Below are 72,089 nucleotides of genomic sequence, written 5' to 3' on the forward strand. Positions count from 1 at the left end.
GAAATAGAGATAACAAAGTGGAAATCCATTCCGACACAGCCCTAACCGAGGTTCACAAGTCACAAGCATCTATGATACTAAATCCTCAAATGTAACTACATAGTTTCAAATACTGAGCTAGAAACGTAAAACAAATAGATGGAGAGGAGCTCCAGGTTGCGAACGCCAACAGCTACCTAAAGAGCCCTCGAAGATCCGCCTGAAGCTGGAATGAATCAGCACTCGGGAGCAGAACCAACGACGACTGAATCTGCACACATGGTGCAGGGAGTAGTGTGAGTACTCCGACCCAGTGAGTAATAATTATAAATAATGACTGAAAGTAAGAAAACACGTATACACAAGGTATTCCATAATGAAGCAGTTAAATAAGAAATTTGCAAGCAGAAAACCAATGAAAAGTAAAATAAAATACTTCTACAACAATTAAACAGGTAATTCACAGACAATTAAGATAAAGTAAATACATAGAAGTTCACCCCTCGGGCATAGTATCAACAATCTCCGCCCCTCGGGCTTAATCTCACATCACAATGGGTACCCGCATTCACTGCGGGTGTGCAGACTCCGGGAGGGGCCCCTTATAGCCCAAGCGCAATATCAAGCCATTTTGTGGCATTAAATCTAGGCCTTCGGCCTCATATCAATCAAGCCACCTCGTGGCGTACATATGTATCTTAGGCCCTCGGCCTCATATCAGTATCAGAGTATCCTTACATCTGGCTATCGGCCATACTCAGTCCGAAAACAATCACAAGCCCTTCGGGCATTAGTAAAATAGTAGTTCTTAGCCCAAAACATCATTTAAAATATCATTTAAGTCTCAAAACTGAGTAAAAGTGGATGAGTTGTAAAACAGTGGAAAATAGCATGATTGAGTTCAAGTAATAAATCAAAACAGTGAGGAAATAGTGATAAAAATCCCCGAAGGGTTCAAATAGTTGGCACGAAGCCCAAATATGGCAATCAGCCCAAGTCATGATGATAACAAATAAGTTTCAGTTAAATACACGGTGAAATCATCAATCGGGACGGACCAAGTCACAATCCCCGGTAGTAAATGACCCCACGTTCATCATCAAGTGCGTGTCTCACCTCAATATAGCACTATGATGTGCAATCTAGGGTTTCAAACCCTCAGAACATCATTTACAATTATTACTCACCTCGAACCGACTAAATCTCTATATCGCGATTCCCTTGCCCCTCGAATTGGCCTCCACGCGCGTCGAATCTATCCAAAATCAAAACGAATACGTCACAATATGCTAAGGGAACAAAGCCCGAGCGAAAACAATCGAAAAATATCAAAATCCCGAAATTAGCAAAACCCAAGCCTCGAACCCACTTCTCGAAACTCAGAAATTTTTACATCAATGAGTTCCTTATTCTCCCATGATTTCATACATATCAAAAGTTCTCAAATCTAACCCTAAATGGTCCTACAAATCCCCAATCAAAGATTCAAAATCCCAAGCTCTAGTTCTTCCATTTTTAGCTTAAGTTTCATGAATTCCTAGGTGGATTTCACAATAGAAGCGAGTTTTAGGTCCAAAATTCTTACCTTCAAACGTTTCTCCTTGAATCCCTCTTTAATTTCTTTCAAAAAGCTCTCAAAAAGACCAACTATGGAGTAAATGAGCTCCAAAATTGCAGATGAAATGAATTAAAACATTCAGCCCAGGCCTGCTTTTCCTTCATCGCGATCGCGGCACTTCCCTCACGGTCGCGAAGAACAAATTTTAGACTCCCCAACATTACACTACGCGAATGCAACCTCACCTACGCAAACGCAATGCACAAATAACCTTCAGCCCATCTTCCTCTACGCGATCGCGAGTGCCTTCACGCGAACGTGATGCACAGCTTCCCAGCCTTCCGCGAATGCAAATCCTCTCACGCGAAGGCTTAATTCTGGCCTTCCTCAAATCCTTCTACGCAATCGCGATATACCCTACACGATCGCGAAGGTTAATTCTCTACAACACCTGATTCGATTTTTCTGCAACTCCCAAACTCCAAAAATGACCCGAATGACAATCCGAAACTCACCCGAGGCCCCCGGGACCTCAACCAAAGGCACCAACACATCCTAAAACCCTATTCAAACTTGCTCCAATCATCGAAACACCTCAAACAACATCAAATTACCCAAAACACATCGAATTCAAACCTAAGTTTCTAAAAATATTCCGAAATACGCTTTCGATCAAAAACCCAACCAAACCACGTCCGAATGACCTAAAATTTTGCACACAAATCCCAAATGACAAAATGAAGCTACTACAACTCTCATAATTCCATTCCGATCCCCGGATAAAAATCTCACCTACCAACCGGAAATTGCCAAAATATCAACTTCGCCAATTCAAGCCTAATTCTACATCGGACCTCCAAAACCAATTCTGATCACACTCCTAAACCATAAATCACCTCCCGAAGCTAACCAAACCATCAAAACTCACATCCGATCCGTCTAATATATAAGTCAATATCCGATTGACTTTTCCAACTTAAACCTTCTTAAAAGAGACTAAGTGTCTCATTTCTTATCAAATCCTCTCCGAACACAAACTAATCAACTCGATCGCTGAAAACACGGATAACGAAGCATAAAGAAGCAGAAATAGGGGAAATGGAGCGGTAACTCATGAGATGACTGGCCGGGTCGCCACACCCGGTAGGACAATCTATTAAAGCAAATGAGTCTAAGACATACTTAAAACATGGTAGACCAATCGATTCCAAAGATAAAAATTCTCGAAAAAAGAAAAGAAGCAAAGGATAAAGATGATCAAATATGGAGACAATTGTTCAAGAAGAGCTCCGAGATATAGCGAATGATAAGACATCTAGGGAAGTTCAGGTACCTAAAAATGAAGAGATATAAATAAGTTATGTCTCAATGGAAAAAAGATGGAGCTGAAATGATATAGTTATTGATAACATTTTTGCTTATAATGTTGCTATTGAAATGCAACAAGATGAGGATGTTGAACCAGAGTCTATCAATAAATATAGACAGAAAAATGATTGGGCAAAATGGAAAGATGCTATCAAAGCAGAATTGGCTTCAGTTGGAAAACGTGAAGTTTTTAGACCTATAGTTCAAACACCAGAAGGTGTAAAGACAGTGGGGTACAGATGGATTTTTGTGCGAAAACGAAATAAGAAAAATGAATTTGTGAATAAAGCACGACTTGTGGCTCAAGAATTTTTGCAACGACCTGGCATTGATTATATGGAGACATATTCTCTTGTGGTGGATGCAATCACGTTAAGGTATCTTATCAATCTGGCAGTACATGAAAAACTGGATATGCGTCAAATGGATGTTGTTACAGCCTATTTACGTGACTCACTAGATAGTAATATTTTTATGAAGATCCCTGAAGGATTTAAAGTGCCTGAAGCATATAAAGATTCCCGGAAACTTGTTCAAAAAAGCTTCAAAAATCTTTATACGTATAGATATAATCAGGGTGCATGTGGTATAATCTTCTTAGTGAATACCTATTGAAAGAAGGATACAAGAATGATTTAATTTACCCTTGTGTCTTTATTAAAAGGTCTGGACCTGAATTTGTCATGATCGTTGTGTATGCTGATGATTTGAATATTATTGGAACTCCTGAAGAGCTTCCAAAAGCAGTAGAATGTTTGAAGAAAGAATTTAAAATGAAAGATCTTGGAAATACAAAATTTTGTCTTGGCCTACAAATTGAATATTTGAAAAATGGAATATTCGTCCACCAATCAACATACAATGAAAATATTTTGAAGCGATTTTATATGGATAAAGCACATCCATTAAGTACCCCGATGGTTGTAAGATCGCTTGATATAAAAAAAGATTCATTTCGACTTTATGAAAATAATGAAGAGATTCTAGGTACTGAAATACTGTATCTTAGTGCAATTGGAGCATTAATGTATCTTGCTAATAATTCTCGACTAGATATAGCTTTCTCTATAAACTTGTTAGCAAGATTTTGTTCTTCCCCAGCACAAAGAGCATTTCACCAAAATTCTTTTTCACTCATGATCTTCAAAAGAATGGTGAAATAGATGTTCAACAAATTCGTTCAAGTGATAATTTGGCGGATCTACTCACTAAAGCATTGTCAACCTCAACATTTGAGAAGCTGATATACAAGATTAGAATGTGTCGTCTCCGAGACGTTGACTTTTTCATCAGGGGGAGTAAAATATGTGTTGTACTCTTTTTTCCTTAACCAAGGTTCTGTCCCGATTGGGTTTTCCTGGTAAGATTTTTAATGAGGCAACTCTCAATACGTATTACAAGAAGTGGTACTCCTTTTTTATTCGGTAGGATTCTTCCCACTGGGTTTTTCCTGGTAAGATTTTAATGAGTCAAATTATCTACTAATGGACATTTAAGGAGGGGTGTTATAAATAATATTAAGAGTGAATGTCTATATATTATGAAATTACTTGGGAGCAAATTAGTTGGTCATAAACTAGTCCATTGCTGTAATAAATTATTTTAAATGATTATTTTAAGTAAAAAGACAAACAATTTGGTGCCTTTTTATGAAAACTTATGGCCAAGTGGCATGGACCTTCACTACAAAACTCATCAAATTTGGCATTATCAAATTTTGTTCTATGATTTGATCTGATACATGCTACTCTAGACTCCATCTTCACCTGGATTTTCTTCACAAAGGCCACAAATACCTCAAAGGTTTCATCTTTTGTTCTAAGAAACATAGTCCATGTGAATCTGGAGTAGTCATCCACTATCACAAAGATGTATCTTTTTCCTCCCCTGCTTTGCACTCTCATGGGGCCACACAGATCCATATGAAGAAGATCGAGTGGCTTTGAGGTGTTGACATCCTTTTTAGACTTAAAAGAGGACTTCACATGCTTTCCTCTAGCACAAGCATCGCACACTTTCTGTACTTTGAACTTTGACATAGGAAGACCACAGATCGGGTCCTTCTGAATTAGTTTATTTAAAAGAGAGAAGCTTGTGTGCCCTAATCTTTTGTGCCAAAGTTCAGCATCATCATCAACAGCTTTCAAACAACTCAAATCACCACTTTGTATAGACTCGAAATCAGCAACATAGATGTTCTTGTATCTCTTGGCCACAAGTACCACTTCATCAGTTACTAGATTAGTAACTGTACATATCTTGGACAAGAACTCCACCTTATTTCCTTATCACAGGTTTGAGAGACACTCAAGAGACTGTACTTAAGACCATTAACATAGTACACATTCTCAATAGAGTGAGTGAGTGGTTTCCCGACTTTTCCAACTCCAAGAATGTACCCTTTTTTCCATTGCCAAAGGATACACTCCTTCCTTGCAAGGCTTTTAGTAAAAAGAAGTCCATGGTGTTTCCAATCATATGCTTTGAACATTCACTATCCATGAACCATTACTGACTGCTTCCTTTCACTGTTCCTTACACAAGGAAATCAAGAGTTACTTTTAGGAACCCAAACAAGTTTGGGTCCCTTGTAGTAGGCAAGAGGATGAATAAGAGCTCTCTTAGTCCATGAGGTAATATGTGTTTTTTGTGGGTGGCACCTGGTCCTTTTATAGAAGTTACATTTTCAGCAAACACTTTGTTTTTCTGAATAGACTGGACCTTGGCTTGGCAATTTTCCTTGAAATGCCCATTGTTCCCACAGTGGGTACACAGCCAGTTATCTGGTACAGTAACATACTTGCTATGGGGGTTGTAAGGGGTTTTCTCCCTTTGGAACCCTATTCCCTGCCTGTTTCCACCATTATTAACATACATGCAGTGATAGCTTCTGAGGACCAGGTCCACTTTAGGGACTTTTTAAGATCATTTTTTACTCTTTTTAGTTCAGTTTGGAGATGTTTGTTTTTCTCAGTTTCAACACACAAGCTAGTTGTCACAGCCTTCAACTTGTTTTCAAGCCTAATGTGTGCCTCACTGGCTACCTCTTTTCCTTTTCCAGAATTTTCAGGTTTAGACTCAGTCCTTAGTCCCTCTATTGTTTCCCTCAAGTCTGCAATCACTACCAAGAGATCATCTCTTTCTTTCTCAATCTCAGTCACTCTCTTTACTAAGGCCTCTTTTTCTTTACTGAAGTTCTCAATGGTCTCCTTATGGTCAACAACTACCACCACTAAGTCATCTCTTTCATGTTCTATGTTAGCAATTTTTTCGGTTAAAACAAATTTTTCTTTCACCAACTCACAAATGGTTTCCTTTAGATCATCTACACACACCACCAGATCATCTCTAGTTTGTTCAGCTTCTCCTAACTCTAAGGTCAAAGCATCCTTATCCTCCACAAGACTATGATAGACATCAATCAGTACACTAACTAAAGATATGAGTTTCTTATGAGAGTAGGATTTCTGATTTCTTTGAACATCCCTGAAATTTACCTCACTGTTGTCATTGTCTTCATCATCATCTGATTGGGCCATCAAAGAAAATATTGAATCATATTCATTTTTCTCACTTTCAACTTCCATCATGGAGCTGTCACCTGCATCAATTTCATCTTCAGACTCACTAGAGGAGTCTCCCCATGCTGCAAGAGCTTGTTTCACCACATTGTCAGCAGATCTCTTCCTTTTGAAGTGCTTGTCAGGAACCGGGTGCCTCTTGGCTGCTTTCGCAGAGTTGTACTTAGAATGTTATTGCTTTAGGATAGGACAATCTTTGATGAAGTGCTCTGGCTTTCCACACTTGTGGCAGAGATCATAGTTCTTTGGTTTGCTGGAGTTGCCCCTTTTCAATATTCCTCCATTTCTTCTGACCATCTTCTGAAACCTTTTGGTTAAGTAAGCCATGTCACTGTCCTCCTCACTCGAGTCATTGCTTTCAACTTTGAGTACCAGGTTCTTTTCTTTCTTTGGTTCTCTTCTTTCACTGTCTATCTTCTTCTTTATCTCGTGGGTCTTCAGATTTTCAACCAGCTCATCTATGGTTAGCTCCTGCAGGTCCTTTGCTTCAGTAATAGCATTCACCTTGCTTTCCCAAGAACTAGGTAGGATACTGAGAATCTTCCTCACTAGCTTGTTCCTAGGAATGATTTCACCAAGTGAGTGTAACTCATTTATGATAGAGGTGAATCTTGTGTGCATATCTTGAATAGATTCATCGTCCTTCATCCTAAAGAGTTCATAATCGGTAGTGAGCATATCAATCTTAGATTGCTTTACTTGAGTGGTTCCCTCATGTGCTGTTTGTAAAGCTTTCCATATCTCCTTGCCAGTTTCACAAGCAGAGATTCTATTGTATTCATCAGGTCCGATTCCACACACCAAAATTTTCTTGGCACGAAAATTTTTCTCCATAACTTTCCTGTCTACGTCAGTGTATTCTTTTCTGGTCTTTGGCATTGTCAGTGAAAGGTCTCTAACTGCCTTTGTTGGGATATAAGGACCATCACATATGACATCCCACAACTTTGAATCTTTAGCCATGATGAAATCATGCATTCTTATCTTCCACCACCCATAGTATTGCCAATTGAACCTGGGTGGTCTGTACATAGATTTACCTTCTTCAAAATTTGGTGGAGCAGCCACAAGGATCCTTCCTAGGTGTTAGCCTGATAGGAGGAACCCACTCTGATACCTATTGATAGTTTATATGAGTCTAATAAAATAGTAAGTAAATAAGACAGGGAGTTTTACGTGGAAAAATCCCTGCTCAAGGGGATAAAAAACCACGACCTACACTGGTAGGATTTCAACTTCATTATGAGCAACTTTTAGATTACAACCTATGAAATTTAGGAATTATACTCTTAATCCCTCACTAACTCGTAATACACCTATTACAAGCCACTTTACAATACACCTATTACAAAGACTTCAATTCATGACTAACTCTAGTCACGATACAAACACAAAGGGTTTATGGTTTTACAAAGGGATTCCTATGTAACGCTTCTAGTTAAGCAATTTAGGAATTACAATAAGAACAATTACAAAGTTATAACTCAACTAAGGACAACAAAATACTGGATTTAGGAACTGGTCCATAGTAGCGTTTAACTTTGTTCTTCAGGCTCTTGAGAATTAAGTTCATTGTTGTAGAAGGCTTGAATGCTTGAAGTAAATTCTCAAGAGTTCAAGTGATATTTTGTTATAATGCTCTTGTTAATACACCTTTGATGACATCACTTAAATGATGTAAGCACTTGGTTGGTCAAAGGGCAAGTGACTGCAAAACTGCTGCACTATGTGCACTGTTTCTGTGGCAGTCACTTTCCAGCTGTGCACAGTTGACTTTCGTACTACTGTCAGGGAAACACAAGGGATCAGGTCCTTGTCTTGTTTCTCTATTTTCTACACTCGCAGCAATTCACATTAGCTGGAGTTCTGGCTGGAATTCATTCATTAGCAATGTGTACCAAGTGTGTCAGGTTCCCTATTTGGTTCTTGACAGTAAATTTGTTAGATCACCAAAACAACATAAGGCAAAGACATTGAAAACCCATCACATACAAATGAGGCATATGCAATATCAATTTGCTCGAGTTTTGAAGTGTTTCTTTATCCTGTATCTTCGGCTGCAGCCTCAATGACACTCTTGCGTTGATACTCTAAATTAGATGGAAGCGTTGATTTTAACCTTTTCCTTACAAATCCATATTTGCCATCCAAGATTCTGAAATTATGGCCGATGAAATAGATGGTGGGCAACTCATTAGATTCAGTAACATGTTAATTTACATAATATCTTGAATAATTAAGAGGAGAGGAAGTTATAAAAAAAAGCTTATGGCTTCTCACTGCTACATAATATTTCTTTAGTTTGTTTCATGGAATCTCATATTCCATAGTTTTTGTAGATTTTATAATTATTTTATGTCCCCTAAACGATCCAGTTTTGCCTTATGATTTTTTTTTCTTATTATTTCTATTCTTTTGGGGATTATGTTATATCTTTTCGGTTAGCAAAGTTAGCATACTTCCAACATGTAGAATTAAATATTCCTAAGAAGGAAAAATATATTATGTGGATGAAGGAAATGCCAATAATTAAGATGGTATGACATCCAAGTATGTGTAATAAATACAACATGCTGCAAATTTAATTTTTGTAAGATGCCATAGTGTTCTTCATAGAAATATTATGCTTTATGAGTATGTTCCAAATGATCTTTACTACAATATATAATCGGTAAATAAAGAATTATGATTTACTACTGAGTTCTGAAGTTTGCCATTTGTAGAAACACATCTTCTGAGGAGAAAGTGTTAGGTGTTTGCCATAATTTTCTTACCATATTTGGTTTTCCTATTTGTTAAAGGAAAGGGCAATATAATTACCTTAATTGGGTTTTCCTTTTTGTAAAAGGAAATTATAATTCTCTTATACTTGGCTAGTCCTTTTTCTTGTAGGAAAAGGTTTGGACTTCTATAAATTGAGGATCCTTCCTTCTCAATCAGCAGCATCCACAATGTAGCCTTATGGGGTTTGAGAGTCCTGTTTAGGCGGAGAACTTTACGGGACAAGTGTTAGTGTGTCGGTTGTGTTTGCCTCTTCGTGAGGTTGTTCTCTCAATATTTTTGTACTCTTTTTTATATAGTGGATTACTAATCTCCGTTGTGGATGTAGGTCAATTGACCAAACCACGTTAAATGTTTGTGTCTCTTTTGGTAAATTTCTCTTTTGGAAGATGAGATGAAGTCACTCTATGAGAATGACACATATGAGTTAGTGAAATTGCCGAAAGGTAAGAGAGCTTTATCTAACAAATGGATATTCAGAATAAAACAAGATAACCATACCTCTACTCCTAGATACAAGATGAGGTTAGTTGTTAAAGGTTTTGGCCAAAAGAAGGGAGTTGACTTTGATGAAATTTTCTCCCATGTTGTGAAGATGTCTTCTATTCGTATAGTTCTAGGCTTAGTTGCAAGTCTAGATTTAGAGGTTGAGCAGATGGATGTCAATACTGCTTTTCTTCATGGTGATTTAAATGATGAGATTTATATGGAGCAGCCTGAGGAGTTCGTAATTAAGCTTGCAGATAAGCATGCATATTGCAGAAAATTGGCAGGCATGAAGCCTGGCAATAGTTCCTCTACTTGAAGACGCATTTGGCCCCTTGGCTGGAGGGGGAGTTTGTTGGGCACATGTCTATGTTGTCTAGCCAAAGGCCCAATGGCCTAATCTTATTCTCTTTTGATTTTCATTAATATTTGGAATTGGATTCGATTTATTCCTATTTTGAGTGGGTTTTGACTTTAAGAGAAAGCACCACTCATGATCTATAAATAGGACAACCTTGGAGAATTATTCTATGCTCATTGATACAAGTCTTTGAAAGACTTAAGCATATAAGAGTGGGTTTTGAGAGAGCTTTCATCAAGAGAGAAGAGAGAAGAAAAGTATTTGTTTTGCTGCAGATTTTTATTCCGACCAGCCAACTACGAATTACGTTTTCCGATTCGTTAACTGTTGGATCAGGCTGAAATTATGATTGAGTGTTTGTAACATCTAGGTCTTGAATTTGAATGGTGAAGATCGGATTTGGAGGCTTGTTTTCATTTGATTTTGAGCCTCGAACAACAACTTCAATTTTGTGGATTCTCCTCTTTCTTTAATTGATTAGTTGTTGCTCTTGTTACTATTGTTGCTCCATGTTTGGAACTTGTTGTGTAGACAATTTGGAGAACTTTTGTAACCCTCTTATTGTTATAGTGGAGCTTTTTTGGATCTTTGTGATCCCGTGGTTTTTACCTTCGATTTGAAGGGTTTTCCATGTTAAACTTTGGTGTTCTTTATCTTCTTTATTTTCAGCTTTGCCTCTTTCTCGACATAATAGTGGTATCAGAGCGAGGTTCAAGATAGGTTCATCTTGGCGGGTTCAGTTATAGTTGTAACATACTTGACGATAATCGTGATTTTTTTCTGAGAAATTTGACCGGTGTGCTACGCACGTTGAGATAAACTTTGTGGTGGAGATTTGGAGATGCGACCTGTTGAAGGCTATGTGAAGAAGGTGGATCAAGTTTATTTTGTCAGAAAATTCCAGCCAAGGGGGAGAATTGTTAGGTGTTTGCCAATAATTTTCTTACCATATTTGATTTTCCTATTAGTTGAAGGAAAGGGCAATATAATTACCTTAATTGAGTTTTCCTTTTTGTAGAAGGAAATTATAATTCTCCTATACTTGGCTAGTCCTTTTTCTTGTAGGAAAAGGTTTGGACTTCTATAAATTGAGGATCCTTCCTTCTCAATCAGCAGAATCCACAATGTAGCCTTATGGGGTTTGAGAGTCATGTTTAGGCGGAGAACTTTACGGGACAAGTGTTAGTGTGTCGCTTGTGTTTGCCTCTTCGTGAGGTTGTTCCCTCAATATTTTTGTACTTTCTTTTATATAATGGATTACTAATCTCCATTGTGGATGTAGGTCAATTGACCGAACCACATTAAATGTTTGTGTCTCTTTTGGTAGATTTCTCTTTGTTGTGTGATTTATCGTCGTTCAAGGTTTGCTTTGCTAGCTTACGCATGACACCTGACTTTTTGCGGTCTTTGGATGGATAAAGATGACAGGATAATTCCAAATCAAGTTTCGTTTGCTTTCCTGAGATAAAGAATCCGCATGAAAAAACTGGGCCAAGTGAGATATGCCGCAACATGAAACCAAGAAGCTGAAGGATTGCATATAGGTGTTCGTAACACGCAGCGGAAGACAATAACGATCCTAGGCAGATCTTTTCGTGTTTAAAATTTATTTACATGTCAATATATCGGATCTAAGATGTACCTAGTGAAGAAAGTTTCGTTTCAAATTCTTCGATAGTGCGAAGACTCTATGCGTATTCACACCGAGACCGACCCTTGCTATAAACTCTTTAATCAACGAAACCTGCGAACAAATAGAACGAAAATACCAGGCTGATTTTTTCTTAAAATTTCAGCTTTAACGTAACAGTACAAGGAAACTAATTTTCCTTCTCAAAGTATACTCTCTTTTATTTGTGCAGCTCTGCCAAACCTTTTTGTACACTATTTCATTTTCACCGTGATTTATATACATACATATTTGTATCACGTAAATAATACTTTTCCACTAGGTTAAGGAAAAGTCAGAAGCCGTGGTTTTCCTCTTTTTTTTTTGCGAAGTTTGTTCCATAATTGAACTTTTTAGAATCTTTCAATTGGAAAATTAAATCCCATTCCAGATGGGTATATGGCAGCTAGCTTACACGTCGAATTAACATTAATTACTTGATCCAATTCAAAATTGGATTACAAGAATAAATTATATTGTATATACAACCTTTATATAACTCAATATTAATATATATCACATATATATTTTAATCAAGAGATACAATTCAAATTTCTATTCTAAATAGAAAGCTTCAATTTGTTCACAATATTAATTATATTCCATGTGCTAGCAAAGAATATAATAATATTTCATTTGGACTAATAACTAAATTTATTTGACTAATCAAATTCTTTAATTTAATTATCAAATAATAAAGTAATTAATATTTTAGCAAAGATCAGAACACTTATTAGTGTGCGACCCCATAGGTTCAATACTAAGCCAGTAGTACATTAATCAGATCAATATACTAATCAAGGGTGACGTCTAGCAACACTCCTTAATGACCGGATAGCATGAAATATACAATTTACCCTCACGAAAATGTAGAAGAATAAAGTAGTACTTCCTTTTGTCTTTATAGCTCAGGATCACCCTAGGATATGGTTCAACTGTCAAATCCTAATAGGCGATCAACTATGTATTCATGTCAAGTATAATCGACCATTGAATGACCTAAGAAACTCTTTTCTTCTTTCATTCAATTGCTCTATCCAAGGTCTTAATTTGATCGTTTATAATTTATGACAACATGGAGCTTAAACTCATTACCAAGAGTTGACAGATTCCATCTTGATCAATGTGACGACCCGGCCGGTCGTCTTAAGAATTTACGCTCTGATCCCCTATTAACTATTTTCCCCAAGTTTATTTCTGCTATTTTGATTTACCGGGATGTTCGGTTTCGAGTTTCGGAAAGTTTTGGAACACTTAGTCCCTAAATGAGAGCTTAAGTGTTGGAAAGTTGAACATAGTCGGAACATTGTGAAGATGGCCTCGGAATGGAAATCCGATGGTTCTGTTAGCTCAGTTGGGTGATTTCAGGTTCAGGAGCGTGTTCGAATAGTGTTTTGGAGGTCCATAGCTAATTTAGGCTTGAAATGCCGAAAGTTGAATTTTTGAAGTTTCCGGTCCGATAGTGAGATTTTAATCTGAGGGTCAGAATGGAATTCTGAAAGTTGGAGTAGCTCCATAGTGTTGAATGTGACGTGTGTGCAAAATTTCAGGTCATTCGGACGAGATTTGATAGACTTTTTGATCGAAAGTGTATTTTGAGAATTTTGGAGTTCTTAAGCTTGAATCCATGGTTAATTCGAGGTTTTGATGTTGTTTTAGGTGTTTTGAAGGATTGGTACAAGTTTGGATAGTGGTTTGTGACTTGTTGGTGCCTTTGGTTGAGGTCCCGGAGGCCTCGGAAAGAATTCAGATGGTTGACGGAAAGATTTTGGAGTTAGAGTTGGAGCTTCAGCTGCTAGTTCTGTCATAACCACACCTGCGGTTTGGGTTCCATAGGTGCGGTGCCGCAAAAGCGGCTTAGAGGCCGCAGAAGCAAAATTGAGAGAGGTCGGCAGTTTCTGCAGATGCGGGAGAATTTCCGCAGAAGCGGTACCGCATCTGCGAGTTGGAGACTACAGGTGCAGAAATTGGCCTTTAAGTGAAAGTTGCAGATGCAACGAAGTCCTCGCAAATGCGGAAATCGCTGGGCAGAACATATAAATTCTTGCCTTCGCAAAATTTAGCCATTTTTCATCTTTTCAAAATGGGAAGAAGCTTGGGGAGCACTTTTCAAGAGGGATTTTCAGAGGATTTCATTGGGGTAAGGTCTTTGGTCCCTAAACTCGTTATTGGGGTGATCTTTATCAATTTAAACATGAAATATTAAGGAAAATCAGGGGTAATTGGGGGGTTAGGGCTTGTCTAATTGGAGACCTTTGAGTGATGATTTGAGGGACAAATTGAGGTTCGATTTTGGTACTTTTGATATGACTGGACTCGTGAGAGTGCAAGGTTTCTGGAAATATAAATTTTACCCAATTCTGAGATATGGGCCCGAGGGACGTTTTGGTCAGTTATATAACTTCGCGTATTAGTTTAGAATTTGATTGTAAAATCAGTTACTTAAAGTGTTATTTACATTATGCAATTGAATTGAATAGATTTGGGCCATTTGGAGTCGAGTACTCGTGGCAAAACGTGGTCTTGGGTTGATTTTGAGCCGGTTCAAGGTAAGTGGCTTGTCTAACCTTGTGTGAGGGACCTTCCCCTTAGGATTGGTATATTTGGTAATTGAAATGCCTTGTACATGAGGTAACGAGTGCGTACTTGTGCAAATTGTTGAAAATCCGGTTTTCTTTAAGTAATTACTAGTATGTTTCCTTTCCTGTTTCTATTACTTGCACTATTAAGCTTTTTGTTAACTTAGGAAAGCATGTCTAAGTGACTTAATTGCTTTATTTGCTCAACCTGCCTTACCTGAATTCTGTGCAACATGCTAGGCTAGAATCACTTGTTGCTTTAACATGAAATTTTGCCATTTATGTATATTTTTCTGTTGTTGCTGTGTATTTATTTTGGGACTACGGATGTGGGATTCCGGTAGATCCCCCTGCACAGTTATATGGAACTACGGGAATGCACCCAGTAGATTCCCCAAGTACTGGGTATTTACATTTGGGACTACGGAACGGGATTTCGGTAGATCCCCGCGCACTATGAGTTGGACTACGGGACGGGATCCTGGGAAATCTATTAGATATGTACATATGGGATACAGGACGGTATCCTGGGAGATCCCCGATTGTTATTATTGGTGTTGAGTTGTATTTCTTTCCGTGTTTACCTGTTTCAGTATAGTTGTTGTTGTCTTTGTACATCCTGTGTTATTTTACTGCTGTACTTATTTATACTATTCTGTTCTATACTACTGATCTTTATATTTTATTTAACCTTAGTAGGGCCCTGACCTTCCTCATCACTACCCAATCGAGGTTAGGCTTGGCACTTACTGAGTACCGCTGTGGTGTACTCATGCCCTTTCTACACATGTTTTTCATGTGCAGATCCAGGTACCGCTACTCAGGACTACCATCCTTGAGGGAGGCGACTGCTCTAGAGAATTCGAGGTACATCTGCCGTGTCCGCAGACCGAGGAGTCACTTTCTATTCTAGTTATTAAACATTGCCCTTCTGTATTTTCTTTCTTGTTAGATATTCTGGAGTTAGATTGTTAGATATTCCAAAGGCTTGTGTTTTCCGTGAGTTTCTGATTGTTGGGATAGTGTACTTGGTTTTGAGAATGTTGTTTTGTACATGCCGAGCGACATTATAACTATTGTTTCCATTCAGTTATTTTGGTTTTTGATTATTTCTTCCGCGATTTTTGTTTATGTTCCGCATTTGTTAGGCTTACCTAGTCGTAGAGACTAGGTGCCATCACGACAGTTCACGGAGGGCAAACTGGGGTCGTGACAAGTTGGTATCAGAGCTCTAGGTTCATAGGAGTCATGGATCACAAGCTGTTTTATTAGAGTCTCGTTGATCGGTACGGAGACATCTGTACTTATCTACGAAAGGCTATGTAATTGTTAGGAAAATTTCACTTCATTTGATTTCCTTGTCGTTCAATATTTTGAGATCACAATTCTAAACTTCTGTCTTCTATTCTCTCATAGATGGTGAGAACACATGCTACCCGAGATAATCAGGCACCCACGCCCCCTACTGCATCCGTTAGAGGCCGGGGCCGAGGTAGAGGCCGAGGACACGTGGTGTAGCCAGTGCACCTGCGCAAGCTACCGCCGAGGTACCACCAGTAGTTCCAGCTGGAGTTCAACCACCTGACACGCCTACTGCTACTACTAGTCCAGCTCTTCAGGAGACTCTAACACAGTTCATGAGCATGTACACCACTCTGGCTCATGCAAAATTGCTTCCCCTTGCTGCAGCTACATCTCAGGCTGGGAGAGGAGCACAGACTCCCGCCGCCCTCACTCCTGAGCAGCGAGTGCATGTTGAGTAGGTCCTTGAGATTATTCCTATACCGCCTGCAGCGCCAGCTCAGCCCGAGGATAGGGCAGTGGCTTCCGAGGAGGAGTAGCTGAGGCTTGAGAGGTTCAAGAGGTACAAGCCTCCTATATTCAGTAGTCTAGCATCGGAGGATGCTCTGGGATTTCTATATAAGAGTTACCACATTCTCCGTACCATGGGTATATCAGGATCGAGCGGGGTTTCTTTCACTACCTTCCAGCTTCAAGGAGCCACCTATGAGTGGTGGCGTACCTATGAGTTAGACAGTCCGGATGAGGCTGCTTCACTGACTTGAACTTAATTTTCAGATCTGTTCCTGAGAGAGTATGTTCCTTAGAGCCTCAGAGACGCATGGCGCATAGAGTTTGAGCATTTGCGCTAGGGTACTATGACTGTCTCAGAGTATGCTGTATGTTACACCAGTTTGGCTAGGCATACACCAGCCTTGGTTTCTACTGTTCGCGAGAGGGTTCACCGATTTATTGAGGGCCTTATTCCCAGAATTAGGTCTAGCATGGATCGTGAGTTAGAGATGGATATTTCTTATCAGCAGGTGGTGAGCATTTCTAGGAGGATTTAGGGTATGCATGCTAAGGAGAGAGAGGAGAGAGAGGCCAAGAAGTCTCGAGAGTCGGTCTATTTCTCTAGTGCCCATGCCCCAGCAGTAGGTCGTCATGGTAGGGGTTATATGAGTTGCCCTATTCATTTAGCTCTTCTAGCAGCCAGTGGTATTCCAGCTCCTCCTCGACCTCAGGAGCCTTATTATACACTTCCGGTACCTAGCGGGGGTGCTTTCAGAGGTCAGTCCAGTAGACCTGGCTCGAGCCAGCCATAGCCGCCACGTCCTCCCAGAGTTTGTTTTGAGTGTGGTGACACACGTCATATGGTGAGGGATTGTCCCAAACTTGGGAGGGGTGCGCCTCCACAAACTTCTCAGCCACAGCGTGCCCCGCAGAGTTCTCAGGCTTTGGTTACAGCTCCAGTTGCTACCCCCACCAGCTCAGCCAGCCAGAGGTAGAGGTCGGGGAGGTAGAGGTCACCCTAGAGGGGGAGGCCAGGTCAGATACTATGTCTTTTCTGCCCGTACCGAGGCTATTGCCTCCGATTCTGTCTTCACAGGTATTGTACTAGTTTGTCATAGAGATGCATCGTTCTACTCGATCTAGGCTCCACTTATTCTTATGTATCTTTTTATTTTGCTCCGCATTTGGGTGTACCTCAGGATTCTTTGAGTTCCCCTATTTATGTTTCTACTCCTGTGGGAGATTCTCTTATTGTGGACCGCGTTTATCGATCGTGTTTAATTACTCTTAGTAGTTTTGAGACTAGAGCCGATTTACTGTTGCTCAGTATGATAGATTTTGATATTATCTTGGGCATGGACTGGTTGTCGCCCCATTATGCTATTCTTGATTGTCACGCCAAAACCGTTATGCTGGCTATGCCAGGTGTACCGCGTGTTGAGTGGAGGGTACTTTAGATCATACTCCCAGTAGAGTTATTTCTTTTCTTAAAGCTCAGTGTATGGTTGAGAAGGAGTGTGACGCGTATTTAGCTTATGTGAGAGATGTCAGTATTGATACCCCTTCAGTTGATTCAGTTCCAGTAGTACGGGATTTTTCCGATGTGTTTCCAATTGACCTTTCGGGCATGCCGCTTGATAGAGATATTGATTTTGGCATTAATCTGTTGTCGGGTACTCAGCCCATTTCTATTCCTCTGTATTTTATGGCTCCTCTTAAGTTGAAGGAGTTGAAGAATCAGTTACAGGAATTGCTTGATAAGGGTTTTATTCATCCCAGTGTATCACCTTGAGGTGCTCCTGTCTTGTTTGTAAAGAAAAAAGATGGTTTTATGCGCATGTGTATTGATTATTGCCAGTTAAATAAGGTTACAGTGAAGAACCATTATCCTTTGCCTCGTATTGATGATATGTTTGACCAGCTTCAGGGCGCACGGGTGTTTTCTAAGATTGATTTGTGCTCAGGTTACCATCAGTTGAAGATTCGGGATCCAGATATCCCGAAGACTACTTTCAGGACTCGGTATGGTCATTACGAGTTCCTTGTTATGTCATTTGGGCTGACCAATACCCCAATAGCCTTTATGTATTTGATGCACAGTGTGTTCTGGCCGTATCTTGACTCGTTCGTCATTGTCTTTATTGATGATATTCTGGTTTATTCCCGAAGTTGGGAAGATCATGAGCAACACTTGAGGATTGTGCTTCAGACTTTGAGAGAGAAGAAGTTATATGCTAAGTTCTCGAAATGTGAGTTTTGGTTGGATTCAGTGGCATTCTTAGGCCACGTGGTATCGAGTGAGGGTATTCATGTGGATCCGAAGAAGATAGAGGTCGTGCAGAGTTGGCCCAGACCATCCTCAGCTATAGAGATCCGTAGTTTCCTTGGCTTGGCAGGTTACTACCATCGTTTTGTGGAGGGGTTTTCATCGATTGCAACCCCTATGACTAGGTTGACCCAGAAGGGTGCTCCGTTCCAGTGGATGGAGGAGTGTGACGCGAGCTTTCAGAAGCTCAAGACAGCTTTGATCACATCCCCAAATTTGATACTGCCTACAGGTTCGGGGTCTTATACGGTCTATCGTGATGCCTTGAGGGTTGTCCTCGGAACGGTGTTGATGCAGGACGGTAGGGTGATTGCCTACGCGTCCAGACAGTTGAAAATACATGAGAAGAACTACCATGTTCACGACCTCGAGTTAGTTGCCATTGTTCACGCCCTGAAGATTTAGTGTCATTACTTATACGATGTGCCTTGTGAGATTTATACTGACCATTGGAGCTTGCATCACCTCTTCAAGCAAAAGGATCTAAATTTGCGCCAGAGGAGGTGGTTAGAGTTGCTGAAGGACTATGACATCACTATTTTGTATCACCTGGGCAAGGCCAATATGGTGGTTGATGTTTTGAGTCGCCGGACAGAGAGTTTGGGGAGTTTGGCTTATTTACCAGCGTCGGAGAGGCCTATGGCGATGGATATTCAGGCCTTAGCCAGCCAGTTTGTGAGATTGGATCTTTCAGAGCCCAGTGGGGTTCTAGCTTGCGTGGTTTCTCGGTCTTCCTTATTTGATCGTATCAGGGAGCGGTGGTATGTGTAGACATGTGATTTTTGACTTTCCCCAAGATTTTTCATATTTTAGCACGTAAATATTTAATTTAGGCTTAATATAGCTGTTTCAACTAATTTTTACGCTTTTGCTTTATTTTTATTACAAGAAAAATGAAAATTACAAAAATTGTTCCATTAATGTTTTGTTAGTCATTTTTAACCTTGAAAAATACAAAAAAATAGTTTGTTTTAATGGTCAGTCTTATTTTAACAGTAGGACTAATTAATAAATAAGATCGTATTTTAGTCCCGTTCACGGAGAAAGTATAAAACTAGGGCTCGAGCAACCCATTTTTAGGTCTAATTTTGGACCTAGCCCATAATTCCCAAACCCATAATTCCTAGGCTCATACCCCTAACTTAATCCCTACCCCTGTATATAGTATCTAACACCTAAAATAAATGGGACCTAAAAAAATCTTATCAACGGTTTTCTTCAGCGAATAATACAACAAAAAAGAGCTAAATTCGCCGTTTCTGATGGGGGATAAGACCCAATTTCCTAAAAGCTAAGAAGAGGTCAGCCGCATCTCAGAGAAAAAGCCCCTCCATTTCACTGCTTTGCTCGTTCCCAGCTTTCCGATTCTAAGTGAATTGTCGTTTCCTGTCACAAATTTTCCAAACGTTCAAGGATAAGTACTTCACTTCGTGGAATCAATTCTAATGACCCAAAAGAGGCCCGCCGATCTTCTTCAGATTTTCACAACCTAAGAACACCCCTGGCTTTCTTCTTCTTCTTCAACGACACCCCTCCTCACCAGACCCGCAACCATCAAGAGGGAAATAGTGGTTGATTGCTTGGTATTTTTCCGTTAAATTGTCTTTGAAATTGTGTTGCAAAAGCTATTTTTCATGCCATGGTTCGTTCGTTGTACTAAACAGTTGGATCGATTTGAGAGATTCAACAGATAATCCAATTTCAAAGTTCTTTTATTTTCTGTTTTAAGGTCAGTTTCCATTTCCTAGTGTTTTGATAATAGTATTGTATCGGTTGGTCAAATTTTTGTTGCTATTTGATTTTACATCTCTTTGTTTAGCTCACATATAATATGTTATTATCTTTGGCTTTTTGATTGTTGAATAGGTACATGCTTTTTTTGTGATTTTAAACTCAAAGTTCAAATATAGAAAATGGGTTATATGAGCTGTTTGCTAAAGTTAAAAGTTTTGTTAAGTGATTAGACGGATACCGATTTATCTTTTAACGTGAATTACTCATGTGCGTCATGTAGTTGCCAAGATTAGTGTCTTCATGTTAGATTTAGCAGTTAATTTTAGAGGTGTAAACGGAAATTACATAGTGTAAATGACCCTTGCGATTTCAAATAGTTAAAATCATATACTTATCCCACAAATAAATCCCATAACCTATGACCCTCGCATTAATATTATAGTTTAGGTATTAAGAAGAAACTTCGTAGTTTGCTTTAGGCACGTTAATTATATAATTATCATGGCTACTATTAAAATTCGGGGGTGTATTTCATGTGACCCGGTTCTAATTTCCAACAAGGTTAAATAGAATGTGTCGTGAATCACTGGTGCATTTCATGTAGTGTAGTTTGCAATATGTTTTAAATAACCTTGGAATAATCCGTTAAATCAATAAAAGCAGTTTTAAAAGTTAAAAAGGCACATAAGTTTAAAAGTGTTTAAAATCAAATAATAGGCCAACTATAACAGTTGAGCGACCGTGCCAGAACCACGGAACTCGGGAATGTCTAGCACCTTCTCCCAGGTTAACAAAATTCCTTACCCGGATTTCTGTGTTCGCGAACTGTAAACAGAGTCAATCTTTCCTCGATTCGGGATTTAACCGGTGACGTGGAACACCATAAATTATCTCAAGTGGCGACTTTGAATTTAATTAATAATCTCATTTCAATTGTCACTTAAATTGAAAAAACTCCCTTATATCCTCTTACGGGGGTGTAGTAAAAATGAGGTGGGACAGCTCTGGCGACTCTGCTGGGGAACAGAACCCAGAATCTCTGGTTCAGGGTTCAGAATTCGAGCTTAGAGGAATTGTTATATTTGGCTTTATTTATTATCTGGTTTTATTCACATGTTTGGGCCTTATGTGCTAAATGTCGCTTATACCGCTTTGATATTGTGTGAACTGTATATAGACTGCTACGAAACCCTTCTTCTCTCTGAGTCTTCTAAATTATTTGGGGAGTGTGCACTTCATGTGACTTCTCTCCTGTCTAGAGTCTTATCCAATTTTAGAACGAGGTTCGGACAAGTTGCAAAGCCGGTAAAGCTTCTGTATTCCCGGTACGCTGCCCCCCCTCGGCTCGAGCTGTCCGCTGGGTAAGCCAGGTCTAGAACAATAAACCCAGGTTTTCAAACCTAGTATAACATACCCTCATGCCGGATCCCTAGTAGGAACGCTTGTTTGCATCATGTGCATTTTGACTTTGGGGACTCAACACAGGGGTTGGGTCCTTCTAGGACAGGTGTACCCAAAATAACAGACCATCTTGATGTATCCTATGTGCTACATGTTGCATTTCTTCAAGGGTAAAAGGGTCATTTGGCGGACTAATGATAGTTGAGGGCAAATGAAAAAAAGAAAGAAAAAAAAAAGAGAGGGTGAAGTGTGAAGAGAGTGGGTCCCAATTATGTTTTCTGTCACATTTTTTGTTAAGGAAAAAGAGCTTGAAAATTCAAAAAAACGATTTTGCACTCTTTCATCATTTTCCGAAAATCAGGAAATCAAAAGAAAAATCCAAAAAGAGCTTACATGTTCCATCATTTTTCAAAAAAAAAAAAGATAATTTTTTTTTTTCAAATTAGTGTTTTTTTAATTCTCGCCCGTATCCAATCTACCCGAACTACGCAAACCTGGTTCTCATCTTTCAGGGCGTGATACGTAGGCAACCCACATAGGATTCAGTCTTCCTAGTAAACCTTAAGTTCTTGGCTTTGCGGGGTCTTAGCCAAATTTTGCACTTCTAGCCACCTTTTAGCCAAACAAACTATTTTGTAAAAATAGCCTCAACCATGTCTTGCATTGTGTCTAGTAGGGAATGCTATTTATTGTCTCACATAGTGTTGGTTTAAGTTTTCTCATACATGTGTGGATTTACATACCGGAGTTTGAGCATAACAGATACCCCAGGATCACTGCATTCAGGAGCTGCTCGAGGAGCCATTTTATGTTTTTGAGTCAATTGTTCATGTTTTACTTTCTAGTCCTGTATAGTAGTATACAGTCTTTTAGGTGATGTTAGAGTTTGTAATAGTCTAGTTAAGTTTGCCAAATCTTTTGTTATTGTATTTCTTATTTTGTATTTGGAAATGTGTTACAAGTCAAAAATCAAAAAAAAAGAAATTTTGTGTTTTTATATTTCCGTTATAAGTTTTATTGTAGTACTTCTTTAAAAGTTTTCTTTAAGATATTAATTCCAAAAATCCAAAAGATTTTCTTTTGAGGTTATTTTTTGGGAAATTAATGAAAAAAAATTCTTTTTATTTTACAAGAACTTTAGGACATTGTACATAGAAGAAATAACATATCTTATCTTCTGTTTATCTTTTAAAATTTCTCGTTTAGGTAATTAAAAATTGAAATCCAAAAACAGTTTTTTTTTGTTTATCTTTTTCATTTCTCATTTTGAAATCTTTCTTCAAGGATATCAAATGAAAATTTAAAATATTTTTCTTTGGTTTATTGTTTAGATTTCCTTCCTAAAAAAAGAATCAAAAAATATTTTTCTCTTGTAGGGTTTTTTCTTTAATAATTTCCCATAGAGTATTTATTTCAAAAAAAAAGAACAAAAATATTTGCTCGTTAAGCTTGAGTTTAGAATAGGTTATAGGTCATTGAGTCTAGAAAATAAAAAAAGGAGGGGGGTTGCTTCTTTTATTTCTCTTTTCTCATCAGAGTAGTTATTAAGGTAAAAACAAGAAAAAAAAGAAAAAGAAAAAAAGAAAAAGAGAACGTTGGTTTGTTTACTTTATCCCGATCTTCAAGAACTACGCAAAGATCTGATTCATGCGGGGTCATGATACGTAGGCAACCTGCATAGGGTTCGATCGAATCATTTTTTTAAAAGAAAAAGAGAAAAAAAAGGGAGAAGAAAAAGATGGTGAAATTCTGGGACATGAGAAATGAGAGGAAAGAAAAGAGTGATAATTAGAAAAAAAGAGGAAGGAAAATGAGCAAGCCAAGAAGTGCTAAAAAGGAAAGAAAAGGGAAGATTGAAATGAACAAAATCGGGATGATGCCAAGTGACCTTGTGAACCTTGAATTCATTCTAGAACCGTTAATTGTTGCTAGGTGCATTACACGCAATGTGATATTTTTAGTTGTTAAATACCCTAATGCTAACAGGATGACCCCATTTTGTTCCTTTTGTTATCTTCATTGAACAGTAGGTGGTTGGTTTGTGGTTTTTAAGTAACTCATCCATACAACACAAGGTCAAAGAGCAAGGTAGCCATGGCTAGCAAAGACTTGGACACAGGGATTGTTGATCCGTTTAAGGGAATTGTTGAATCAGAATCTGAGTTGAAAGAAGAGGTCTTAAGTTGAAAAGACAGATGACCGAAATATACCAAGCTTGAATTAGTGGGAGTCCTCCACCATCAGTCCTCGATGCCCAACACTATGCTCCAGAACCAATTTTCAAGGTTTCGAGTCCATACTCTCACGCTCCTCATTTTGAGCCTTCCGGTGAGACTACAAAGCTTGCTAAGACAGTGGAGCAAGATGAGATATCCAGAAAGCTGAAAGGGTTTAAGATGCCAAAGTTTAATTTGTATGATGGGCGGGGAGATCCAGTAGCCCACCTGAGGGGTTATTGCAGTGAAATGAGAAATGTTGGCGGGAAAGATGAGGTGCTAATGGCGTATTGTAGTGAGAGCCTGACTAGGGCAGCTTTGGAATGACATACTTATCAAGATGTCAGTAAGTGGCATACATGGGATGGCATGGCTCAAGATTTTGTCCGACACTTTCAGAACAATATAGACAGTGTCCCAGACTGCTCATCCCTATCTCAGATGGAAAATAAACCCAAGGAAAGTTTTAAGGAATTCTGGTTTAGATGGAACGAACAAGTTGCTCGGGACAGTCCTCCCGTTGATAGAAAAGATGCTGGTAAGCCCCGCCAACGATAGGATCCAGTGGGCATTCCTGCTAGACGCTTTCAGCCTCAATACCAACCCTATGAATATCCCCAAACTCCACATAATCCACCCCAGTGTTATCCTCCGAACAATGTCCGGCCATCTGTCCAACCACTGGGTCACTCCAAAAGGCGAGCACGAGCACCGCAGAATCCCCACCAGCCTCCACAAAATTTCCAAGTACCCTATAACCCACATTCAATCCAAGAGTGTAGAAGGGAACAAAGGCTGAAAGATAATTTTACACCAATAGGAGAGTCCTATGCAAGTTTGTTTGAGAGATTAAAGTATTACGACGTGATTGCACCTATTCCTCTAAATTATATAGACCCACGTGCGAGAAGTTTTGACCCTGCTAAAAGGTGTGAATACCATTCCAATGCCCAGTGGCAGAATGATGAAGATTGGCGTGCTTTAAAAAGGGAAATAGAAAGAATGATTCAAGAAGGAATAATTGTGGTCCAAGGCAGTAATACCCCAAGTGTCATACGCAATCCTCTACAGGTACATGACAATGCACAGATTGTTGGAGTAGTTGGCAATGACGAAGGGTTGGTCAAAGGAGTCAAGGAGCCACTTAGTGAAATTAATGATATTGAAATTGGTAATGGACTTGGTAATATTGATGTGGAACTCAATGGCTAAGATGCCGAGCTTGGTAATTGGAAAGACGCTCCTTTCTTGGCTAGCCAGGAAGGAGTCTTGATGGTTCATTTTGTTGTCATTTCTGTTGTCTGGTTTATTTCAGGGTTGTAATCCGGACATTGTTTTGTCGCTCAAACCCTTCTATCCTTTTATTTTGCCTAGTTTGTTTAGTCGTAGTAGCTCGTTTAGTGTTGTCTAGGTTTGTTCGAGGGTTGTAACCCCAGTTTAGTTTGCTTGTTTTAGTGTTCGAACCCCTTCACCGTTTGCCTAATGCAATTTCCTATTTTCTGTTATTTTTAGCCATTTCTGCTTAGTTCTCTTGTCCTTTTATAGTTCTCTTCTTGCTCGCTCTAGTGACATGACATGCACACATAATTCTAGGCCTAGTCTTAAAAGTTAGTTTACTCATGAAGCAATGAAGCAATTTTGAAGATGACTGGGGCATTTGAAGGAAATAAGTACATAATTTTGAGATCATTTGAAGCCCGAACTGTGTGAAACTAGGGCAGATAATTTGGGAAATTAATAGGGTAACAAGAATTCGTCAAAATAAGAGTGCATCCCGGACAATTTGAAGCAAGAAACTTGGAGTTCAAGTGCATCTCAAGTTACAAGATAAAATCAAGAAAGTTGTCTCCGAATTGACGGAGGATATCCATTGTGAAAAGGGAATCACCCAACGAGGGTTCTGCACTTGACAAGGCGCTAAAGAAAAGTGGAAGGCATATCAGTAATACCAATGCCGAAGCTGCAAAAGAAATATTGTTCATGATCTTCAATTTTCATTTCAAGTTGCATGTGTTGCACTTGGCATTTTCAGGGATTGGGAGGCCCTCTTTCAGTTACCCAAACACTTATACCATTTGATACCCTCTTGAGCCTGTACTAGTTTCTTTGACCTCCCCTCTTTTGGAATCAAGTTAGAGTCATAAAAAAATAAAAAATAAAAAGTTTATGTCTCAATAGGTTTATTTGAAAAGGTTCATACCAAAAGAAAAATTAAAAAAAAATAGAGATAAAAAAGAAAAAGAAAGAAAAGAAAGAAAAAAAAAAGAGAAAAAGTAAAATAGCAACAACAAAAGTAGTCTTGTGAACTACGTTTGACCTGATTCTTACAGTTCGGTCATACCAAATAAAATATTTCATAATCCCATGAAGTCGAGAGTGGGAGATTCAAAAAAAAAAGAAAAAAAAAAGAATCAAGTTCCCTTATTTTAGAAATTGGGGCAAAGTGTTTAGAATGGATTCCAAAAGTTGTAAATAAGTTAACCCCATTATCTTAGTTATTTAGAGCCTTTACGATATATTTTCTTTCTACCCCTGTCCAAAAGCCACATTACAGTCCAAAAAAGACCTCCCGGATAATCTTTGAGAGTGCTGAGTTTAGACATGCCAAGAGTATATGATGTTTTACCATGGTTAATGCCTTGTCATCTGCAGAATCAGAGGAAATAGGGAGAAAAGGAACAAAATGAGAGAGTCTTATTGGTGAAAACCTTCACAGGCACCATAAGACAACGGTGAGTCAAGAGAAATAACAAAATGAGAGAGACTTGATGGTGAAAACCCTTCGGGCACTACAAGTCGAATAAGGATTGTGAATTAGATTGGATAATCGGAGCATTGAAGCCCAATTTCACAGTTTAGGGGTATAACAAGAGTTGAACATCAGACTTGCTTGACAGATTAGGCCACTTACTCCAAAGGTGCATGTCATGGTCATTAGAGTTGGTATCCACATCTGATAAGTTTCTACTTTGTAGTTTTCTTGTTAGGAATCGTCTCGTTCCATTGTCCTTTACTCTGTTCCTTTTGTCTTGTTTACTTCCTTTTCCTGAGTCTGTTTGGTCAGAACAAGTGAGAAATAACTTCAAAATTTGTCACCATCTTTCCAATTGCACAAAACGGGACCTCGCTAGCATATCAAGGTGGCATAAATCAGGAAAAGAGCAGCAAACGCACTGAGTTGGTAACAATCAACGTGCTTTGAGATTCATGTGAAATACAAAGGATCGGTATATGTCAATTCATGAATAATATAACAGATAGAGGGTGTTGGGTTGGAACGAATCAAAGGTATTTTCTGTGATAAAATTGACAAAAAAAAGTGGTTAACCAGTGACAAGCAAGGTCTTCCAAGCAGAAATCAAAGTTATCATGGCAAGTGATGGAGCAATAGACCTCAAGGCCAAGGCCAGTGGTTTAAGTCAAGAAGGAACAGCATACACACTGAGTGGGTGGAAATTTATGTGCTTTGGGATTCATGTGAGACACAAAGGTTTAGTAGATGTCAGCTCATGAGCAATGCAACAGATAAAAGGTATTGGGTCTAAACGGAGAAGAGGTATTTTCTGTGATACGGGTGACAAAGAAAGTGGTTAGTCAATAAACAAGCAAGGTCTTCGAGTGTAAATCAAAGTTGTCGCGGGAAGTGAAGGATCAATCGCTCTCAAAGTCAAGGCCATAAACCAACCACCATATTTTTAGAACTGACAAGATTTTTCTTGATTTGAAACAGGGGCAGAAAATTTTGTTTGTTCCGAAGAAACCCTCTGTAAGGAAAAGCAAGCACCAGACAGGTTTGACCGTAAATTATCAGGACCCTCCTGGAAAATGTGACCTAGTTTAAAATTCAAAACAATCATGAGTAGCAAAATCTAGCATAATGCACCCCAAAGGAATATAAGTTGGCTTCAAAGTTTTCATGCTTGAGATAGGATTCAATTAAGAGCTTTCAGGACCCTCCTGAATAATGGGGCTTAGCTTTAAGATTTCCATTAGATAACAAGATTTATCGTAAGTTCTGTTGTAGGGTAGTATAATTCAGCCGTAAAAGTTGTCACTCTTAAGATAAGACTTGATTTTTGATTTTCAGGACCCTCCTGGATAATGGGATGTAGTTTTAAGAGCCTCTTAGATAACAAGGTTTAGTAGGAGTCATACCTTTAGAAGATATAATTTAGATGTAAAGTTGTCATTTAACTAGGAGTTCTCAGGACCCTCCTGGATAATGGGATTTAGCTTTCAAATTCATAGAGATATTTGGTAACATGATTCAATTAACACTCACAGATGCGTCCAACACCAAACTGGGGCAGAAAAATTTCTTTTGTTTTGTTTTAATCAGGTTCAAAGGCAGTAGTTTCAGAGGAGCAGTTCAAGTTTTGGCAATCAGGCGCCCACCTGGAGAGTAAGGGAATACAGTTGAAGTTTTGGCAATTAGGAGCCCACCTGTAGAGCAAGGGAATACAGTTCAAGTTTCGGCAAGCAGGCGCCCACCTGGAGAGCAAGGGAATACAGTTAAAGTTCAGCAATCAGGCGCCCACCTGGAGAGCACGGGAATATAGTTCAAGTTTTGGCAATCAGACGCCCACCTGGAGAGCACGGGAATACAATTCAAGTTTTGGTAATCAGGCGCCCACCTAGAGAGCACAGGAATACAATTCAAGTTTTGGCAATCAGGCGCCCACATGGAAAGCACAGGAATATAGTTCAAGTTTTGGCAATCAGGCGCCCACCTGGAGAGCACGGGAATACAGTTCAAGTTTTGGCAATCAGGCGCCCACCTGGAGAGCACAGGAATAGAGTTCAAGTTTTGGCAATCAGGCACCCGCCTAGAGAGCCCGGGAATACAGTTCAAGTTTTGGCAATCAGGCGCCCACCTAGAGAGCCCGGGAATACAGTTCAAGTTTTGACAATCAGGCGCCCATCTGGAGAGCACGGGAATACAGTTCAAGTTTTGGCAGTCAGACGCCCACCTGGAGAGCACGGGAATACAGTTCAATTTTTGGCAATCAAGCGCCCACCTGGAGAGCACGAGAATATAATTCAAGTTTTGGTAATCAGGCGCCCACCTGGATAGCAAGGGAATACAGTTCAAGTTTTGGCAATCAGGCGCCCACCTGGAAAGCACGGGAATACAGTTCAAATGTTGTAATCAGGCACCCACCTGGAGAGCAAGGGAGTACAACTAAGGTTTTGGTAATCAGGCGCCCACTTGGATAGCAAGGGAATACAGTTGAAGTTTTGGCAATCAGGCGCCCACCTGGAGAGCAAGGGAATACAGTTCAAATGTTGTAATCAGGCGCCCACCTGGAAAGCAAGGGAATACAACTAAGGTTTTGATAATCAGGCGCCCACCTGGAAGGAAAAGGAATACGGTTAAAGTATTGTCAATCAAGCGCCAACCTGGAGAGCAAGGGAATACAGTTCAAATATTGTAATCAAGCGCCCACCTGGAGAGCAAGGGAATACAGCTAAGGTTTTGGTAATCAGGAGCCCACCTGGAGAACAAAACAATTCAAGTGTTGGTAATCAGGAGCCCACTTGAAGAACAAAGCAGCAATGCAAGTGTTGGTAATCAGGAGCCCACCTGAAGAACAAAGCAGCAATGCAAGTGTTGGTAATCATGAGCCCACCTGAAGAACAAAGCAGCAATTCAAGTGTTGATAATCAGGAGCCCACTTGATGAACAAAGGGAAGCAGTTCAAGTGTTGGTAATCAGGAACCCACCTGAAGAACGAAGGGAAGCAGCAATTCAAGTGTTGGTAATCAGGAGCCTACCTGGAGAACAAAGGAAAAGCAATTTAAGCTTCAAAGGAAGATAACACAGATTTCAAGGGAAGGCAGTCCAAGCTTCGAAGGAAGACAGTTCAAGTATTGGAAATCAGGCGCCTACCTGGAGAATAAGGGAATTCACTTCAGAATGCAACTCAAGTCAGCAACAAAAGAAGCTCGCGACAAGAATGTGAGTCAACAGTCCTAGATGATCAACAGAAGTTAGTCACAATCCAAAAAAAAGGGAAAGGCAAGAAGTGAATCCAAATACATAAGTTGATGAAAGATGTGAGTTGCTCAAGACATGACTGAAGTCACAAGTATGGTGTGTCCGATCTTGATCCAAAAAGCTGAAGAACAACGACTAGCACCTGCAACTAGCAAGCGTCAAGGTTCAAATACAAAGTCTGCATGAAGAATCATTCAAGACTCAAGATCAAGCTTCAGAAGGCTTATAGATAGGAATCTTGTAACTCGTAGTTAACAGGCTTAGCTAGTTTTTTTCATTTCTTTTGATTTTAATGTAATAACAGGACCGCGAACCGAAACCTCGGCGGAACGGTACCTCGACCTGCTCTCCACCTGGGCATACTCCATCATCTCACTCACCTCTGAACTACACGTGGCCTGATTCCTTTATAGCCAAGGATATGTAGACAGCTCAGATACCAGGGCTCGGTCACATTCCCCTTTTCTCTTAGTTTTAGTCTCTCCAAATAAGGGTCGGGTCAAAAAACTTATCTAGTCGATCTTTGTCTAAAAATACTTCGTCTTTCCAGTCAAAGAGGGGCAGCTGTAGACATGTGATTTTTGACCTTCCCCAAGATTTTTTATATTTTAGCACGTAAATATTTAATTTAGGCTTAATATAGCTATTTCAACTAATTTTTACGCTTTTACTTTATTTTTATTACAAGAAAAATAAAAATTACAAAAATTGTTCCATTAATGTTTTGTTAGTCATTTTTAACCTTGAAAAATACAAAAAAAATAGTTTGTTTTAATGGTCAGTCTTATTTTAACAGTAGGACTAATTAATAAGTAAGATCATATTTAGTCCCGTTCGCGGAGAAAGTATAAAACTAGGGCTCGAGCAACCCATTTTTAGGTCTAATTTTGGACCTAGCCCATAATTCTCAAGCCTATAATTCCTAGGCTCATACCCCTAACTTAATCCCTACCCCTATATATATTATCTAACACCTAAAATAAAGGGGACCTAAAAAAATCTGATCAGCGGTTTTCTTCCGCGAAAAATACAACAAAAAAGAGCTAAATCCGTTGTTTCTGATGGGGGATAAGACCCAATTTCCTAAAAGCTAAAAAGAGGTCAGCCGCATCTCAGAGAAAAAGCCCCTCCATTTCGCTGCTTTGCTCGTTCCCAGCTTTCCGATTCTAAGTGAATTGCCGTTTCCTGTCACAAATTTTCCAAATGTTCAAGGATAAGTACTTCACTTCGTGGAATCAATTCGAATGACCCAAAAGAGGCCCGCCGATCTTTTTCAGATTTTCACAACCTAAGAACACCCCTGACTTTCTTCTTCTTCTTCAACGACACCCCTCCTCACCAGACCCGCAACCATCAAAAGGGAAATAGTGATTGAATGCTTGGTATTTTTCCGTTGAAGTGTCTTTGAAATTGTGTTGCAAAAGCTATTTTTCACGCCATGGTTCGTTCATTGTACTAAACAGTTGGATCGATTTGAGAGATTCAACAGATAATCCAATTTCAAAGTTCTTTTATTTTCCGTTTTAAGGTCAGTTTCCATTTCCTGGTGTTTTGATAATAGTATTGTATCGGTTGGTCAAATTTTTGTTGCTATTTGATTTTGCATCTCTTTGTTTAGCTCACATATAATATGTTATTGGCTTTGGCTTTTTGATTGTTGAATAGGTACATGCTTTTTTTGTGATTTTAAACTCAAAGTTCAAATATAGAAAATGGGTTATATGAACTGTTTGCTAAAGTTAAAAGTTTTGTTAAGTGATTAAACGGATACCGATTTATCTCTTAACGTGAATTACTCATGTGCGTCATGTAGTTGCCAAGATTAGTGTCTTCATGTTAGATTTAGCAGTTAATTTTAGAGGTGTAAACGGAAATTACATAGTGTAAATGACCCTTGCGATTTCAAATAGTTAAAATCAAATACTTATCCCACAAATAAATCCCATAACCTATGGCCTTCGCATTAATATTATAGTTTAGGTATTAAGAAGGAACTTCGTAGTTTGCTTTAGGCACGTTAATTATATAATTATCATGGCTACTATTAAAATTCAGGGGTGCATTTTATGTGACCCGATTCTAATTTCCAACAAGGTTAAATAGAATGTGTTGTGAATCACGGGTGCATTTCATGTAGTGTAGTTTGCGATACGTTTTAAATAACCTTGGAATAATCCGTTAAATCAATAAAGCAGTTTTAAAAGTTAAAAAGACACATAGGTTTAAAAGTGTTTAAAATCAAATAATAGGCCAACTATAATAGTTGAGCGACTGTGCTAGAACCACGGAACTCGGGAATGCCTAACACCTTCTCCCGGGTTAACAGAATTCCTTACCCGAATTTCTGTGTTCGCAGACTGTAAAACAGAGTCAATCTTTCCTCGATTCGGGATTTAACCGGTGACTTGGGACACCATAAATTATTCCAAGTGGCGACTCTAAATTTAATTAATAATCCCATTTCGATTGTCACTTAAATTGGAAAAACTCCCTTATACCCTCTCACGAGGGTGTAGTAAAAAGGAGGTGTGATAGTATGATGACCCTCATTTTCTTGTCCTCAAGGACAAGGTTCAGAATGGTGATGCTAGAGATGTGATTGTTGGTGATGATGGGGTATTGAGGATGCAGGGTCGGATTTGTGTACCCAATGCAGATGAGCTTCGGGAGTTGATTATGGAGGAGTCTCATAGCTCACGGTATTTCATTCATCGGGGTGCCGCGAAGATGTATCAGGATTTGAGGCAGCACTACTGGTGGAGGCGGATGAAGAAAGATATAGTTGGATTTTTAGCTCGGTGCCTCAACTGTCAGCAGGTAAAGTATGAGCACCAGAGACCGGGTGGGTTGCTTCAGCAGATAAAGATTTTGGAGTGTAAGTGGGAGCGGATTACCATGGACTTTGTAGTTGGGCTCCCACGGACTTTGAGAAAGTTCGATGCTATTTGGGTGATTATGGATCGGCTGACCAAGTCTGCTCACTTTATTACTGTGTGTACTACTTATTCCTCGGAGCGCGGATATCTATATCCTAGAGATTGTTCGTCTGCATGGTATTCCAGTTTCCATCATTTCAGATAGAGGTACTCATTTCACATCACGGTTCTGGAGAGCCGTTCAGCAGGAGTTGGGTACTCGGGTGGAGTTGAGTACATCATTTCACCATCAGACGGACGGACAGTCTGAGTGCATTAGTCAAATTATTTAGGATATGCTCCGTGCATGTGTGATTGAGTTTAGAGGGTCTTGGGATTAGTTTTTGCCATTGGTAGAGTTTGCTTACAACAACAGCTATCAGTCCAGCATTCAGATGACACCGTATGAGGCTTTATATGGGAGACGATGTAGATCCCAGGTGGGTTGGTTTGAGCTGGGTGAGGCCAGATAATTGGGCACAAACCTAGTTCAGGATGCTTTGGAGAAGGTCAAGGTGATTCAGGATAGACCCCGTACAGCCCAGTCCAAATAGAAGAGGTATACGGACCGGAAAGTTCATGATGTTTCCTATATGGCGGGTTCTGCTTTGGGTATCGTCTATGAAGAGTGTTATGAGATTTGGGAAGAAAGGAAAGTTGAGTCCAAGGTTTATTGGCCCTTTTGAGATATTGAGGCGTGTTAGGGAGGTTGCTTATGAGTTTGCCTTACCTCCCAGCTTAGTAGGAGTTCATCCGGTATTTCATGTTTTGATGCTCTGGAGGTATCACGGTGATCTGTCGCACGTGTTGGATTTCAGTTTAGTCTAGTTGGACAAGGATCTATCCTATGTTGAGGAGCTAGTGGCAATATTGGATGGGTAGGTTAGAAAGCTGAGGTCAAAGAACATTACATCCGTGAAGGTTTAGTAGCGAGGCCAGCTGGTCGAGGAGGCGACATGGGAGACCGAGCAGGATATGCGCAGCCGTTACTCTCATCTTTTCACTACTTCAAGTATGTCTTTATGCTTGTTCGAAGACGAACGAATGTTTAAGTGTAGGAGGATGGGACGACCCAGCCATTCGTCTTAAGAATTTACACCCCGATCCTCTATTAACTGTTTTCCCCAAGTTTATTTCTGCTATTTTGATTTGCCAGGATGTTCGGTTTCGAGTTTTGGAGGGTTTTGGGACATTAGTCCCTAAACGAGAGCTTAAGTGTTGAAAAGTTGATCGTAGTCGGAACATTGTGAAGACAGCCTCGGAATGGAAATTCGATGATTTCGTTCTCTCCGTTGGGTGATTTTGGGTTTAGGAGCGTGTTCGGATTGTGTTTTGGAGGTCCGTAGCTAATTTAGGCTTGAAATGCCGAAAGTTGAATTTTTGGAGTTTCCGGTCCGATAGTGATATTTTAATCCGAGGGTCGGAATGGAATTCCGGAAGTTGGAGTAGCTCCTTAGTGTTGAATGTGACGTGTGTGCAAAATTTCAGGTCATTCGGACGAGGTTTGATAGACTTTTTGATCGAAAGCGTATTTTGAGAATTTTGGAGTTCTTAGGGTTGAATCCATGGTTAATTCGAGGTTTCGATGTTGTTTTAGGTGTTTTAAGGATTGGTACAAGTTTGGACAGTGGTTTGTGACTTGTTGGTGCCTTTGGTTGAGGTCCTGGGGACCTCAGGATGAATTCGGATGGTTGACGGAAAGATTTTAGAGTTAGAGTTGCAGCTTCAGCTGCTGGTTTTGTCATAACCGCACCTGCGGTTTGGGTTCCACAGGTGCGGCGCTGCAGAAGCGGCTCAGAGGCTGCAGAAGCGAAATTGAGGGAGGTTAGCAGTTTCCACAAATATGGGAGAATTTTTGTAGAAGCGGTACCGAATCTGTGAGTTGGAGACCGCAGGTGCGAAAATTGGCCTTTAAGTGAAAGTCATAGATGCGACGAAGTCCTCGCAGAAGCGGGACCGCATCAGGCCGCAAATGCGGAAATCGCTGGGCAGAACATATAAATTCTTGCCTTCACTAAATTTAGTCATTTTTCATCTTTTCAAAATGGGAAGAAGCTTGGGGAGCACTTTTCAAGAGGGATTTTCAGAGGAGTTCATTGGGGTAAGGTCTTTGGTCCCTAAACTCGTTATTGGAGTGATTTTTATCAATTTAAGCATGAAAAATTAAGGAAAATCAGGGGTAATTGGGGGGTTAGGGCTTGTCTAATTAGAGACGTTTGAGTGATGATTTGAGGGAGAAATTGAGGTCCGATTGTGGTACTTTTGATATGACTGGACTCGTGAGAGTACGAGGTTTCTGGAAATATAAATTTTACCCGATTCTGAGACGTGGGCCTGAGGGGTGTTTTGATCATTTTACATAATTTCGCGTATTAGTTTAGAATTTGATTGTAGAATCAGTTACTTGAAGTGTTATTTATATTATGCAATTGAATTGAATAGATTTGGGCCATTTGGAGTCGAGTACTCATGGCAAGAACGTGGTCTCGGGTTGATTTTGAGCCGGTTCAAGGTAAGTGGCTTGTCTAACCTTGTGTGGGGGACCTTCCCCTTAGGATTAGTATATTTGGTAATTTAAATGCCTTGTATGTGAGGTGACGAGTGCGTACTTGTGCTAATTGTTGGAAATCCGGTTTTCTTTAAGTAATTACTAATATGTTTCCTTTCCTGTTTCTATTACTTGCACTATTAAGCCAGTTGTTAACTTAGGAAAGCATGTCTAAGTGACTTAATTGCTTTATTTTCTCAACTTACCTTACCTGAATTCTATACAGCATGCTAGGCTAGAATCACTTGTTCCTTTAACATGAAATTTTGCCATTTATGTATATTTTCTTGTTGTTGCTATGTATTTATTTTGGGACTGCGGATGTGGGATTCCGGTAGCTCCCCCTTGTCTGTTTATTTTGGGACTACAGATGTGGGATTCCGGTAGATCCCCCTGCATAGTTATATGGAACTACGGGAATGCACCCGGTAGATTCCCCCAGTACTGGGTATTTACATTTGGGACTACGAAACGGGATTACGGTAGATACCCGCGCACTATGAGTTAGACTACGGGACGGGATCTCGGGAGATCCATTAGATATGTACATATGGGACTACATGACGATATCCTGGTAGATCCCCGATTGTTATTATTGGTGTTGAGCTGTATTTCCTTTCCGTGTTTACCTTGTTTCTGTATAGTTGTTGTTGTCCTGTACATCTTGTGTTATTTTACTGTTGTGCTTATTTATATTGTTCTGTTCTATACTGCTGATCTTTATATTTTATTTAACCTCAGTAGGGCCCTGATCTTCCTCGTCACTACCAAATTGAGGTTAGGCTTGGCACTTACTGAGTACTGTTGTGGTGTACTCATGTCCTTTCTACGCATGTTTTTCATGTGCAGATCCAGGTACCGCTACTCAGGCCTACCATCCTTGAGGAGGTGACTGCTCTAGAAACTTCGAGGTACATCTGCCGTATCTGCAGCCCGAGGAGTCCCTTTCTATACTAGTTGTTAAACTTTGTCCTTCTGTATTTTCTTTCTTGTTAGATATTCTAGAGTTAGACTGTTAGATATTCCAAAAACTTGTGTTTTTCATGAGTTTCCGGGTTTTGGGATAGTGTACTTGGTTTTGAGAATGTTGTGTTGTACATGCCGAGCGACATTATAACTATTGTTTCCATTCAGTTATTTTGGTTTTTGATTATTTCTTCCGCGAGTTTCGTTTGTGTTCCGCATTTGTTACGCTTACCTAGTTGTAGAGACTAGATGTCGTCACGACAGTTCACGGAGGGCAAACTGGGGTCGTGACAACCAATCACTAATTCTACAAATATTCAATCGTACCCAATATCCTTTCAACTATCGCCTTAGGGCCATAAGTGTCTAGTATTAAATAACAAATAACTTATCAATTACTATGACGATCTCAGGTCAAAGGAAACTCTTACATCACATTCTTAAAGAGAATATCCTATTGAAAGTTTATGGTAATTCTAATCATTAGGAATTATCCAATGAGTCAGTTCAATGATCATATCTCTATATGCATCATCTATCTATGTGATTCAGTTAATGAGATCAAGTAATCTTTATCCCATAAAGACAATCACATAAATATTAATCTAACTGGATTACTAATGTCCAAATTAATAATCATACGATCAAGAACAAATTCAGATTAAATTGTAAGAGACTTTGCTCTCATTATCATGATCTCTATCACGATGGCAAATCTCAAAATTTAATCAAAGACCTTATCAAATTAATCAAACAATTAATAATAACTATGATAAAAGAATATTAGATGCCATATATTTTTATATCAAATAACGTTAATAAAAATATGTTCAAATCATCAAATATGAGATTGGATCTAGGGCATATCTACTATATCCCTAACAATCTCCCACTTGCACTAGAGTCAATCGCTCTTGTACTTCATTCCCAATTTTCACTTGTGCTTGTCAAACTCTTTTGCACCAAGAGCTTTAGTGAATAGGTCTAGAGCATTTTCCTTTCCATCAATCTTTTGAATCTAGACGTCTCCACGTTCAGTGATTTCTCTTATCAAGTGATCCCTTGGCAGAACGTGTTTGGATTTTTGGTGTGATTTTGATTCTTTTTCATCCATACAACTTTCTTAGCAGCTTTACTAGCTGTTATATACTCTGCTTTAGTCACTGAATCAGCTACTGTAGTTTGTTTGGAACTTTTCCAACTCACCGCACCACCATTTAAGGTGAATACATAACCAGAAATAGATTTGTTAGCATCTCTATCTGAAGAGAAACTTACATCAGTATAACCTTCAAGTTTCAACTCAGAACCTCCATAAATAAGGAATTGGTCTTTAGTCTTTCTCATGTACTTAAGAATGGTCTTCATCACCTTCCAATGTTCCTCACTAGGATTTGCCTGATATCGGCTAGTCACTCTAAGTGCATAAGCCACATCAGGACGTGTACATGTCATGGTATACATGATAGCTCCCACTACACTAGCGTATGGGATCCTACTCATGTGTTCTCTCTCTTTAGGTATTTTAGGACAACCCTCCCTACTGAGAGTAATTCCGGTGCCTATTGGTAGATAGCCTCTTTTGGAATTATCCATGTTATATATCTTTAAGATGGTATCAATGTACAAAGACTAGGAAAGTCCAAGCAGCTTCCTAGATCTATCTTTATAGATTTTTATTCCTAATATATAAGCTGCTTCTCCCAAGTCTTTCATGGAGAACTGTTCAAATAGCCAAATCTTGGTATTTTGCAATGCCGGTATGTCATTTCCTATGAGCAATATATCACCAACATACAATACTAAGAATATAATTGTGCTCCCACTAACCTTTTTTGTACACACAAGGTTCTTCTTTGCATCTAACAAAATTGAACTTTTCAATTGTCTTGTTAAAGCGAATATTCCAACTTTGAGAAGCTTGATTTAGTCCATAAATAGATCTTTGTAGCTTGCAAATTTTATTATGATCATAAGAAGATGTGAAACCTTCAGGTTGTGTCATGTATACATCCTCTTCTAGCTCACCATTAAGGAAAGTTGTTTTCACATCCATTTGCCAATTTCATAATCATAGTATGCTGCTATAGCAAGCAAAATCCAAATTGATTAGAGCATTGCCACGGGAGAGAAAGTCTCATCATAGTCGACTCCTTCTTTCTGACGATATCCCTTGGCAACAAGACGGGCTTTGTAGGTCTCCACCTTTCCGTCTGCTCCAATCTTTTTCTTAAAAACCCATTTACAACTTATAGGTTTTATATCCTTTGAAGGTTCAACTAAAGTCCATACTTTATTTTCCTTCATGGATTCCATTTCGGATTCCACGGCCTTTTGTCACTTCTCATAATCAGAGCTTTGTATAGCTTCTGCATAGGTCTTAGGGTCATCATCATTATGATCGACCTCATTTGATACATCATCTTGTACCATTAAATTTAATCTAGTTGGTACATGACGTTCTCGTGTAGACCTTCTAAGAGGTACTTGTACAACCTGTTCACCTTGTGCTGGATTTGGTTGTTGTTCAATTTGGTTTGGAACTGGTTCATTAACCTGTTTTTGAACTTTATTTAGTTCTTGAACTTCAGCCGTTGAAGATGGCAACTTCCTTGGCAACTTTAAAACATCTAATAAAGATTCTTCAACTTGGGTCTCATGATCTTTATATTGTGTTGATTCATTAGTTTCTTGAACTTCATCAAGTTCTATTTCTCCACTATAATTTCCTACTAAAAGAAATTTACTTTCCAAAAAGGTTGCTCCTCTGGCCACAAACACTTTATGGTCAGAAGGGTGATAGAAATAATATCCCATTGTTTCCTTGGGATACCCAATAAACCTACACTTATCAGATCTTGAGTCAAGTTTATCATACTGTAGTCTCTTAACATAAGCTGGACAACCCCAAACTTTAATATGTTTAAGGTTAGGCTTATATCCTTTCCATATCTCATATGGTGTTGTAGAGACTGACTTAGTGAGAACTTTATTAAGTAAGTATGTTGCTGCTTCCAAAGCATATCCTCATAAATCTATTGGAAGATCAGTGAACCCCATCATAGATCTCACCATATCTAATAAGGTTCGATTTCTCCTTTCAGATACACCATTGTGTTGTGGTGTTCCTGGAGGTGTCCATTGTGAGAGAATCCCATTCTCTTTGAGATATCTGGTAAATCTTCACTAAGATATTCTCCACCTCTATCAGATCTTAGTACTTTGATATTTTTACCAATCTACTTCTCAACTTCACTACGGAACCTTTTGAACATTTCAAAAGATTCAAACTTGTGTTTCATATGATACACAAATCCATATCTTGACATATCATCAGTGAAGGTGATGAAGTAAGAATATCCACCTCTAGCTTGAATTTTCATGGCCCATAAACATCTGTACGAATTAGTCCCAATAATTTAGAAGCTCTTTCTCCACTTCCAGTAAATGGAGATTTGGTCAATTTTCCTTTGAGATAAGATTCATAAGTTGGATATGATTCAAAATCATATTTGTCAAGGTACCCTTCCTTGTACAATTGTTAATTCTTTTCTCTCTCCAATATGACCAAGCCTACAATGCGAAAGGTATGTTTGATTTACATGATCATCTCTTTTACTCTTAAGACTTGAAACATGCATAATCGAATTAGCATTCGCATTAAGTAAGACATAAAGATCATGTTGGAGATAGCCATTCACATATAAATTATCACCATAATTAATAGAGCAAATACCATTGCCTATAATAATGTGAAAAACATGTTTGTCTAACATAAAAGCTGAAATTATGTTCGAAACAAATTTAGGAATGTAATAATAATCATCCAACATAAGTACTTTGCCCGTAGGCATTATTAAAGAAATTGATCCTACAGCTACGGCCGCAACTTTTGCACCATTTCCAACTTGTAGATTAACTTCTCCTTTCTTTAGCCTCCTACTTATCTTGAACCCTTGCAACATATTGTAGATGTTATAACCACTGCCACTATCTAATACCCACATTGAAGAATTAGTAGTAGCTAAAGAAACCTTGAAAATATTTTTCATTAATGTCTCGCCTTATTTCTTGTCCTTTAGAGTTGCAAGATACTCTTTGCAGTTTCTCTTCCAATGTCCTTTGTTCTTACAGTGAAAACATTCAGCATCACATACTGACTGCAAGATCAAATCTTCACAAAGCTCTTTACCAAGCTTGTACCCCAACTTCTCATGTTCTTCGGTAAGAACAATCACATGATTGATAAGGAGTCCAACTGGAGAGTTTTCAATGTCCAATTGTGTATCAACCATCTTCTTAAGATATTCAATGATCGTAGTTGGATCCATATTCTGATGTTTCCTATAGAGTTCAGAACTCATAGAAGCGAGAATATTGCGTTTAATAACAAGGAATTCTTCCAAGTGTTTCTGATAAACCTTGGTGCCTTGAGCATGATTCTCTAGTGAGATTATTTTTGCAGGCTTATCGATCACATCAATGAGCTTTTCATGCATGAGAACCATTCTCAAATTTTTATACCAGTCATCAAAGTTTGGTCCTACCAACTTATTGGTCTCAAGTATTTCACACAGTGATATAACATACATATTAAGAAATCTAAAATATAGAAAAGAAAAGGCAATAATATAAGAACATATTTACATATATCATAAAGACATGGACTTTTATCTAAATGATATTTCCACTAATTAATTTAAACTATTTACCCTCATTATAGTTTACGAAATCTTTATTTCTATTAGTGGAGTAAAGGAATCCTTTAACAATATGTATGAGCCCCTTGAAAGTCAAGTAGTTTCTCACATATATTTTAAAGGTAGGTACTCTTACCAATTGTATCCCCATATAATTTTCTTAAATAGCTTTATGTCAAATAGTCCCCTGGTAGTCAGGTCGATCCTATTGGCATAGTTGAGTTCAACCATCATGATAGCAAAGAACTTATTAAATTTTATACTCCCCGGGTAGTCCAGGCGTCTAGTAAAAAATTGAATAATTCTCTCAATCCATGCATCTAATGCAATAAATAATTTTAACATATTCTCGAACTATAAGTCTCCCGGTAGTCAGGCCACTCCTTATAAACAAAAAATAAGTAAAACTATTTACTTTGATGGATAGCTCTATAATAAAATTTCTTATATTTTATTATTTAAGAACTCAAATTTTAGAAAGAGAGAGTTTTTACTAAAACAGTTTTTAATAACATGAAGATCAAAATTTAGTTCAAGTTGTCTACATGCTTGGTCCTAAATTAATTTACATCACATGTAATAAATAATTCAAAATTATGTAACGGACAAGCATGCGACATAAAAACGAAATTCAACATTCTTCTAACATGTTTATCTTATATATCACATATATCAAATAAAAATAATTCATGCCAAAATATTATTATTAATTAACATCTCATGAACTAATAACAATTAAAAATAACAATAGAATCCAATAACCTATTATAGATACCTGTCGTATCTAATACAAAATTTCAAATTCAAGTTACAAACTATCTCAGTAGTTTAACTTGTATAAATACATATTTTATTTACAATAAAATAATATCAATGTAATATGGATTCAAACAATTTGAATATTGCACAATACACACGTATTGTGATTTTAGCTCTTCAAATATAATCTTAAAATGTTTCGTAAATAAATTTTAGACACGAGAAACCATCGCTCTGATACCACAGTAGGATTGCATATAGGTGTTCATAACACGCAGCGGAAGACAATAACAATCCTAGGCAGATCTTTTCGTGTTTAAAATTTATTTACATGTCAATAGATCGGATCTAAGACGTACCTGGTGAAGAAAGTCTCGTTTCAAATCCTTCAATAGTGCGAAGAATCTATGCGTATTCACACCGAGACCTATCCTTGCTATCAACTATGTCATCAGCGAAACCCGCGAATAAATAAAACGAAAATACCAGGCTGAATTTTTCTCAAAATTTCAGCTTTAACGTAACAGTACAAGGAAACTAATTTTCCTTCTCAAAGTATACTCTCTTTTATTTGTGCAGCTCTTCCAAACCTTTTTGTACACTGTTTAGTTTTCACCGTGATTTATATATATACATATTTGTATCACGTAAATAATACTTTTCCACTAGGTTAAGGAAAAGTAAGCCGTGCTTTTCCAATTTTTTTTTTTTTTTTTTTTTTTGCAAAGTTTGTTCCATAATTGAACTTCATAGAATCTTTCAATTGGAAAATTGAATTCCATTCCAAATGGGTATATGGCAGCCAGCTTACACGTTGAATTAACATTAATTACTTGATCCAATTCAAAATTGGATTACAAGAATAAATTATATTGTATATGCAACCTTTATATAACTCAATATTAATATATATCACATATATATTTTAATCCAGAGATACAATTCAAATTTCTATTCTAAATAGAAAGCGTCAATTTGTTCACAATATTAATTATATCCCATGTGCTAGCAAAGAATATAATAATATTTCATTTGGACTAATAACTAAATTTATTTGACTAATCAAATTCTTTAATTTAATTATCAAATAATAAAGTAATTAATCTTTTAGCAAAGATCAGAACACTCGTTAGTATGCGATCCCATAGGTTCAATACTAAGCCGGTAGTACATTAATCAGATCAATATACTAATCAAGGGTGGCGTCTAGCAACACTCCTTAACAATCGGATAACATGAAGTATACAATTTACCCTCACAAACCTGTAGAAGAATAAAGTAGTACTTCCTTCTGTCCTTATAACTCTGGATCACCCTAGAATATGGTTCAACTGTCAAATCCTAATAGGCGACCAACTATGTGTTCATGTCATGTATAATCGACCATTGAATGACCTAAGAAACTCTTTTCTTCTTTCATTCAATTGCCCTAGCCAAGGTCTTAATTTGGTCGTTTATAATTCATGACAACATAGAGCTTAAACTCACTACCAAGAGTTGACAGATTCCATCTTGATCAATCACTGATTCTACAAATATTCAATCGTACCCAATATCCTTTCACTATCGCCCTAGGGTCATATGTGTCTAGTATTGAAGCACAACAAATAACTTGTCAATTACTATGACGATATTAGGTCAAAGGAAACTCTTACATCACATTCTTCAAGAGAATATCTTATTGACAGTTTATGGTAATTCTAACCATTAGGAATTATCCAATGAGTCGGTTCAATGATCATATCTCTATATGCATCATCTATCTATGTGATTTAGTTAATGAGATCAACTAATCTTTATCCCATAAAGACAATCACATAAATATTGATCTAACCGGATTACTAATGTCCAAATTAATAATCATACGATCAAGAACAAATTTAGATTAAATTGTAAGAGACTTTGCTCTCATTATCATGATCTCTATCACGATGACAAATCTCAAAATTTAATCAAAGACCTTATCAAATTAATCAAACAATTAATAATAACTATGATAAAAGAATATCATATGCCATATATTTTTATATCAAATAACGTTCAGAAAAATATGTTCAAATCATCAAATATAAGATTGGATCTAGGGCATATCTACTATATCCCTAACAATAGCATCTTGGTAGAAGTGTTTGATGTCAAGGTCTTAGGGTTCAGAGTTGTAAAATCAAGATTCTTGGGAACAAATCGTACATTAGTAGTTTGATAGAAGACAATTTGAATATTTTTACTAATGCCTTGATGTTTAAGCTGTGGTATTATTTATATAGTATCAATGACTTAACATTACTTGCAGAGATCTATTTGATAATAATTTACATGCATCAACTGTTAACATATGCAATTTCATCTCAAAACAAGTTTGATAAAAAAATGATAGTTTTAACTTTTATAATATTGGGCTCGTGTTGACCTGAGTTATCACTATGACTGTCCAACGGGACGGAACGGGCCGAAATTAATAGGACGGGACGGGACGACATTTAAGCGGGACGGTGGCGGGACGGGACGAAACGGGACAGGACAAACGGGACGAAACGGTCGTCCCATCCCGTCCCGCTAACAAACGGGACGGGACGGGTTCGTGGGCCTTAAGTGTATTTTCTTTTAAAAAAAACGTGTAGTTTTTTAAAAAATTACTATGTTTTTAAAGTTTGCAACGGCTAGATTTTTGACTTATTTAATAAACTTAAATGTTATTATGTTTAAACGAAAATTAGAAAACTAAGTAAAGAATTGTAAAATATTAAAACAAAAGACTTGTAATGAAATATTCTAGTAATTGTAAATTTATAATAGCGTTATAATTTATTTAATATCATTTCAAAGTATTAACTATTAAGTAACTAAGACAATTCATATAAAAAAAATTCAACGCTTAGATCCTTTTTTTTATTAATGGAACTTTCAAATCTCAAATACAAATATAATTCTTTTGAAGAGCACCTAATCTACGCAGCCACCTTCTAGGAAGGGTTCTGTTTGAACTAGGCCTCTTCGTAGCCAATTACAAATTATCATACTAATATTTGTAAGCTCCTATATAGCTTCTTTGTAACTTATCAATAATATCTCTCGGACATTGTTCTGGAATTGGCAGTATTGATTGATGTTCTATGAGCTCCATGCTGTCATCGGTCCCAGTGCTAAATATCTCATTGTATTTTTCTTCTTCCCTAGTGTTTAATTTTTTAAAACCAAGATTTCTTCTTTCTGCATAATCCAATCTCTGAATAATACGGAAATCTCTAGGTTGTCCTCTGCTAATGAATGTCTATGATCTCCGATTTGAAATATTGTTGCACTAAAAGCATTCTCCGGTGCTAAGAATCAAGTTCATCATCAATAGAGGAATCAAAACATGTTATATCATCCATATCTTCCCATAAGAATTTCTACTCTAGACTTAGAAGTAGAAGGAGCAGTTTCGCCACTTGTTGTTTCTATAGATTTATATTTATCAAACATTGATCTAGATTCTAGCATAAGAATATATGTTAACTTGGAAGTCTTCGAGAGATGGTTGTTCATATTCTTGAATTGCTAAATTTTGATAAATTTTACGAACAAGTCCATTTGCACCTCTTAATTTTAAATATGGGTTAAGTATTGTAGAAATTAAATAAACTTGGGAAATAAAGAAAAAATACTTTTAAAATTTTGCAATCATTTCATTAATGGCCGGTGCATAAGTTGGATTTATTGTATACTAACCAAATACAACAGAAATTCCACAAATATACCATAAAAACTCGCGGGACAGGCGGGACGGGACAAAACGGGACGTAATGGGACAGGACAAACGGGACGAAATGCTCGTCCCGTCCCATCCCATGTCCCGTTTAACATTGGCCATCCCGTTTAACTTGGGGCGGGGCGGGACGGGACACGGGACGGTAAGAGCACGATAGTTTCCAAAAGTTCCTCTTAAGTTAAGTTAGAATAAATGTAAAAAAACATTAACTACATTAGATAAAAGCACATAAATAAATGAAGAAGTAATCTATATTTCAAGTATCATTTGGTAAATAAATTTGAATTTCGTATAAAAACATTTCAGATGCTGAGGAAGAATAAATTATTCGTAAAATATTTTAAGAGAATATTTCAACGAATGAAGTATTTGTAAAACAATCTAAAAATTTCAATTACCAACTTTAAGTGACCTCATTCGTTCTAATCTTTATGAATAAGTTTACCCGATACAAGTTATAAGAGCTGACTCGTGAATTAGTCTGAGACGAGCATAATTGACGTAATACAATTATAAAATTGAATAAAGATTTTTTCATCCGTGGGATAAAGCAAAGAAACAAACGAAAAATAAAATAAAAAATAAACGTGAACGAAAAAAGAAAAAGAAAAGGGAAAAGTAATTGAGATATTATGGCTTTGACAATAGACAGTAGCTCCGCAGAATAACCTAATTTATAGACTGTACGGCAATAACTTAAACAGAGCCCCCTTCGTCCCCCTTAAACCTTAGCATTTTCCATAAACCCTAAATTCCTCTTTCTACCAACAGTTCTCTCTACTCGCGGCTACCATGGTTCTCTCTCTCTCTCTCTAATTTTGTGCTCTTTTGCTGAACTTTATTGAAACTCATTCTTTTTATTGCTTGTTCTAATACACAATTAAATTTTTTGTTTTGTTTTTGTAATTGATTAATTGCAGGCAACAGAAACTGTGAACCCAAAGGCATACCCACTTGCTGATTCGCAGCTTACAACGACTATAATGGATTTGGTTCAACAAGCTGCTAACTATAAGCAGCTTAAAAAGGGTGCTAATGAAGGTCATATATATTTTATATGGTCTTTTAATTATTGTTATGCTGCTTTTATAATTTTTGTATTTTACTGCTTAACTTAACTAAAGATAAAGAAAATTGGGTTAGTTTCTTTTCAGCCCCAAAAAGGAAAGAATCTTTTTTTGGGGATAATAGGCACAAAGAATGTACATCTTTTAACATTTATGATATGGTCTTTTGGTGAATAAGTTACTCTTATGGTTAGTGCTTAACTAAAAATGGAGAAACTGGGTTTGCTTTCATTTCAGCCACAAAAACTTTTACTCCCTCGTCACATTTTATTTGATGGTGTTTGACTAGGCACAAAGTTTAAGAAAAAAAGATTTTTGAAACTTGTGTATAAAAATAATCAATAGACATTTTCTTGACTATAAATCTTTTTCACTAAGGATAAAATTGGAAGTTTGAAGTTAAATTGTTTCTTAATATAGAAATGTATTGTGTTTCTTGGAACAGACTAAAAAGACCATCACAATAAATTGGGACAGAAGAAATATTGTTTTGAAACTTTATTATATGGTCTTTGCTGAATGAGTTGCGCTTATGTTTAGTGCTTAACTAAGGATTGGGAAAACTGAGTTAGGTTTTGTTTCAGCCACTAAGAATGTTATAATGTTGAGACTTAAAGATATGATTTTTTTTTTGTTGTGATGCGAATGTGTTGCTCATGAGTTGTATGTTTACTGCTTAACTGAATATAGAGAAAACTGAGTCTTTTTGGTTCTGTTTCAGCCACAAAGACACTAAACAGAGGAATTTCAGAATTTGTTGTAATGGCAGCAGATACTGAGCCCCTTGAAATCCTTCTTCACCTTCCGCTCCTTGCTGAAGATAAGGTGATTTATTGTTTGCCTTTTGCTTTTTTCCTTCAAAAAGTCTTTATCTTTTCACCCTTTTTGGGGTTGTGACTTTTTTATTCAGTAGTGGACTAACTCTGGCTAAATCAAGATTAGAACTTGACCCCTTTTTTTAGGTTTTAATTATTGCACTTTTCAAGAGTTATGTCTGTAAGTCTTTTGTGTGATGTTACGCTATTGTGATATCAGGCTCTATTGAAACCTGGTGTATGTTATCTGCAGTCCAGTTTATAAACTCATTATTTTGAAGAGTTTGTATTAAACAAGAGTCTTGTAGCTGTTTCCTGTTTTATTCTATGTTTTGACATGTAATATTTCTTTTTGTCTTGAAAGTAAACCTAAAAAGACGAAGCTAGTAGCTATGTATAGATTTTCTAGTCATTTTGTGACACGAATTATGAAATTTTCAGCGACTGTTACTATAAGGTGACTTGTGAATCCGTTCACTTTCTTAAATAGTATACTTGGTTAACCAGCTAGGATTTGAACTCATGACATGCGCCTACCATACATCACTTGTAGTGTACCTTTTCCATTGAACCAAAGCAAGCCCTGGGGGTAATCTTTCATCTACAAGGAATTGTTGCACTGCTTATCAGCATTAAGGGGTTGCTACTCTGCTTATAAACAAAGAGAATTGTATAACATAACTTACTCCCATACAGTTTTATTTTGTGAGTGTATTTAAATTGGAATAAGGACATCATTATCAATGATAAGAAAATGCACTGTACTTCTGATTACGTCTGGATCATCATATGTGGAAAAAACATTGACAGCTAAAAAAGGAGAAATCATATTAGGAGTAAACAGTTGTAAGGGATGTTATTGTTGATATAATAGGTTAAACTAACCTGCTTCTACACAAATATATTTATTTGTTATTGATTTATGTAGTCTTTTACGATCTCAAACTGTTTCTTCAGTGCATCTGCATGGTCTGAGTGATAGTTATACCCATAATTTTGATATGTAGTCTTTGAACAATGATCTGAGTATGAATGCTCATATCTTTCAGTTTTGCAATTTTCCCTACTGTTTCCAATATTTGGTGCTAAATAGCTACATTATTCAAATAATATTTTAGATAACAGGCAAGCTTGGATTTAAATAAAGAGTTCTAACTTTTTGCTGTCATCGTTCCCTCCTCGTACTTTCAGAATGTGCCCTATGTCTTTGTCCCTTCAAAGCAAGCTCTTGGCCGGGCATGTGGTGTCACCCGACCTGTAATTGCTTGTTCAGTGACAAGCAATGAGGGAAGCCAGTTGAAATCTCAAATACAACAATTAAAGGTAATATTCCAAAGGGTTTGTTTGTCTATTTATATACTTATTCTTCCCCTGTGTAATAATACTAAAATCCTTGTTTCTTCCCTTGTGCCGGATGCCATTGAAAAGCTTCTCATCTAAATGTTGAGCCTTTGCAGCATGATGGGCCTTTTTGAGGCTTGGACTGAAGTAGTTGTCCTGTTGGCACTTTTCTATCCTTCTTTCTTTCTTTTTTGTTCCTGGATTTTATGATTAATGTTATAATAGTACCAATAGACGCATGAAAATTTAAAATCAGGTTTACATTATAGTTAAGCTTGAGTTTTATTATATCATGTATCTATGTTTAATGTAATTCTGATTTTCCTCTGATCATTTTGTTCCGCAGCTCCTTTGAAGCATTTGGTTGAATGATTTGCTCATTTCTAGTCGGAGTTAAATTTTTATCAAAGTCGATAATCATAGGTGGGAAATCTCCCTAATTTTCTTCAATTAAGCAGTCATTCTCTAGTGTAAATTTTGATGTCCTAAGAATCGCACATGCCATAGATTTGGTTGGTGCAAGGAAGGATCCTCTTTGGTTTCTCTTCGATATAATTTTGTCAGCTGGTAGCTTCTAAATGATCAGCTCAACCTATTAATCATGAAATTAATCATTTAATCCCAATTTTAGGCTCAGTTCATTTCACCAAGTTTTGGTATACTTGGTCCCAACGATTTTATAATCATGGTTATCATAAAAGTGCATTATAAAAAGTTGTCCAAGTTCACCATTTTTGTTACGTGCATAATCCAGTTGTCAACAAATAGTGCATAATGTTGTTCTCCGAGTAATTGTAAAGTTGTTTATGTGTGACCTATACAAGCTGTGAAAGCAGTCACTAATTAGGGTAGGTCTACTACGTGAATGCCGGATTTATGAGAACATACATGTGGCCTTCTGCCCCATTGCTACATAATTGAAAACATCAGCTCCAGACCGGTGTGCACGTGCAACTAACAAACGCATCGCCCCTGTTGGTTTTGATAATTGCAGGATCTTCAACTGGCCTTCACTTTGCCAGCAAATATCTCTGTTTTAAAATGAATGCAACAAGTTTTTCATAATAGAAGATGGGACAGTGAGCTGGCATGCAAGTAATAGTAAATATTATGGAATTATTATGGCGTCTTTGGTCCAAATTTGCCTTTATTTTATACATCGAGTGTTTCCCATTTGCTGGGCATCATAGTTATTCAAATCCATAAAAAAAGGGTTCTGCAAATGCTTTCCTTGACTAGTAATGTTATAAATTGCTTATTATGTCGTAGAAATTATACCAGGTAGCCACTCTAAAAGGCTGCTATTTAGTAATTAGCCAGCATGTCTTGAATTTCAGTTTTCCAGGACAAAAATGTCCAGAGTTGTACTGAAGTTGGAATTTTTAGTTTAAAATTTTAGGACAAAATAAGTACTGGCTAATCTTTAAGGAGTCCCTCTTAGAATGATCATCTCTGCACTTGCCCCTATTATGACCTAGGATTTGAAGGGCGCGATTGTATTTTTTGCATTCAACCAAAATCTACTTTGTATATAGAGTTTCACTATTAATATCACTATTTTTTAAAGATATATATTTGTATAGATGAAATTTTTGCCAAACTTTTCGGGTGTCAGTGATCCCTGTCTTTACAACATAAGTCCGTCTCTGATCATGTCCGTTTCTGAGGTGTTCCTTAAAAGGGGAATTTTTCTGTTTCACCACATCCCGGATTTCCTTGATACAGAGTTGCAACATTAACAAGACAACAATCGAATTTTGTGAAATGTTGTTTTAAGCTATCACATTATAAAGAACAAATGATCCAAAGCAAAATTGTATGTTTTGGCTGCATCATATATATGGGACAGTAGCACATTGATAATAGAAATTTAGTAATCAATTAGATTCAGATTCTCATTTTGGTGAAATTTTTCCATGTTGGTATATTCGTGTACCCTTTGCAATGTTTCGCATAAAATGTTTATAAATTGTGGTTTTGGTCGAGGAAAAAATTTCAGATATTCGTAGATTCTTGGTTCAATTATTGTAAAGTCACGCAACTTCTGAAATTTCATATTGGAATTTTTTGTTGAAAGAAAAATTCACAAACCTGTTTTTGCTCTTAATACTAAGTTCAATAAAAAGATTTGGCTATTGTTTCCTTTAACACTATGGACAAGAAAATCTCACTTACTGGTGATTAATTTTCCTTTGTGAAAACCCGTATCTGCACCCGGTGTTTACACACACATATATAGAATGAACACAGGGGCAGAGCTAGAAGCCCGCATGCCGGTTTGACGGAACTCGGTAACTTTTGCTCAAACAGTGTATTTCTGTTAAGAAATTCATTAAATATGTATAAATATTAAATTTAGAATCCAATTAATAGTACTTGAAGTTGGTTCTAAAATTCAAAACCCACAAAGTTAAAATCCAGGCTCGGCCTATCAACGAACATGACTAAAACTTGCTAAAAGCTGAAGCTCAAAAGTTCTTTACTTAGGAACAGGAACCCTTAGGTTAAGGATAGTACAGCACGATTCATTAGTGTTTAATATAGAAACTTCATCTCGGTTTCTTTGTGCATTTTGCTAGATTACAACTGTCAAATTAAGTTTAACTATTAGACACAGCTGTTTAGAGTTTCTAATTATAAACTAAGCCAGGGAAGGCCACAGCCCCCAATAAAAGATTCAACTTTACATTTATTGAGATCTGTACCTTCCATTATACTAATCAAATTTAGAGTAATATTTCAAAGTAAATGCATCACAAACATTACAATGAAACATCATGTTCCCTTCATTAATTCAGTAGGTATTTCAAATATTCTATCGGTTCCACGTGCATTTTCTTTGATTTCCCCCACTTTGCAGACAATTACATAACAACAATTAAATTATTCTTCAAAAAACAGTCTAATTAATACAAAGGGAACTTTCCATCCTACCACATGAATGGTTATGAAATCTTCCATTGAAAACCTCTATATATAAGGTTATCAATACACTGTCCTAAGCAACATTACCTCAAAGAACAAGCCAAAAATCATCAAACATATCAAGAATAATACACAACCATGTCTAAGTTTCTTGTTCTTTTCTTGATCCTAACAGAAACATTTGTGTATCTTGCCATGGCTGAAAATGCAACAAATTTTGCAAGTTCTCCTGCTTCTAGTCCATCACTTTCGATTCGAAAACTTGGAAAACATCATCAAGAAGAAGGGAGGAACAATTTTTCTAAAGAAGTTGGTTCTCCACATCAACAAGAGATTAATGAAGTTGATGAAGCTCATGAAATCAAGATTAAGCATCATCATTTAATTGATAAGTCAATTTTTGGAGGTGGAATTATTCTTGGAGGCTTAGCAACAACATTCTTTGTGGCAATTTTTTGTTACATTAGAGCAACTAGAAGGAAACATATTGAGCCAAGTTCCCCTAGTGCTTCTTCCTCAGCAGCATAATTGGACAGTTGATATTAGAGATTACACCCCCCCCACACACACACACAGAAAATTGTAAAGATACCATAAGACAATTCTGATTTTGGAATTTTTATTGTATAAAAAGAAATAAAAATATAGATGTTTTACTCTCTTAAAGCCCACCACCTCTATGCTTTTTTGGTCATCTTCTATCTACTTAGCTAGATCAGTTAGTTGAAAATATATATGTTTTAGCCATATTAGTATGTTTACTTTTGCGTGCGTTTTCTAATAATCTTTCGGTCTGATATGTTTTTAAATACTTTTATATTTATTTGTATGGTATTGGTTTGAGATAAATTTAAATGAAGCATTTGTCAATGAGAAAGCATAGAGCCGACTACTCGTTTGAAATTAAGGCATAATTGTTGTTGTCATCGTCTAAACCAAAAAGAAACAAAATGGTGGATAATTTCTTCTGGGAGCTAGAACAAACTCAAGGAGAAGCAGGTGGAAGCCAGAAGATCTGCGGCAGAATGGGTAAATTCAATATATGAATTATGAACTTATTAAAATCAAAGATTATTACTGCTGAGAGGGTGAATTTTAATCTTATGAATGTAAAAAAAAAATTGTTAGTTATAATAAAAAGTATTTTGGCCTTTTTCTTTTTGAAATTTGTTTAAGGACAATTTTATGTGATACTACTGTGTGCCAAGTTTGCCAATCAGTGTAAGCATAAACTTTAATTCATACCAGGATCTTGAATATGATAATCTTACATGTAATTGCCATAGAAAACATACCTGAAGCGGAATCCATTATCTTGAAGCGGAAGCGTTAATTCAAAACTGGTTTCTCGCCCTTGCCCTAACTTTATGTTACCGCCGCCTTTAGAGATGGAAGAGAGAATAAAAATACGGTAACCCTAATGGGTGGGGAGAGGACCAATTTATAGAGGTTCTCACTTAATCCGGTACGTCCATCAAGTAACCGATCGGACGGATGAGATTTGCTCATTAATTAAATATTAATTATGGGCCTAATCTTATTGGGTCACATACACGTAAGAAAATAGTTTACATTCTCCCACTTGGCCCAATAATCACATAATATTAATATTTAATATAGGAACATTAGTTGCGCATAAACAAATCTCTTCTATAATGTCCATCATAAATACCACAATACGATAAACTAGTAAATGTGAGTTATGGCGGTTATACATAATTTGTCTACATACTCCCTTCCATATACTACAACATTAGTAATTTATCATATCAGGTTCATAAGCTATAAAATATTATGGTCCACAATAATGTCTCCTTGAGACTTATCCTGTAATATCTCAAAACAATAATGTGTACACCATTATGAGAAACAGGAAATCATTAATGTATATCAGAAACATATAAATGAGCTCAGAGTGTCAAAACATCAGAAATACATCAATCATAAGTACAGCCAAGACCCATTCGATGTACATGTTCTTTAAATATCTTTGGCTGTAAATCTTTTGTTAACGGATCTGCAATCATGAGATCAGTTCTAATATGCTCAAGTGACACTCTTTGTTTCTGAACTTCCTCCTTGACGGTAAAGTACTTCAATTCCATATGTTTGGCACCTTGGGAGTACTTATCGTTCTTGGAGAAGAATACTGCTGCAGAATTATCACAGTAAATTTTCAGCGGCTTGGTAATGGTGTCGACAACCCCAAGTCCTGAAATAAAGTTTCGCAGCCATAATGCATGAATTGTGGCTTCAAAACATGCCACAAATTCTGCTTCCATCGTGGATGTAGCAATAACAGACTGTTTGGCACTCTTCCACGAAATTGTTCCTTCAGCTAATTGGAACAAATAACCAAACATGGATTTTCTAGTGTCAATACATCCAGCGAAATCTGAATCCGAGTATCCAACAACTTTCAAATGCTTGGATCTCCTATACATGAGCATGTAATCCTTCGTTCCTTTCAGGTACCTCAAAACTTTCTTTGCAGCTTTCCAGTGATCAATTCCTGGGTTACTCTGATATCTTCCTAGCATTCCGACCGCAAAACTAATATCCGGTCCTGTGCAAGTCTGAGCATACATCAGACTACCAACAATTGAAGAGTAAGGAATTGATTCCATTTCCTTTCATTCTACATCATTCTTAGGGCATTGCATGAGACTAAATTTGTCCCCTTTTTGAATTGGAACAATTTCTGCTGAACAATTATTCATGTTAAATCTCTCTAGAACTCTTTCGATATAGCCTTTCTGAGACAATCCCAATAATCCTTGTGATCTATCACGGAATATTTCTATTCCTATCACATAGGATGCCTTATCCATATCTTTCATTTCAAAATTCTTAGAGAGAAAATCTTTAGTCTCACGCAATATGCCTAAATCATTAGCAGCAAGTAGAATATCATCAACATATAGGACTAAAAATATAAACTTGCTCCCACTGATCTTTTGGTATATACACCGATCAACGGTATTTTCCACAAATCCAAAAGATGTTATGGTATCATTAAACTTTATATACCATTGTCGTGAGGCTTGTTTAAGTCCATATATTGACTTCTTCAGTTTACACACCATTTGACCTTTTCCTTTAGTTTCGAAACCCTCTGGTTGGTCCATATAAACTTCTTCCTCGAGGTCTCCATTAAGAAAGGCAGTTTTCACATTCATTTGGTGTAACTCTAAATCATAATGAGCCACCAAAGCCATAATAATTCTTAAGGAGCCTTTCTTTGAGACCGGCGAAAAGGTCTCCTTATAATCAATGCCTCCTTTCTGAGTATAACCCTTGGCAACAAGTCTAGCTTTGTATCTCTCAATATTGCCATTTGAATCGCGCTTGGTCTTAAAGACCCATCTACACCCGATTCTTTTAGAACTTTCTGGCAATTCAACAAGATCCCGGATTTTGTTGTATTTCATGGATTTTAACTCTTCCTTCATGGCATCAATCCATTTGTCAGACTCATTACTTTCTATGGCTTGTGAAAATGAAACCGGATCCTTATTAAGACCAATGTCAAAATCCGACTCTTGCAAATAAACCACGTAATCATCCGAAATAGCCGATTTTCTAACTCTTTGAGATTTTCTTAATGGCATTTCTTGTGGTTCATTTGTGTCAGATATTTGTGAGTTAGTTTCTTCATGAAGTGTTTCATCCAAATGTTGCTCGGTGTTGTCAAAGTGTTCTTCAACAACTGGAACAATATTTGGTATTTGTGTGGAAGTAGGCACATTCGTGGGTAATAGAATATTGACCCTCACCTTTTTTATTTCCACACTTTGCTTTTCAACACTCCCACTAACTTCACCATTCTCAATGAATCTTGCATTACCGGTTTCAACAATTCTCGAACTATGGTTTGGACAGTAAAACACATACCCTTTAGATTTCTCTGGGTAACCAATAAAGTAACCACTTACTGTTCGAGAATCTAATTTCTTTTCTTGTGGGTTATAAACTCTAATTTCCGCTGGGCAACCCCAAACATACAGGTGCCTTAAACTAGGTTTCCTTCCTGTCCATAGTTCAAAAGGGGTCTTTGGAACTGCCTTACTAGGAACCCTATTTAATAAATATACAGCGGTTTTAAGAGCATACATCCACAATGATTTGGGTAATGAGGAATTACTTATCATGCTCCTAACCATATCCATAAGTGTTCGATTGCGCCTTTCTGCAACACCATTTTGTTGAGGTGTTCCTGGCATAGTATACTGTGCACATATGCCACCCAATCTATTAGGATGATGAGTAAAATGGTTTTGTTTACAATCTTTCTTAACTTCATTGGTCGTAAAGAGAATCTATGTGTTGCAACAAAAGGTCTAATAATTTAATTGTAAGTACATTTTCTTTTAGTGAGAGGCGCTGCATTTGGTACAATCCTTTGCCCGTGTCGTGTTCGTCTAATTTCTCTGTCATACATAAGATGGCCTATTCACAAACCTTCATATTTTACCTTTTTTTCTCCTTCATGAGTCAAGCTTTGTCGGGGATAAAGCCTTTTTCTTGTTTCCTCTCGATAATAGAATTTCTTGTTGTTTATTTTTTCTCTAAGTTGGTTTAGTATCTTTTTCTCAAAAAAATAAATTAAAAAAGAGAATTTTTGTCTCTGTGGTAAGTTTCTACCTTTCATATTATTTTTCTTTCCTTTTTTATCATTTTTTTCCTGATTTTTAGTTATTTCCTTTCATAATTAGATCATTAATTTTTTTTCCTAGCATTATGTAATAGCTACTATTCAGTGAACTTGTTTTCTAGTGACATATTTTAAGATCGATAAACATCAATCGTGCCGATTGGTTATGATATTAGAAGATAACGATTATACGATATGCAAGAATTTGATGATACAGGAGTAACGTTAATGATGCCTTAATGCCATAAATTGATTTGAAACTTTTTTTAAAATTCTTGGACAGTATAGTAATCTGTTTTGGGCTATTAGGTTGGTGAAATTATTTATTGTTTATTTTATATATGTGATCAATGTATATATAGTTTGTTAGTCACCAAAGTGACCAAACTAGATTGTTTAAAGTATTCACATGCATAAAACTTATGATCTCTATTTTGTGTGTGCACTTATGTTATATAGTTTGTTAGTCACCAAAGTAACCAAACTAGTTTGTTTATGAAAATACGCATACATAAAATTATAGTTTATCCATGAAATTAATGAAATGCCTATAATAAAAATTAGTGGATAAATTAATTTTCACTATTGCTAGAACTTAAGGATTTACCCAAAGGTGAATCAATTATTCTATGAATAGTGAATATGATGAGGTAAATTAATATTCTTAATCAAATATATATTGTCTGTCCAAAGATTGCATATATATTTGGTTAAAAATATTTAATTACCTATTAAAGACTAAATGGCATTTAAATTATGATAGTGTGTCATAGTATCTACCCAAAGGAGAATTGCGATATGCTTTAATTGTTTTGTTGAATCCATATTGATTTGTGAGCATGTATTATCTATTTTACAGCTATTCCTTTTCATTCGCTTGCTTCGTCTGTTACTATGTTCAATGGATTGAACTTCTCTGAATGGCGTGAACAAGTCCAGTTCCACTTAGGTGTGATGGATCTTGACTTGGCTCTGCTGAATGATAAGCCCGCTGCCATTACTGATTCGAGCAGTGCGGATGAGAAGTCTTTCCATAAAGCATGGGAACGCTCTAACAGGCTAAGCCTTATGTTTATGCGAATGAATATTGCCAACAACATTAAGAGTACTATTCCACAAACAGAAAGTGCCAGGGAATACCTGACGTTTGTGGAAGAACGTTTTCGTTCTGCAGATAAGTCTCTCGCTGGTACACTAATGGCTGAACTCACGACCATGAAGTTTGATGGGTCGCGTAGTATGCAAAACCATATCATCGAGATGACTAACATTGCAGCAAGACTTCAGACCTTGGGGATGAAAGTGGATGACTCCTTCTTGGTTCAGTTTATTCTGAACTCGTTACCTCCTGAGTATGGACCTTTTCAAATTAACTATAACACTATTAAGGATAAGTGGAATGTTAGTGAATTGTCCAGTATGCTTACTCAGGAGGAGTCGAGACTTAAGAAACAAGGGAATCATTCAATTAACCTCATGGGTCAAGGAGCTGGTAAAGGACTTAAAGTGAAGGCCAACAAGTTCAAGAAGAAGAAAGCACCTGCTAAAGCTCAACAGGATGCTAACAAGGAACATAAAGCAGATACGTGTCATTTCTGTAACAAGGAAGGACACTATCAGAAAGATTGCCTGAAACGTAAAGCTTGGTTCGAAAAGAAAGGTACAATTAGTGCTTTTGTATGTTTCGAATCAAATTTAGTAGAAGTTCCTAATAATACTTGGTGGCTTGATTCTGGTGCAACTGCTCATGTATCTACTACGTTGCAGGGATTCCTTACGATCCAAACTACAAATCCAAATAAGGATTTCTTGTTCATGGGAAATCGCATGAAGGCTCCAATTGAAGGCATAGGGACTTATCGTTTGATCATGGAGACTGGACGTCACCTTGATCTATTACAGACTCTTTATGTACCTTCAGTTTCTAGGAATTTGATTTCTCTTTCAAGACTTGATGTTTCTGGATTTGATTTAAAGTTTGGAAATGGATGTTTCAATTTATATAAGAATGCTATTTTTTATGGTTCTGGCTTTCTCAGTGATGGTTTATATAAATTGAAACTCAATATTGCTTTTTCTGAATCTCTTCTTACTGTTCAACATAATGTTGGAATGAAACGTAGTTCACTAGATGAAAGTTTTGCTTACTTATGGCATAGACGTTTGGGTCATATATCCAGAGAAAGGTTAGAAAGATTAGTAAAAAATGAGATTCTTCCGAATCTAAATTTTACTGATCTTACTATGTGTTTGGATTGCATTAAGGGAAAACAAACCAAACATAGTAAGAAAGATGCCACAAGAAGCACCCAGCTTCTTGAAATTATACACACCGATATTTATGGACCCTTTGATGTTCCATCTTTTGGTGGAGAGAAATATTTTATCACTTTTATCGATGATTTTTCACGTTATGGATACATCTATTTGCTGAAAGAAAAATCTCAAGCAGCAGATGCTCTCAAAGTGTTTGTTAATGAGGTTGAAAGGCAATTAGATAAAAAGGTGAAAATCATTAGGTCAGATAGAGGTGGTGAATATTATGGAAAATATAATGAATCAGGACAATGTCCAGGTCCATTTGCAAAGTTGCTCGAGGAACGTGGCATATGTGCACAGTATACTATGCCAGGAACACCTCAACAAAATGATGTTGCAGAAAGGCGCAATCGAACACTTATGGATATGGTTAGGAGCATGATAAGTAATTCCTCATTACCCAAATCATTGTGGATGTATGCTCTTAAAACCGCTGTATATTTGTTAAATAGGGTTCCTAGTAAGGCAGTTCCAAAGACCCCCTTTGAACTGTGGACAGGAAGGAAACCTAGTTTAAGGCACCTGCATGTTTGGGGTTGCCCAGCGGAAGCTAGAGTTTATAACCCACAAGAAAAGAAATTAGATTCTAGAACAGTAAGTGGTTACTTTATTGGTTACCCAGAGAAATCTAAAGGGTATGTGTTTTACTGTCCAAACCATAGTTCGAGAATTGTTGAAACCGGTAATGCAAGATTCATTGAGAATGGTGAAGTTAGTGGGAGTATTGAAAAGCAAAGTGTGGAAATAAAAGAGGTGAGGGTCAATATTCTATTACCCACAAATGTGCCTACTTCCACACAAATACCAAATATTGTTCCAGTTGTTGAAGAACACTGTGACAACATCGAGTAACATTTGGATGAAACACTTCATGAAGAAACTAACTCACAAATATCTGACACAAATGAACCACAAGAAATGCCATTAAGAAAATCTCAAAGAGTTAGAAAATCGGCTATTTCGGATGATTATGTGGTTTATTTTCAAGAGTCCGATTTTGACATTGGTCTTAATAAGGATCCGGTTTCATTTTCACAAGCCATAGAAAGTAATGAGTCTGACAAATGGATTGATGCCATGAAGGAAGAGTTAAAATCCATGGAATACAATAAAGTCTGGGATCTTGTTGAATTGCCAGAAAGTTCTAAAAGAATCGGGTGTAGATGGGTCTTTAAGACCAAGCACGATTCAAATGGAAATATTGAGAGATACAAAGCTAGACTTGTTGCCAAGAGTTATACTCAGAAAGGAGGCATTGATTATAAGGAGACCTTTTTGTCGGTCTCAAAGAAAGACTCCTTAAGAATTATTATGGCTTTGGTGACTCATTATGATTTAGAATTACACCAAATGGATGTGAAAACTGCCTTTCTTAATGGAGACCTCGAGGAAGAAGTTTATATGGACCAACCAGAGGGTTTCGAAACTAAAGGAAAATGTCAAATGGTGTGTAAACTGAAGAAGTCAATATATGGACTTAAACAAGCCTCATGACAATGGTATATAAAGTTTAATGATACCATAACATCTTTTGGATTTGTGGAAAATACCGTTGATCGGTGTATATACCAAAAGATCAGTGGGAGCAAGTTTATATTTTTAGTCCTATATGTTGATGATATTCTACTTGCTGTTAATGATTTAGGTATATTGCGTGAGCCTAAAGATTTTCTCTCTAAGAATTTTGAAATGAAAGATATGGGTGAGGCATCCTATGTGATAGGAATAGAAATATTCCATGATAGATCACAAGGATTATTGGGATTGTCTCAGAAATGCTATATCGAAAGAGTTCTAGAGAGATTTAACATGAATAATTGTTCAGCAGGAATTGTTCCAATTCAAAAAGGGGACAAATTTAGTCTCATGCAATGCCCTAAGAATATTGTAGAACGAAAGGAAATGGAATCAATTCCTTACTCTTCAATTGTTGGTAGTCTGATATATGCTCAGACTTGCACAAGACCGGATATTAGTTTGCTGTCGGAATGCTAGGAAGATATCAGAGTAACCCAGGAATTGATCATTGGAAAGCTGCAAAGAAAGTTTTGAGGTACCTGAAAGGAACGAAGGATTACATGCTCATGTATAGGAGATCCAAGCATTTGGTATGGAATACTTTGAAGAGAATAGAATAATATTCTCTCTGAATGTAACTAAGCAGACCATAAATTGTTAAATGGGAACCCCTGACAAGGGCTCTAATAAGCTCAACACCAGTAGAGAATCCAAGGGCAAATGGTATGGAATGGAACTTTAGAAGCAGTAGTGGTGAGCTGATTGAGTAATGGGCAAGTGGTATCTCTTTAGAAGCATACACCACTAACTCCTTATCAAATTACTAGCATTATTGCAAGGCTTGCAGTTTGCCGTGGATAACAATTTCGCTCCGCTTGAAGTGATTATTTGCTCGCCATAGAGGTAATAATACATATGATTAACCAGTGGCGGATGTAGTATAGTATCACGGGTTCAACTGAACCCATATTTTTTGATACAGAGTAAAAATTTATTTTTAAAAATTCATTAAAATGACAAAAATAGTAAATATGAACCCACAACTTTAAAAATATAATGGATACAATGCTAAAAATTTAAAAGTTGAACCCATAAAATTTAAATCCTGGATCCGCTTCTGTGATTAACTCAGGGACTTCATTATAACCCTGTCATTTCTGCACGGAGGTCATTGCTAGCAGGGTTGGGGAATCCAGTCGTAAACCACAACTAGCGAGAATCAAATAGGGTAGAAAATATACTACCAAAGGAAGGGGCCTGAAAGCAGGTTTTAGACAACACCACCTCAAGGATTGCATGTAAGTGTTCGTAACACGCAACGGAAGATAATAACAATCTTAGGCAGATCTTTTCATATTTAAAATTTATTTACATGTCAATAGATCGGATCTAAGACGTACCTGGTGAAGAAAGTCTCGTTTCAAATTCTTCGATAGTGCGAAGACTCTATGCGTATCTACACCGAGACCGATCTTTGCTATCAACTCTTTGATCAATGAAACCCGCGAATAAATTGAACGAAAAACTTGTGCTTAAATTTTTCTCAAAAATCTCAACTCAAATTAGAAGAACAAGAAATACTTTTCTTGTAATTATATTTTCTCTCTTGGCTTTGTATTGCACTCTCACTTTAACAAAGTGGGTTTTCTTCTCAAGGAAAAATTGGTAAATTTTCTTCCATCACCCTTTATATAACATCACCTATAAACCCTTTTCATATTTGATTGAGGTAATGATTTACTTAAGGTAAAAGTTTATTTTTATGAAATTTTCAATGGCCGGTTCGAATCCCATTCCATGGGTCTCGTGACAGCCAATTTTTATGGACATTCCATAAAGTCCAATTTCAAATTGGATTATAAGATCCTTATTAGTATTTAATAGAGAAAAATCATATCCCATTCTTAATGGGTTAAGTCAGCCGCTCGTCCTTTCATGGACTTTATGAGTTAATCCAATTCAAAGTTGGTTTTAACTTATGAGCGTTTTAATTATGAGTATCAAATATATCATATATATTTCAACTAAGAGATATTTCTTGACTTTGTTATGCCTTGAGAATAGTGAGTACTTTGGTTGTGATGCTTAGGCTCAGGTTTTGACTCTTGTAGAAGTACCTTAAATTTTATGATCTTAACTTTGCTTAAGTGCTTTGACTAGAGTGTGTATGAATCCAATCTTGAGTGAGTTATGTGCCATGTGTATGTAAGGTTTTGTGTTATTCTGTGCATTGCATTTGATGCCTAGAACTTGTCATGTGTGTTTGCAAAGCGAAATAGTAGTTTTGTTCACTCTTGGAAGTGATATAGGCATTTTTTTGTTGAGCCAGATATGTATATTTTACCCACATAATTGTATGTCTCGTAGTTAACTCCTTTGAGCCTGTAATCATGTTTCTTTGGCAGCCACATTACAAGCCTTACCCATTTGTTTGAATTAACCATCTATTTGAACCATTGTAACCTCTCATGAGCACTTGAATTGTTTATGAACTTTGTAAAGGTTAAAGTGTGGGGTGGTTGGTTTGGCTTTTGAGTGGAACTAATTAAATAAGGAGAAAGGTACACTGTTTTGAAAAAGTAAGTGACACTTGAATTGAAAAAAAATAGTTTGATTGTTGTGAAAAAAAATTCCTTAATAAGTGGTGGCTCTTGATGTAAGTGTGCTTAAAGAAGAATGGGGTAATATACATTGATGTGAAGGCGGAGTTTGGTTTGACATAAGTATGAGATTTGAATGTTAAAGTATATGTATTAAAGTGCTTAAGGAGGTGTAGTCACTCTTATATCTAAATGTATCCTACCCGTCTCCTAGCCTACATTACAACTAAATAAAGTCCTAATTGATCCTAGATTGAATGAGCTCGATTAGTGAAGTAGTACACTACGGGCAAGCTTATGGTGCAACTTTTGTGGCATATGAATGTTATTTCTGAGAGTGAGTGAATTCTTTCTATCTTGAGTTCCTAAGTGTTCTTAAATTTTATTTTGTGGAACTACTCTCTTTTGTTGTGTGAGGGCACTTGATTTATAAAGGAAAGGTAATGTCAGTGACCTCTATGTTAGAGTAAGTTAGTGAGTTGTGAATAATGCGTGGTACTTGTGAGTCAAATCTTGAGGTCAAGATGTTACGCTTTTGTGCTTAGTCTATTTTAAATACTCTTGGTGTGATGAGTTAGGAGAATTGTTTAAAAAGGTCGTGTCTATAAAAAAGTGTAGTTTGATTGTTCGAGGACGAGCAATGGTTTAAGTGTGGGGTGTTGATGATAGGCTATAATTACGTATTTTAGTCGCTTACTACACTCAAATTTACTGCACTTTAATTGAGTTTGAGCTTTAATCGCTAGTGTCTTGCACTAATTGTGTGTTTTATGCCTTGTAGGAGTGATTCCGAGCTATGTAGCTGTTATGGAATGAATTCAAGTGATTTGGAGTTTTGAAGTCTGAGTAAAAGCCCAAGAAATTAAGCGGGGATCGTATTCGGGGATCAACAGATGATAGAGCAACAAAACGAAGAATCGCGTAGGCATATTGCGCATTGTCTAGTAAAATGCACATAACTTTTTGCTTAGAACTCTTTTTGGGCTCCACAATATTGTTGGAAAGCTAACTCAAAGTGCTACAACTTTTATGTTTTATGTTTTTCAAAATTCCAAACAGAACAGGGTGAAAAACGCGGGCGAAACCGCGACTGCGGACATGACGCGGCAGAAACAGTAGCCTTGCAATGTACCGCGCTCGGGCCGCGGCAGTCCAGACGTGAAATATTGTCCTTTTTCGCGTAGGAGAAGGTATAATTATTTGGGCCCGACCCTACTTGGTATATATACATGGAAAAACGGTATTTTAAGAGGAGGAGAAGTACTTTTGACATAATTTAGACCTAAGGAGGAGAAGAGATCAATTTTTGACACAGATTCGACCTAAGGAGGCAGAGACACAATAAGAGCAAGGCGGCAAATTCTTTTACGAGTTTTTCCTTTCTCTTCCTATTTTTTCATCGTTGGTTATGACTTTTAGTGTTGTACTTTTACATACTATTATGAATAGCTAATTTGTTATCTAGGGTTTTGATAGAACCTTTTGTAGGATAAATTCTTGTTATGTTTTTATATAATTGAGCCGTTGGATTTCTCTACTTGTTTAACTACGTGTTTGTTGTTGTTGATTGAATGGCCATCGATTGACTGTCCTATTTATTATGTGTTGCTTGAGAAAGAGTACATATTTAGGTAGTTGTTGAACAACGTCACTCCTAACGTATGTGAAAAATCAATACAGTGGATTTAAAGGCAGGTTTAGAAATAACAAAGCCTTGACGTGGTCATAATGAGCGGTTAGATAAAGTCAACTAGCGTAGTTCGAGAGAATATGTCTAGTAAATTATTGTAATTGCTCGAGAGAGAATTACGACACCTAAAGTGCTCACGATCAGTAGAGAATACATTGAAAAAATTGTAGGGAACATAGCTAGAAGGATTCCGACAATTGGGGAAATCATAACTCTAGACCTCCTTAATTTAGTCTCCAATCATTAGTCTAGTTAGTTGATAATTTTATCGTTTTCTAGTACTTGCTAGTTAATTAGTTAGAAATATAAATCTCAATCTTTATAATTTAGAAAATTGTTCAAACTTGTCTTTTTAGTGATATTAAACAGATATAGCTAAACCTTAGTTCTCCGTGGGATTCGAATCCGGACTTTTAGACCGAATTATATTTGCAGCGACCGCTTATCCTTTTTAGGACTAGAGTTGGGCGTGATCAATCAATCACTAATTCTACAAGTATTTAATCGTACTCAATATCCTTTCAACTATCGCCCTAGGGCCATAGGTGTCTAGTATCAAAACACAATAAATAACTTCTCAATTACTATGGCGATATCAGGTCAAAGGAAATTTTTACATCACATTCTTCAAGAGAATATCCTATTGACAGTTTATGGTGATTCTAACCATTAAGAATTTTCCAATGAGTCGGTTCAATGATCATATCTCTATATGCATCATCTATCTATGTGATTTAGTTAATGAGATCAACTAGTCTTTATCACATAAAGACGATCACATAAATATTGATCTAACCGGATTACTAATGTCCAAATTAATAATCCTACGATCAAGAAAAAAATTTAGATTAAATTGTAAGAGACTTCACTCTCATTATCATGATCTCCATCAATGTCAAGTCTCAAAATTTAATCAAGGACCTTATCAAATTAATCAAGCAATTAATAACAATGATAAAAGAATATCAAATGCCATATATATTTTATATCAAATAACATTCACAAAAATATAATTTAAATCATCAAATGTGAGATTGAATCTAGGGCATATCTACCATATCCATAACAACACCACTATTTTCGTAGTTCCTTCTGTGTTTGCAAATAAAGCACTATAAGCAGATATTCTAGGAGCTAACTTTTTGAGAAACACTTCACAATGTAATAGCGTAAATATAGCAATAGACTACTCTCGATTTGTGGGCAGCGTAACACTACCTAAACTCATAATTTTTTATTTTATCTATAAGTATATCCAAGTAACCAAAAAAAAGTAAATATCTTATATAATGTGTCATATCTTCTAACTCTACTTATCGTTTTTAATTTTGGAGAAGGAGATTAAATAATTTGTATTAACTTACCCAATTATATAATTAGCGCAAGACAATTTAGGGGGAAAATAGCAACATTACAATTTGAGCTGGTGATTACAATTTACATATATAAGTAGGACTTAATTTGACATTTTAAACTTTATTTTCAGCCAAATGCCACAATATAAAATGAAACAGAGTAATTGTCAAATTTGATAGTCCGAGGACCAAATTGCATTATGTACAAAGTTCGAGAGACGGAGACTCAAGTCGGTGCGGGATACATATATTGGCTGCTAGTACTAGAATAACTCGGGTTTTCCTTTTCATTTGGTCATTTCTTCTTCTACAAGACTACAAAGCGCTAGAAGTTGTTCCACTCATCCGAAATCGCATAAACACTACTCTCTTCTTCTCACATTATTCCGATAACAATGTCGACGGAGCAATCGGTTATGGCAGTAATACGGGCCTCAAGGCCCACTTTCCGCCAGGCCCACGATAAGGTAGCTTTCGCGGTGCACGCTGCGTTCCTAGCTTCTGGGTTTGTTCTCCACGCCACTGGGCCTTCCGCCTCCACCGATGACGCTCTCTCTTCCTCCTCCGCTGGTACGTTTTTCTCGTATTTTAAGTTTTCAGCTTTCCCATTTTTTCTTTGATTTTAAGGTGTAGTATTATTTGAATTTTTGGTATTGGGTTTTTGATATTCCTGCTGCAACTTTAGAATTGTGAGTATTATTTCGTACAATGACAAAGCCAGGAATTTACTCAAGGGTGTTCAAGCTTGAAAGAAGTGAAAAATATTCTCCGAGAAAGAGTGTTCAATTTATATACTTCTAAAATCTTATATTTTACCTATATACACGTAGTGTAATTTTTTGATGAAGGGTGCCTTTATAACATGTAGCTTCACCCATGATTTTGTATATTTCTTGAGCCATAGTATTAGTGCTGGTGATTGTTCTTATTTAGAAGTTTATGGTTTTGGTCAATAATGAATATTTTTTAAAAAAGAGAGGCTATTTTGTCCCAGGCCTTTGGTCTAGTGGTAAGAATGCAGCACGTGATGTGTGGGGGTTAGGTGCACGTCACAATTCGGATCCCGTTGTAGATAAAAGCTTGGTATTTTAGTGGAGAAGGATAGAGGGGCAGGCCCATTTATCCACGAGTTTTGAGCCGTGCTTTACTTATTTCTTATTCCTAAAGACTAGAATTGAGAAACTTTACTAGTATTTGATAAAGATGAATAGACGAACTTTATAGAGAAACACGCACCAGAAGAGATTACTGCATTTTAGTCTGTCCTAATCTAGTTAAAACAGAAAGAAGAGGAGTATCTGCCTTTTAAAGTCCTGTTCCTTTGTACATCTGTGTGGGTGTCAATGATTATTGGAAACTTCAGTTTCTGTTGATATGCAATTATTTTCGCTTCCACCTTTTCTTTTGCAGTCTGTTTCTGAGATTTTCAGGTTATTTCAGATAAACTTCTGTGTAATTAGGAATGATTAGGATGCATCATATGTATTTGCAATGATTGTGTCTATTTCTTTTGAGTAGATGAGGTAGGGATTGATCATTGGAATGAATTTGAGGATAGTTATGCCTTTGTGTATTCAAAGCCTGAGAAGAGCTCCAAAAAGGTGTTGGTGAAGTGCCTTGCAATGAACAATAAGCTGCTTATAGATACACTCAGGGATGGCGATAATGAGCCTCTTCATCTTGAGCTAAGGTAAGTTCCTTTCTTTTGTTACATCAACAACCCTCCAGCTCTGCATTATGACCCCTAAACCAGTGCAAGGAGAAAGTACCTTTTTTCCCTTCCGTTGCTAGTTGAAAAAGGGAATATGTTCTGAGTGTTCCGTTATTTTTTTGATTTGTAACTTTCTGAGTGTTCTAATTGGTCCATCTTGCTAATTTGCAGCGTCGAGGACTACATTGTCGAAGATGGGGGAACGAATTACAATGCCCAGTTCAAGAATTTGGGTAAGCTGGTAGGTGAACTAAACAAAGAAGTCCTTAGCAAATATAGTGGTTCTTCTGTGGTGAATTCGTCTACTCAGACTTCAAGGTACGTGCCATTGGTTTGTTTTTCAACTTGTAATTTGGACTTTGGAGATGTGACAAATTAAATTCATAAGTTACAATTCCCTGTATGCAGTTCTGGAAAAGGAGGACTCGAAGACCAACCTAGTGCTGAGCGCAGATCTGATTACCCGTATCAGCCTGGAAGTTCTTTTCCCTCAGGGTAATGCCAAATAAAAGAGATTTGTTCTTATTCCTGTCAATAATTATTGATATATACCTTGATATGTAGCTTATTGGTTGCTCATACCTAGATAGGTGCAGTAGATCAACACATTTTCAGAATGTCACTTTATATGAATTGCATCATCATATTATGTGAGGTATGATTGTATGATGCTCCTCTACCTTGGTATTTTCAACTTGAGATGCATATACCTTGAAAAAGATGAGAAAATGGAAGGATTCCAAGGTATAGGTTTTTGTTAGAGGTGAAAGATGGAGAGCTGCCACTCTCCTCCTCTCCTCCTCTCGAATCCCTGTACTTGTTCCATCTGTATGACCTTGGATTATGTACTTTCTTCCCTTTCCTTTAGGTCTCGGGAGGGGTGAACTGATTGGGAGAAGACAACCTAGCCTGCTAGCCCTAGATACTATTCACCTCAAAGTATACGTTTCAAGGGGCCATACCTTGGCTCTATACCTAGCTGGCAATGCCTCTTTTTCAATTTCTCATAATAGTTGTTCCTTTAGCTATTTGAGCTACACTGACACTAGCATGCACTCCGGGCTTTCCTTGTTCCCGGACTTTGTGATGTGAAAAGGCTTGGCTTTTTTGAATCTTCCAAGCAGGCCATTCTTTCCCCACATGATTGTTCCTTCATGGACGCTCCTAATTTCAAGGACTAGAGAGATCTAGATTTTCAAGATCCGACAACAAATGGGCTCGAAGGACTACAGTATGGCATTCTTACTTTAATTCAACTTGTAAAGATGGAGATTCCATAAGGAAAAAAGAGGCACTGGACATGCCACAAAACATAAGAATCAGAATGTTGAAGTGAATCATCAATGTTGGAAGAACTTGAAAGTGGTTTTACTTTCTCACCCGATGTCAACAAAACTGGAATAGATGAAAGGCAATGGATCAATTATATACCAAGAAAGAGCACGTCCGGCGCCTGCCCCAAATGAAATAGCTTCCCCTGCCCCCGTCGTCTCCTTTCCATGTCAAAAAGATGAGATCATAGGGGGTGGCAGTGTAGAAAGCATCCAACAATGGCCTTTGACTTTGAAGAGAACAACCCCTCCTTCTGCTGAGGTCATACATCATAGAACAGAACCGAATTGAAGCCGAAGACCTATTCGAGGTCAAGGTCGTTCTCAAGGTCATGTCTGGCCTTGATCCGGAAGGAGATTGGACGGGAGGGGAAGCTCGGGCCTTCGAGAATCTGCGTATCACCACGGGACAAGTCTCCTTCAAATTCTGCAGTATACCTTTTTTTTTATAAGAATTCTGCAGTATGCCTTTGTAAGCTCTAGGAGTTGAAGTTCATATTTTAACTGCAGTCAACGCCTAATCAGATAGACCGTTACTGCTCAAAATCTAACTCGAAATAGGGGGCCCTGTGGAGGGAATATAACTGTTTCCCCTCATGTTCCATCCACAGGCCAGATGTGGCATGAATCTACTTGGGTGTCATCTGTTGTCGTCTTCCCACTTAATAAAATTCTGGAGCTGACATGGTAATTCCATCTCGGAATAGTCTCTCATCTTTCTCTTATCAAGACCTATATCCTTTACATACAACTAGCTTAATCATTTGGGATGTCAACCTTACACTAGCAGTATTTTGGTATTCCTTGATGCCTTACTCACCTCTCTCATCTCTATGTTGATCCTCGAGGGAGATCGCTCAGCTAGATCCTTGAACAATACCCCTCTCGACTGCTGTTGGAGCTATAGCAGTGCTGACTTGCTCTCTCTATTTTTCCCTGCCTTTTCCTCTTGTTCTGGCTCAGCTAGCCAAGCGGTTATCCTCCTTCTATTCGTTTGGCTTTTGTCTTAGGTTGGGGTCTCTGAAGAGGAGAGCTTTTGATTATCCTTTCTGTAAGAGATCCCCACCCATTTTTCTTCTTTATATGGCAGTTATACTTTTATCATTTGAGGAGTCACTCCCAACACCCCCCTCCCGCACCCTACTACTTTCGCAACCTATGTTGCAGGTTCGTCCCATAGGTACTGTGGTGGTGGTAGGATTAAATTTCCTCATAAAAAGCCTTTCATCCTGCATCTCAGAAAATAATTTTAGGCGCTCAAGGATGTTTCTGTTCAAAGTTGGGATGTATTTGCTCCCCTGTCAGACTGGCAGGCTTTTCAAACACTTCTAAGTCAAGCTCAATGCTCTGTTTTCCTTCTGTATTTTCTCATACAAAGTCCTTGCATAAATCTTCTACTCCTCTTAAGCAATTGCAGTGATTTTCTTCTCTTCCACTCTTTTAACAACTTCTTTTAGTGCCTCTCTTTCTGAGATTATATTAGACCAAATAAAATGAAACCCACAAGGGTGTGTTTCTAGTGTTGTTATTCAAGGGTTATTTGAGGGTTATGCTATTTTGCTAAGTATTCAGATTTAGTTCATTTGTGGGCCTAAGTATGTGATTTGGTGATGAGCTGTTAATGGTCAGCTGTGGCAGTTATCAGTAGATTTTATAGGAAATAGATGGAAAAATTGAGAAGAACAGAAAAGAAAGCAGGTTCTTAGTATAAGTTGCGTGGATAATTTTCTCAACGGAAATCAGATTAGGGATCAAGGGATGGAGGAGCAGGCAGACAGATAAATATGCGATTTATCTCTTTAGTTTCTGAGAGGAGGGTAATTTATACTCAGTAGTTAGGTTGCGGTAGGAGAGATCCCTTATGGTGGGACAGATTGTTCTCGAATTCTGGGTAGCATGTTCTAAAGTCACCAGAAATATGTGTAGTATTGGTTGTTGACATCCCCCCCTCACGCGCACACACAGGCGTTTTAACTTGCCCATCGCAAAATTTTGTGAAGAGTTTCAAGCTCTGATATCATGTTTAATCGGAAGCGGTGGCACAGAATTTTTACTTCCTACATTACATGGATTATACAGATATGTGGTTCCTCCCATTCCTGGCTCTGGTGGCAGTGATCTTTTCCCTGGGCCTGGTGCTGGAGTTTACCCAACCAGGTTTGATATCTTTTTGTGTTTTCCCCTCTCATGTTGAATGGCACTTGCCAGTTGGTGTATTCTGATTTGTATACATGCTAATCTTGTCTTTCCACCATCCCTTTTCTGTCATTGTAGAGGCGGCCCAGGAGGTGGGAGCATGCTTGTAGGTGTGTGACTAGTTTTGTCTTGGTTCAGATAAGGAAGTCCTAATTTTGTCTTTTGCCAACTGAGCTCTTTATGTTTTATGATGCAGGGCCTAATGACCCTCGCTTTTTTGGTGGAATGGGTGGGGATCCTCATTTACCTGGAGGACTGCCGTAAGTCTCTCTCTTTCTCTCTCATTTCAAAGATGGGAAGTGCATATTGTAAGATTGATTTTATTTGGTCTTTTCAAACAGGGGTGTTCCACCAGGTGCTCGTTTTGATCCGTATGGACCACCAGATGTTCCTGGCTTTGAGCCAGGTCGCTTTATCAGGTACTATGATGCATATCTCCTGTCGGTTAGTTTTAGATGAAATTCTGTTCTTCCCATCTAGTGTTTACTTGTTAGATGTAAACACAAAATTGATAGAGCAAGGCTTAATCTCTAAATCTCTATTTTGGTGCCTTATGCCGTTGTCCTTGAAAAACTAAGTGTACATCTTAAGTGCTCTTCTATTGGGTAAGCACGACGTAAAAATCTGTTGTTTGCAAATTATTTTGTTGAGTGAAAATAATCCAGCTTTGCAAGTTGCTTCTGGAAAAGGAAACAAGTTATTTCAGCTCTGCGACTTCTGTTTCTTTGTTCCTCTTTACTAATTTCATTTTAAAATTACATGCAGGGACCCGAGGAGGCCGGGAGGTGGAAGGCCTCATCCAGATCTGCCGCATTTTGGCGGAGATTCTGACTTTATATAGGAGTTGTGACTTTTGTGTTGTGAAAGACAAGTTAGATACATTCACTTTGGTGTTCTTTTTTTGCTTCTTTCTCCCTGATTTGTTCTCCTTGTCTTGTATATTGCGGATTTAGTGCCTGGTTGGTCAACGAGGTGTATATATGTCTTGCCAGCTTTAAATATACCTACGTTACAATTTCGTTGGCCAGGATTCATGTTACTTGGTTTTGTTCATATTCTCACTGCTTTGCGTGGTGTTGTGACATCCCTTTGTCAAT

At 37.4% G+C, this 72,089-nt stretch overlaps 3 protein-coding genes and 1 long non-coding RNA gene across 8 annotated transcripts; all 4 read left to right on the forward strand.

Annotated features, from left to right (window-relative positions):
* Positions 1-23,092: 23,092 nt before the first annotated feature.
* On the forward strand, positions 23,093-36,447 carry LOC142164620 (uncharacterized). The gene is made up of 2 exons (XR_012695430.1): positions 23,093-31,359; positions 36,144-36,447. It is a non-coding gene; the product is annotated as an uncharacterized LOC142164620 (long non-coding RNA).
* Positions 36,448-46,108: 9,661 nt separating this feature from the next.
* On the forward strand, positions 46,109-49,916 carry LOC107821552 (uncharacterized). Of its 5 annotated transcripts, XR_012695431.1 has the most exons (6): positions 46,109-46,265; positions 46,391-46,511; positions 47,259-47,362; positions 48,544-48,675; positions 49,040-49,116; positions 49,688-49,916. XR_012695431.1 is itself a non-coding variant. In XM_016647989.2 (5 exons), the coding sequence occupies exons 1-5, from the start codon at positions 46,263-46,265 to the stop codon at positions 49,736-49,738; spliced, it is 411 nt and encodes a 136-aa protein (XP_016503475.1). In that variant the 5' UTR covers positions 46,109-46,262; the 3' UTR covers positions 49,739-49,916. The 5 variants fall into 5 exon arrangements, 4 of the variants coding, with proteins under 4 accessions (XP_016503475.1, XP_016503490.1, XP_016503483.1 ...); XM_016647989.2 differs by lacking the exon at positions 49,040-49,116; XM_016648004.2 differs by lacking the exon at positions 49,688-49,916 and having other exon boundaries at positions 49,040-49,318.
* Positions 49,917-51,756: 1,840 nt separating this feature from the next.
* Positions 51,757-52,146, forward strand: LOC107821536 (uncharacterized). Its single transcript, XM_016647968.1, has one exon. The coding sequence runs from the start codon at positions 51,757-51,759 to the stop codon at positions 52,144-52,146; it is 390 nt and encodes a 129-aa protein (XP_016503454.1).
* A 13,878-nt stretch (positions 52,147-66,024) lies between these two features.
* LOC107821577 (putative proteasome inhibitor) lies at positions 66,025-72,019 on the forward strand. Its single transcript, XM_016648012.2, has 9 exons — positions 66,025-66,324; positions 67,273-67,444; positions 67,637-67,783; positions 67,874-67,960; positions 70,876-70,953; positions 71,071-71,102; positions 71,189-71,252; positions 71,334-71,411; positions 71,758-72,019. The coding sequence occupies exons 1-9, from the start codon at positions 66,150-66,152 to the stop codon at positions 71,831-71,833; spliced, it is 909 nt and encodes a 302-aa protein (XP_016503498.1). The 5' UTR covers positions 66,025-66,149; the 3' UTR covers positions 71,834-72,019.
* The last annotated feature ends 70 nt before the right edge of the window (positions 72,020-72,089 follow it).

This window comes from Nicotiana tabacum, chromosome 10 (assembly GCF_000715075.1).
Source record: "Nicotiana tabacum cultivar K326 chromosome 10, ASM71507v2, whole genome shotgun sequence".
In the NCBI taxonomy this organism is placed as follows: Eukaryota; Viridiplantae; Streptophyta; class Magnoliopsida; order Solanales; family Solanaceae; genus Nicotiana; species Nicotiana tabacum.

What these genes read in the sequence shown, in the direction of transcription:
- LOC107821536 (XM_016647968.1), top strand. Translation starts at nt 51,757, where the DNA reads ATGTCTAAGTTTCTTGTTCTTTTCTTGATCCTAACAGAAACATTTGTG.
- LOC107821577 (XM_016648012.2), top strand. Translation starts at nt 66,150, where the DNA reads ATGTCGACGGAGCAATCGGTTATGGCAGTAATACGGGCCTCAAGGCCC. An exon ending in GGAAGTTCTTTTCCCTCAGG is followed by an intron (nt 67,961 to 70,875) that starts GTAATGCCAAAT and finishes TGGATTATACAG; the next exon opens with ATATGTGGTTCCTCCCATTC. An exon ending in CATTTACCTGGAGGACTGCC is followed by an intron (nt 71,253 to 71,333) that starts GTAAGTCTCTCT and finishes CTTTTCAAACAG; the next exon opens with GGGTGTTCCACCAGGTGCTC.
- LOC107821552 (XM_016647982.2), top strand. An exon ending in TAAAAAGGGTGCTAATGAAG is followed by an intron (nt 46,512 to 47,258) that starts GTCATATATATT and finishes GTTCTGTTTCAG; the next exon opens with CCACAAAGACACTAAACAGA. An exon ending in CGCTCCTTGCTGAAGATAAG is followed by an intron (nt 47,363 to 48,543) that starts GTGATTTATTGT and finishes TCGTACTTTCAG; the next exon opens with AATGTGCCCTATGTCTTTGT.